This window comes from Phalangium opilio, unplaced genomic scaffold (assembly GCF_054372755.1).
Source record: "Phalangium opilio isolate 3A_F unplaced genomic scaffold, DU_Popi_V2 ptg000077l_1, whole genome shotgun sequence".
Lineage (NCBI taxonomy): Eukaryota > Metazoa > Arthropoda > Arachnida > Opiliones > Phalangiidae > Phalangium > Phalangium opilio.
In genome coordinates, this window is record NW_028324185.1 from 3,262,762 (window position 1) to 3,334,850 (window position 72,089).

At 37.6% G+C, this 72,089-nt stretch overlaps 3 protein-coding genes and 1 long non-coding RNA gene across 4 annotated transcripts; 3 read left to right on the forward strand and 1 right to left on the reverse strand.

The window, feature by feature from the left end:
- The first annotated feature begins 11,041 nt into the window (after positions 1-11,041).
- On the forward strand, positions 11,042-12,896 carry LOC149656805 (uncharacterized). The gene is made up of 4 exons (XM_089844637.1): positions 11,042-11,567; positions 11,638-11,915; positions 11,988-12,157; positions 12,230-12,896. The coding sequence occupies exons 1-4, from the start codon at positions 11,090-11,092 to the stop codon at positions 12,894-12,896; spliced, it is 1,593 nt and encodes a 530-aa protein (XP_089700763.1). The 5' UTR covers positions 11,042-11,089.
- A 15,013-nt stretch (positions 12,897-27,909) lies between these two features.
- LOC149656806 (uncharacterized) lies at positions 27,910-28,625 on the reverse strand. Its single transcript, XM_089844638.1, has 3 exons — positions 28,418-28,625; positions 28,194-28,338; positions 27,910-28,117 (listed from the first exon to the last, which is right to left on the reverse strand). Exons 1-3 carry the CDS (start codon positions 28,536-28,538, stop codon positions 27,910-27,912), a joined length of 474 nt encoding a protein of 157 aa, XP_089700764.1. The 5' UTR covers positions 28,539-28,625.
- An 8,181-nt stretch (positions 28,626-36,806) lies between these two features.
- On the forward strand, positions 36,807-37,314 carry LOC149656807 (uncharacterized). Its single transcript, XR_016370026.1, has 3 exons — positions 36,807-36,898; positions 36,961-37,088; positions 37,171-37,314. It is a non-coding gene; the product is annotated as an uncharacterized LOC149656807 (long non-coding RNA).
- An 8,464-nt stretch (positions 37,315-45,778) lies between these two features.
- Positions 45,779-46,500, forward strand: LOC149656808 (uncharacterized). Its single transcript, XM_089844639.1, has 2 exons — positions 45,779-46,021; positions 46,101-46,500. Exons 1-2 carry the CDS (start codon positions 45,779-45,781, stop codon positions 46,206-46,208), a joined length of 351 nt encoding a protein of 116 aa, XP_089700765.1. The 3' UTR covers positions 46,209-46,500.
- Positions 46,501-72,089: the final 25,589 nt, after the last annotated feature.

The following is a 72,089-nucleotide window of genomic DNA, read 5'->3' on the forward strand; positions in this document are numbered from 1 at the left end:
TATCCGGCTGTTGGAACTGTGGTGGTTTAAAGTAGGCTTGCCTACCGTCCTAAACATGTAACCCACTTTTGCCAATTGATTACCAACTCCTTCCCGCTAGTCGGTATGGTCACGTTATAAAAGAGTAAAATGAAAAACGAAGTTGTTGTATAGGCCTTCTTTTTCCGTGGGACGGTTTTTTTGACTTTTACTATTCCGCAGTTTATGTATAGCCTTTGCTATTTTACCTAGCTTCTCATCTGCTGGGAACCACACCCCTATAAAATGAAACCAAAACTTAAACGTTTATGTATACCTTCAGTTTCTTTGTTTGAATATAAAAGAAGCAAGTGTTTTGGGGCGCTTAGAAATCAAAAACCTTATATATTAAAGATTTTTGGTTGTGAAAATAATACTGAATTCCAAAATAGATCTCAATTTGTTTTAGTTACAGAATTTTTTTGCGGTTTCAAACTTTTTAAGAGAAAAATGTGAGAAATAATACCCTTTAGAATTGTATGTTTTTCTTTTTCATTAAAAAAATCTGTAAGTGTATATCAGGGTTGCCACAGTACCTGGATATCCTGGAAAAGTCAGGGAATTTAAAAATGGGCCAAAAGGTCAGGGAAAAGTCGGGAAATTTTAAAAATTTTAGCAAATTCTGGGAACTTGATTTTAGTGGGTAAAAGTATTTATTGAAAGAGTAATGAAAGTTTCTCCTTATCCTCTCTTAACACAGAAAACTCCATGAGCAATGCTTAAAAATGTCTAGAATTGTTTTTATAAATAAATGCCTTCAAAAAAGCTCTTAAGACTGTTATTTATAGTTAAAATGATTCTTATTCATTTTGGTGCAACAAATACATTGGAAAACTTAATGTAGAGAGTTATATAATTATAAGCACTTAAAACGTGCTGTAAAAATTTACCCTACCGCCCTAAAAGGTCTGGGAAAATCTGAAAAAGTCCGGGAATTTTGTTCTGAAAATTCCGTTGCAACCCTGTATATTTTTCATTAAGATTTTTGTAATTTAAGAGATAGTAACTGGCCACATCGAAGATATTAACAATGAATATTAATAAATGCTTTAATTGATGTAAATATTATACTCGCCCTGAAAAATTTTACTTTTGGTTAAAACCAATTAGCTAGGCAGCTAATATTTCCATTCGACTAGTCGTGTAATATCGAATACATTGTTTAATATTTGAAATTGTTTAATTGATGCTCAACCTGTATGTTACTTGAAATATTCAAAGTACAAATTCTAAAGTGATTTTCATTGAAAATGTATTAAAGGAATTTCAATACTTGGTATCAGTATCCTTTACTATAAGCGAATGAAGCCTCGAACTAAGGCTTGATAGTCGCAAAACCGTCGGGCCTCGAGTTAAAGTTTGATCGTCGCAAAAGCGTCGGACCTCTTGCTGACAGGCGGTTAAGTCGACTCTCAAACGTGTTGGATGAGGGTCCTATTTCATTCGTGTCGTAACAGTCGGTAAACCAGTGGGCCGTCGTCCCGCCGGGCGGACATTTCGATTCTCAAACCCTTACTCTACCTGCCCTTTACCGACGATTTACCGTTCCTATACTAAAAAGCCGCGAAATCGTCGGATTGAGCGCGGCTTTAGGTAGACATAATGACGCCGACATATAGTCGGCCAACAGTCGTTTTATAGTAGCCTCAAAACAGTAGGAAAACCGGCGGGCCATCGTCCCTCCAGGCGGACATTTCGACTTTCAAACCATTACTCTCCCGACTTATTAGTGACTTTTTACCAACTCGTCGGTAACACACAAAGCCGACCATGTAGGCCCTACGTCGGCAGTGCTACTGGGGGTTTTGGGCGGCGTTGAACGCGAAAGTGGGAAATTTTTTATGGTGCCCGTTGAAAAACGCGATTCGAACACGCTGCTACCAATTATTGAGAACTGGATTTTACCTGGGACGACAATTTTGACAGATTTCTGGAAAGCTTACGATGGCCTCGACGAGGCAAAATTCCAGCATTTCAAGGTTAATCACTCTTTGCATTTCAAAGACCCTGAAATACAGGTTCACACGAACCGCATAGAGGGTGCGTGGGCACACGCAAAAGCAGCAATGCCAAGGGGGGGAAGGAGAAAGAGCTTCTACCCCGGTACCTAGCTATGTACATGTTCGTAACTTGGGCTGAAAGTGCGGGAAAAAACATTTTCTTCGCTTTCCTACAAGAGATCGCCGATCTGTACTCTCCCACGCCCAAACCGGAAGAAGCCCAGCCTGGAGAAGCCTTATCCCACGATATGGATGAGCCAGGCCCTTCCCACAGGCAGTAAATTTCGTTTTTTTTAAATCATTTAAAATTTTGGATAAATTGTTTAAATAAAATTTGATTAAAAACTCTCATTATTCGGCCCCCATTATTCTATTCCATAATAATCCTACATTACAATAGGTCAGGTTAGGTTAGGGTAGGTTTGGTTAGATTACAGAAACTTTTATTGCTCATTACACGTTTCAATTGCGCCCTTTTCCAAAATTTTCTTTTTGCTATAACGTTTTTCCTATTCATTACCAAAAAAATAAATAAATAAAACCACGCTAAAACCTGCAGTGCACGGCGTAATATTTATCTCTAGCTTTAGTATACAAGCGCGCATGCGCGATACACGTTTTATCGGCACACATACGCTAATATATGTCAATTTTCTTTTTGCTATAACTTTTTAACTAATCATTTCCGGCGAAAAATTTTTACGGCATAATTTTTTCCGCCTCATAATCTATCAAAACACCAAACCAGAAAAAATCCGAGAGGTGGGTCCTATTCTTGGAAATTCCCCAAGATTCCTATATTTCGTAATGGTCGAGACTTACTGAGAGCTAGTTCAAGAACGAAGCGATAATTGACTACACCCAGTTTTGCAGTTCATCTTCCTATTCAGTCTGTACTAAGCCTTGACAGCGTCTCACCATGCGTCGCTTTACGAGAATCCATGACCGAGGGGTTAGTTAGAATAATCAGGTGTACAAAACCGCAGAAATCGATTACTTGATTTCTAGAATTCTTTGAAAATCATCAGTAATCAAAATCATTTCTGCTGGTAATCAAAGGTAATCAGAAATCTCCGAAAAATCACTGGAAATCACGTGAAATCTTCAGAAAATTAGAAATAATCACATGATTTACTAGTAATCTTTTGAAATCACCTCCGTAATCACGCCTTTCGTGAAATAATCACGCATAATCAATGGAGGAATTCGATAATCCAAAATAAAAATCATAATCAGTTGAAATAGAAATAATCACTGTATTCATCGAAATTCACGAGGAATCCAGTGGTAATCACGGCATTCACCAAATAATCACCGGAATTCATTGGAATTCAAACGGAAATCACAAGTAATCCGCGGCAATAACGGGAAATCAGTGTAATGATTATGGAAATCACCGAAAATAATCGTAATCACAGAAATCAAGGAATTCGTCCAGTAATCATAGGAATTCATATAAAAATTCAGAAATCAGTAATCAGGTGTACAAAATTTTGGCGAATGACTAGCCCCTCGTCTATGACCTACGTCACTTCATAACAAGCTCTCAATAACCAGTGACAAACTCATGGAAAATATCTTATGAACTTATGGTAAAAGCGTTGTTAAAACGGAAGTTGTCCGTTCTTGCTATATTGAATCAAGAAGCCTCTGACTGTCTAAGTTCTAACATCAATAGAAATAAATCCTCACTGTTTTCGTTATATAACTCAAATAACAGCCACGCAAAGTGTGTCTTTACGAAAGTACTGAGAACCCAAGGCTTGACTAGCTTCTGTGTGAGTAAAGAATTATGAAAAATCAAGTCATAGTTCTATGTAACCAAGAGAGAAAGAAATAGAGGTAAGACTTTTCCTTCCAGCTCGCTTTTTGGCGCTTACGCTGTAGTCATTTTGTATCATGAGAGTGCGCATAGACAGCAAGGTATCATGAGAGTGCTCAGAGACAGATAGCAATGTATCAACACTCTTTTACGATCCGGTGCTGAGTGTTGCCTACGTTTTATTTTATACCGAAAAGGTCTATTATGTAACAAATAGTTATGAACCCATCCCGTGTGACAATTTAAGCTTACGCAAAATTAGGTAATTTTAATCCATTAGGGAAAGAGAAAAATAAACCAGCCTGGTACGCGATATTAATCCAAGAGAATCGCAAGAAATGTACTTGCCTTTGAAGTCTGGAATCGTGTATTTCTTACTTCTAGAAGTAAGAAGTAATACTTCTGATTTGGGTAATCCGTTATTAACACCCTGTTAACTGTGCTTGTCGTTAACCACTCTCTTTTCGAACATTAAAAAGCGTCTGCTGGAGTATGTATTAAGAAATGATATTTGGAGAAATGTAGCTACACTCGATGTAAAAGTAAATTTATGTCATATGTTTACTTGCAACCAGACAATATGATCAATAACGTTTCTAACTTTTGTATAGTAATTGAAATCTATTACAACGTTAGAGGGAGTAGAGTTCAATATAGATAAGAACGGATTTCTAAACTAATTTTATCTCTTCTAAGGTTGGAAACAACATAAAGCTTGGTCGCTTTCCTGCAATTATCGTAAGGGTAGAACGTGGGAATTTCTGACATGTGTTAAGTAACGAATTTGTACTTCTAGACCTTATATTGATTTGGCAAAATAATGGTGGCAGGTTTTTATTTTTACAATTTCAACTTTGGTGTAATTTAATCTCCAATAACTTGAATAATTTAATAACAACTTAGATTTGAAATTGCAAATTTTGTTTGTATCTATCGTAACCAAGAAATTCAAGTTCGGTTTGTATGATTTTCCAAGTTTCAATTTTGCATTATGAGCAGGGCAGTCGAGAAAGGTTAGCAATTCGGTCCATTTTCCCGGGGCCCGTACCTATCTGGGGCCCGGCCGGACCTCGATGTTTGTTAATTCCAGTGGATAATGGTTGTCAAAATATGTAAGGTAGGACTTTTCAAACTAGACGCTTCCAGGTAAAAACCACATGGGGCAGTGGGGGCCGTCGAAGTTTTCTATCTTTTTTTTAGTATAGTCGAGACAGTCGAAAGAATGAAGGTCTCGGAGATGGTCAGAGAGGGACCTAGTTTTCTTGCTCTCTTAAATAAAGAGTTATGTATCTGCACTTAAATAAAAGAAAGTTGGTTTTGTTCTCTAAAAAGGATTCCAAAATTTACTTAATATTTGCTAAATATTAATTGTGACGCAAAAACGCCCTACTAATAAGAAGACCGCGTTTTAATAATTGGTGTAGGCGCGGAGCACGGAAAAGCAAACAAGTAGAAAACAAAAGAAAGGAATGCAGAGCACAAAAGGACCACAACGCTGCTGTCGTTGAGAAGAAGATCCATAAAAAGGAAAGTGGATATCCGACAACGGGCGAACTGAGAACTCCAACTACTGGAATCGAGTGGAACAGTGGAACTGTTTAACTGAGACTGAAGAGCGGTAGTGTTTGTTACTGCAAGAGACTCAGAGACTGTGCAGCGGAACTGAAACATAAGAGCGGTAGTATTTGTTCCTGCAAGAGACTGTACAGCGGAACTGAAACAGAAGAACTGTAGTAATCTTCACAGAAAAATAAAAAGAATCGCGTCTCTTTACTTGGGTAAAGTACAGAATTTCTAAAAACGTGGGCTACACACTTAAATTGTGGATACGGGGTATGTTCTATTTGAAAACCCGTAGTCAAACAGACGCATTTAAGAAATTGGATCCAATGGATCAATTAGCCGTGATTTTTAATCAAATGAAAGAGCAGCAGGAGGCTGACCGTCAAGCTGACCGAGAAATGATAGAAAGATTAGCAACGGCTTTAGCACCTGCTGACGGAAATGGGCGCGAGATGTTTAGCAGTAAAGAGAATCCGTTACCAAAATTTGGAGGCAAGAAGGGCGAGGACCCATTGCTATTTTTGCATGAGGCTGAAAAATGCCTAACAGTTAGGAGAGCTACTAATGCTCAAGTTGTAGAATCACTACCTCTAATGATAACGGGGAACTCGACATTTTGGTGGGAACGGGTTAAAGCCAGAGTAACTCACTGGTCAGATTTTAAAGATGAGTTTAGCTCATCATTTTTGGGAAAAGATTTTAAACGCAAATTAAGAATGTAAATAGCAGATAGGAAGCAAAACCAAGGAGAAAGTGTTTTGAACTATATTTTGGATTTAGAACGACTATGTAAACAAGCTGACGAGAATATGCAGGAGCAAGAGATAGTGGACAAAGTCCTAGCTGGTTTAAATCCATGGTTGCTTAGTAGTATGCGTATTGATGACAATGACAGACTCTCAGACATACAAACCAAGGCCCAAGTCTTAACGGACGAGGATTACCTAAGACGGCAAGACCGATCCATTATTGCTTAGAATGGTAGTATGCTCTGACAAGGCTTTATTCCACAGGCAGGGTTGGCAAAAATTAAGTTTAAAAAAAAACAAAAGTTCTGTTTTTTATTGTTTAAAACACTATTTTTTGTTTTAAACTGTTTTTTTAAACAAGTAGAAAAAACAGTAAAAAACGCAAAAAAAACTAGTTTTAAACATGTTTAAAATCACTTTTCCAGTTCTAATAGTCGAAATATTATATTCGCGGCTCTCCATTTAAGCCACTACTGCCGCTAGAGCAGGGTACTTATTTTCACAGCCTACCTGATCAAAAAAAGGGTCTTGGTTTGGACCAAGACAGAAAAAACAAACGATGAGAGTGACGTTTATCAATTGACTGAAGTTCCGATATATCAATTTTTCTTTGTTTATATTAAGTCAATCCTTAATCACTATTTAATTAAATCAACTCATTTAATGGTTAATCGATTTATTCCCTCCAAATTAATTAAAAAAATTACATATTTACGGTTTTTCAAGAGCAAATTACATTTTCCGAAATTATTTTATGATATTAATTATTTTGAAGGAAGTACGTGTTGAGAGAATAATATTGAATATGTGAAATATTCTACTGACTGTTTATAAAGAGCAAGAACTTCTAAAATTCAAAATTTCAAGGTGTCAGAAATTGACCGTGTGGAATTAGAGCCAGGGACAACTTGAACCCAAAGCGAGTATCATACACCTAGACCAACTGACCACGAAAACGTATTGAGAAGAAAAACACCAAAATCGAAAACTCCTAAATTTATAGGCCTAATATAAAGCTGTAAGACTTGGACCCTTCGGGATTTGAACCCGGTACCACTCGCATCCAGTGCGAGTATCATACCCCTAGACTAATGGACCTCGAACACGTACTGCGAAGTCAAACACCAAAATCAAGAGCTTCTAAACTTTAGGATTTGAAGATCTAAGAAAGGGACGTTGCCAGGATTGGCCAAAATTTTGTTAAAAACAAAGTTTTTATGGTTAAAAACACGAACAAAATTAGATTTTTCGAAAATATTTTGTCATGAAATTAATTATTTAGAAGGGAGTACGTGTTGAGAGATACCAATATTGAATATCTGAAATATTCTACTGACTGTTTAAAAGGAGCAAGCGATCTTTTCAAAAGGAAATGTAATTTTTCATATAGCGGATTCAAAATGAGGGTGATGCATGAATTTATACATTTAACCTCTAATGCCTAAATGCTTGATTTCTTTTTTGGCCACTTTTAAGGAATTTCCGCTTCCGTACTTCAGAGTTTCTTGGTCAGAACTCATCATACATTTGAAACATCACCACCTCTAATTACTTTGTAGGCGCTTCATGTTTTCCGTTTACGGATTAAGGGTATTAATTTTAGCACTGTCAAGGGCCTGGCTTTATATATTACGCGTAATCACTTAAGAACAGTAAAATGTACCAACAGTGTAGAGAAACCACATAGGAGAAACGTTGTTGCTTTGTTTTAAGTAGACGACAAAATAAGTTATCCTTAATCATATATTTTGAATATGTGATGGGAAGTTTGGTGTCGAGGGTGCTCAAATGGGAGAACTAGGGTGAATCGCCTTTAAATCCCGACTGAAAAAGATCTAAAGGTTTGGGTCTAATTTCGCGAGAAATTAAACCTACTTCGGTGGTTCGATTGGGCGTATAATTTACTATGAAATGTTCATGGACTCGAGTTTAAATAAAAACAAAAATATTAAGTTTATTAAGATAATTAAAGTTCAAACGAGTTACAAAAAAGGTTCTATAAATTCGCCCATCCCGTGATGGGTCCCTTAGACGGGAGGAGAGAGAGGTTTCCCGAAGTTTACAGGGCTAGCGAAAGTTTGCAACTGCTCGTCTTTTAAAACGAGCATTTCTCTCCTAGAGTTCCAAGATATTTTCAAAAAAGGGGTGCCCATTTCTCATTGGTCAGTAGCTTCTTGTGCCTCCAAAATTTTACCTTATATGGTCATGAAAAGGACTGAAGAGAGGCTTCAGGAAGTGTTTTTAGAAACTTTCCACTACTAACCGATGAGCCATGGGACCCTCCAAGAAGATGGGAAAGTACCGAGGCGCGTTTTGCTTGGTATTGAAAGAGGTAAAAAAAGATCTTTATAGATAAGGGAATACAAATTTTGAATGCAGTTACACTTTAAAGTTTGTACAAAATTACAGAAATACATTTAAATTAATTAGGCTTAGAGGTTACATTGGTTACTTATTTAGATGCATATAGTTATTATTACATTATTTTACAAAAAATCATTTAACAGAATATAAATCTTCAAGACAGATTGGTAACGAATAAATCAACTGATAGGGTTTCCAAACAATTAAACACACATATGAAACAGTCGAGTTATTGGAAGGTTTTGACTGAATCTTATTATTTCTGTTATATAATCTTTTCGCTCATTTTCAAATAAAAAGAGTTAAAAATATTCGAAATATCTCTCCATAAAAAACATGTTTTAAACTTTTTGTTTAAAACGTTTTAAACAAATTTTTTTTTAATGGCTGTTTAAAACAAGTTTTAAACAAGAGTTTAAAACAAATTGTTTAAAATTTGCCAACCGACCACAGGGATGGTACGGTAAACCGACATAACGTGCATTACAAGGCCCAACAAAATTCTCACTGGTTACGACATCACTAACATCAATTTCGATGGAAGGTAAAATTTTGGGTGGCCATTCTTAGAAACCGAATTCATCTTGATGAGAAAATCACTGAAAACATTTACTTGCACTTTTGTGTCATGAGTTTAGTGCTTACAAGGCATGGACAGTCGTCTTGAAGAGTGCCTCCACCACAATGGTAGCACATCGAATATTTTTGTTCACTCGTTATCACTTGTGTGCAATAATAAATTAATTCCAAACATCTATATACACCCTGTATAAATTAATATAGTGACGTCATCCGTTGGCAGTATTGGGGGCTGTCCAAAAAGGAAGGTGTTGGTCTGATCTCGACCACACTGTAGACGTAAGAAGTTCAAATATTAAAGTGTTAAGGCTTAGCGAATTAAATAAAACCTGGCAAATTATTTTGCCAAATCAATACTGAGCCTACCTAAACATATTCCTATGCTTTTTGACCACACTGTAAACATAAGAAGGGTAAAGTATTATAAAGTATTAAGGTTTAGCGAATGATATAAAACCTAGCGAAATATTATGCCAAATCAATACTGAATCTACGTAAGCATGTCCGTATGCTGTTTGTTAGGAATTCACACGTCCTACCTCTACCGTATCAAAAGTACAACCACTACTCTGTAGGCTAGATCCAACATTAGAATAGAAACCATATTGATCAGACTGGCTGGGTGTAAGGCGCTACTTGAAAAGGAAACAATTGGCATGAATTTACTTCTATAAAGAATCAAGCTTCAACTGTATTATTTCAAATTTCGCTATTTGGTTTTAAAAGACAGAGTGGTTAACAGTAAGCGCAGTTAACATGATTTCACTGATGCATTACTTAATTTTTTATTATTTCGCTGGTAGTTATGAACAATGAGAAATCTCTCAGCAACTCATTACTGACTTTGAAGGTGCCGGGTTGAAAGCTCCAGGATTTCAGTGGACCCCAAAAGCAAAATGGCGCTAAACGAAATGGAATTTCTTGGAAATGGTCGATATTTTAAATACAGGTATAGAACTTTCAAAAATGTCATGATTGATGGAAAATGAATTAATTATATTAGGTACCCCCAAGAAACTCGTGTAAACGCGTCGACCATTACGGTGAGGTTCTTAACAATTGGTCGCCTGATGATAATTAAACGTTCAATATTTCTTGTCAGGAAACGTGGGAGATAGAGAAACACGCGTCATTTTACAATATCATGGAGGATTATTTTAAACACTCTCTTAACATGAAGTATGTTTTTCAGTCCTTGAAATTCTATTCGAGAAATAGTCATAAGATTTATGCTGAAGTCATCTATCGTTCAGTCAAATGGGCATACGAAAATTCGAGAATTTGAATATTATTCGCCTGTTTTGAAATTTATGAAACTGACGATTATGCAACAAAATGCAATTAATAGTACCTCAAGAGTATGATAAAGTTTCCCCCGCATACTTATTGACAGTTATAAAATCATGCTAATATCTTACTGTAATATAATATTGTCGATGGTTTTAAAGGGTATTTTACGAAGAGTATAAAATAAGCGCTTTTGAAATTTCTAAATTAGATACTGCACCTGATGTTTTCAACGTAAGTGAAAGGGAAATCAGATCAAAATTCAAGTATACTAAAGCAAAAGTATATAGATCTATAAAAACAAAAAGTACAGTTCATAGGTTCTTCCTCGCGCCGTGTAATATGAGAATCCCCGCTTCATTTCAAAATAGTGCCGACCCCCCTCCGCGTATGATTACATTCACGACCGTAGCACAGGTACATGCGTAAAAAGGCTCTCACAAAGTAGAGCCAAGAAAACTTGGTCATCTAGTTAAGCATCGCGTCTGTGGTCATACATAGCCCACTCGATTACGCGCATCACGACGCTGTGCTGCTCGCGCTATAGCGCTATAGCGCGAGCAGCGCAGCGTCCGGGACCGGGAGCGCGGATCGAATGGGCTATGGGTCATAATATCGGGTTCTTGGCTCTTGCATTTTTTTTACAGTGAGTCCGGTAACGGTTTCTACAATCTTTTGACATAATAAGACAATTAATAAAGCAAATAATGCCACGGAAGAAAAGCCAAGCGCAATTGGATGCAATAACTTCCAAAAACCAGCAAACTCAGTGTAACTTTTATGTAGTATTTAAAGAAGATGTTGGTGTACAAACGTATGAAACCAGCGCCAGTGAGTTAAAGAGCAAAGGCTTAGTGAAAGTTAGCGCTGAAATCCAGACAGACTTTGGTTTAAACATAAGAAATGTTGAAACTCAAACGGAGATTTTTGGATTTAACGTACCATCTCAGAAATGGGAAGAAATAAATTGCTTTAATAGTTTAAACCTAGTTGAAAATAGTCGTAAACGAAAGTTATATTTGGATAAAGAGACTTGCACAGCCGATGACAGTTTTGGACCCAAACGAAGACGAGCTCTATCAATTTCAACAGAAGCCACTGCGTTTGATACGACGTTCAATGAATTAGAACTTATTTCTCCAGCCATATTAGCTTTAAAAACATTTACAGAGAGTTTAAGTCAAGGTATGTAAATCCTTTTGTTTACCTCGCAATAATAATAATTGATGAATAATTGGACATATTATATGCTTAGCAGGAGCTTCTATTAGAATTTTAAAAGACCATAATGGACTTGTGGAATACCTTGAGATTTACCAGGAGAATGGGTTACTGGCTGTAGCAAATTATTATGATGCTCCGCGACGCTTGTTGTTTTCTTGTGATGGAACCTTGTCAATATTGACACTTTTCAAAGGTGTAGAACAAATTAAGTACTACAATTTTGAAACTCAAACCCTAAATGTGGAAATAGTCACCAATGCCATGGCGTCACTGGATAAAAAATACGTTTTTTGTACTGGAATAAGGAAGGTATGATGAACTCTAATGTTGTCATTGTTAAATGTGACTTAATACTTAAAAAACAATGGATCTCTCCAATAGGATGAAGCAATGGGGATGGAATATACCAAAAAGCTTCAAAAACATGTTTATCCATTTGAGCGTTATCAAGCTACTGATTGTTTTGTATGGTTTGTACCTCCACCCAATGCTGCTAAAGAAAAAATTCGGGAAAGGCTGTACCAATGTACAAATTGTCGTAGCCTTAACTGGTAAAAGCTTACAATCCACCAAGCTGTGGAGCTTGAATTTGACTTGGGAATAACATAACACATTACTTTCAGGTACATGACGGATTGCAAAAAGAAAAAAGAACAAGTCACCCCGAGATCCAAACTAAAGAGGCAGTCTGTTGATTCACGATGCAGGATTACCATTTTGACTCCCAAGTCCAAGCGAAAAAGGTTGTTGCAAAGTAAACGCAAACGATCATCACTAGTTCGAAAAGTAAAGGATCTAGAAAGCAAACTTATAGCGACCTCCTTGGAACTAAACCAAGAACACGATGGGGAAATGAAAAAAATCGTTGCTGAAATTAACATGAAAGGACGTAACGATTTGGATCAAATATTTAGTGAAGCCATGAAAAAAAACAAGACTATTGGATTGGCATTAAGAAAAGCATGGGAGCTAAACAGTCAACCCTCAACAAAAAATGACTTTTTGAATGATCAGGAAAAATGTAGAAAAGGATCGCAAGGGAACAGATGGAGTCCACTTACTTATAGAATTGCGCTCAGTGTCTATTCTCGTTCACCTGCAGCGTACGAGGCTCTTGCATCATTTGACGTTTTGCAATTACCAAGTACTCACACCTTAAAGGCCAAAGTGAGACAGATTGAAAGTAAGCCAGGAATCGATCTTGTTCACCTCAAGAAGGAATCCAAAAGGTTTGATGAGTTCGTTGGAGATCACCCCGAATATTATAATCCTGTCAAGGAAGGCGCATAGATTTTTGATGAGGTTAAAATCATTGGAAAATTAATGTGGAATTCAACGAATGGTGAATTCATGGGGGCTGCAATGGATCCCAATGAATATGCGTCTTTAGAAGATTTATACAAAGTCAGAAACCTCTCGGAAGTTTTGGAAGCTGAATATGCTCTTCAATATCTTTGGCGCTGCACCACTACATCTTTTGACATTATAGGCCCCTATTTCATGTTTTCGAAGCCAGTCACTCATGCAGCTATAACTAGCACACTGTTGAAGACTGTTTTCGCATTCCATTCTGTAGGGTTGGAGGTAGGAGTTTTCGTTTGCGATGGAGGGAGCAGCAACATTTCTTCCCTAAGACAAAGTTTAGGTATCAGCAAAGCCCTCGAACCTTCTGCGAATGAAGATGGATCATTAAATTTCCGGTTCAGCACAAAAATAAGAAATTGGTGTGTCCAGGAGAGATGGATTTATTGGATGGTGTGCCCAAGCCACCAACTAAAGAATATGATAAATGCCTTAAATCATTCCCAAGATGAAGGAACTAGAGATTTCACAAAACAAGGTGTAAGATTTGGGTGGAAACAAATTGCTGAAATGAAAAAGCGAGAAGATGACAGAAGGGACAGTGGCGAATTGGTTCAGGTCAAGCGTCTTCTGCAATCCCATATTGACCGTGATTCCTGGACGAAACTAAATGTTACCCCAGCTAGAATCTTGCAACAAATGGAAGTGATGGGAGAACTTTACAATTATGCCAATCCAACGTTTGAAGACGTCCCAAATGACAGGGAAAATGTGATGGCTTGCTATGACTTTTTAAAAGCGTGTCATGACATATTTGAAGAAGGCCTGCTCTCTAAGGAACGAGTTTATAGCCTAGAGTCGCCACCCATAAGATCCATGTTAAATGGACTAAAGTATTTTGAAAATTGGGCGATTGAACGAATGACTGATAGTAAGAAAATGACAAATAACCCCAAGTTTCTTGCATGGCAAACATTTGAGCTTCTTCGAATATCTATTTATGGTTTCATTGACTACTTGCAAGATTTCACGACGCGCCATCCTTCAAAATACATTTATCCTCTTCGGTTAAACGGCTCTGCGGTAGAAACTCTATTCAGCCAAATGAAATATGTAACAGCCGGTAAATTAACAAGTTTAAACTATAGCAACGCGCGACGAGCCTTATTGATTAAGGGGTGCACAAAAACCTCTCAAAATGCAGAGGCATCTTACCGCAAAGTTGGCTTGGATTATATGAAAACCTTTTAGAATTATATGAAAACCTTTTAGAATTATATGAAAACCTTTTAGAATTATATGAAAACCTTTTAGAATTATATGAAAACCTTTTAGAATTATATGAAAACCTTTTAGAATTATAAGAAAACCTTTTAGAATTATATGAAAACCTTTTAGAATTATATGAAAACCATTTAGAATTATATGAAAACCTTACAGTTTTTGGTAGTCCAAAATCTTGTCAAACTAGTCCAAAATCAAGACAAATTAGTACAACTAGTGGTCGTGTAATAAAAAAGAAGAGACTTGATGGGTTTCAGTATTAAAAATTACTTTATTATGTTGTTGAAACATGGGTCAAACATTTATTTAAAAAATCAAAAGGTTTCAAGATTATCTAATCCAATTTTTCGGTAGCATGCTTCAGCGTTTTGTCCAGTTGATGTACAATTTTTTATGTACATCGCGCGTCTTGCTGTGGTATAGTTGATACTTGATAACTTTCCTGCTGTAATGTACTTCATCTAGCTGAAAATAGTTTCAACTTCTGAAGCACTTATGCGCTGCGGGTAAATGTAGTGATCGGGATTACGAGCGCTAAAATCTTCAACAAAACCTTTAAAACCGTAAATCGATATTCGAAGAAGTTCCCACGTTTGCCAAGATACAAACATGGGACTCATCCCAATGTCCTCTTAAGAATTTACTAGCTCTGTTGCCCAGTTTTTAAAGAAAACTAAACCTTCAAGCATCGATTTGATAGGGGCAGAATCTTTGGAGTCTACACGTTGCTTTGATAAAAGACCATTTTCAAATATTTTATTACAAGCTGCTAAATATTCATAGCATCCCATTACTTCTTCCCTATCTGGGGGGGCTTTTCACCTTTACCAACCATTGGATTTGCATAGTTAAATAGTTCGCTTAGTACCAAGTCTTGTTGCATTATTTTTGCAGGCGTTACGTTTAGTTTTGTCCATGGGTCTCTGACAATATAATCCTTTCAATTCATTTAAGTTTTCTTTACTATCTATGTCCCATGATTTTTTTCATAGCTTCCGCAAGTGATTCACTATAGGAGCTAGATTCTTTAAATATGCCCTCAGGTTCATCCCTGCCAGTTTTGTTAATTAGTGACACTAATGAAGCTATTTCAAAGTTTTGCTTTTCGGATATTTCAAGTCTACAATCATTAAGTTTCTTCTCCAAGTCTTTTATTCGCTTGGCCTGGGTACACCTTTGTTGTGATTAATAAAGTAACACTTTATAAAGTCTAATTTAGTTTATTGTTAACAGGTCAGTAGCACATTGTATAATGATCATTCTAGCTCTTTCCGACTCGGGCTCACTCGCCCGTACCACGTGATCATCCGCCAGCGCCATCTATTAAACTTTACGCTAGGCTATTACATAACATCTTTCTCTTCCAATATTTTACAAATACATTTTAAAATCTTTTACTGAATCTTTAAAATTAAAGCCATTGTGTAACATCTTTCTCTGCCAATATTTTACAAATACATTTTAAAATCTCTAACTTATTCCATCATTAATATTTTGACAATATACCATACACTAGTCTATTTTACAATTAATATTTCGCTTTTACAATTTCTTCTATATTATTTAAAACGTAGCGGCGGCTGAGTTATCCGTCCGCTTCTTGTCCTTATAATGGTGTCGCCTGCGTTATTTAATGATAAATGTGGTGTGAACGCGGGTTGTTTAGGAGGTCCTTTGCATGCCATTGGGGACATCAAATTGGCTGTCGATGGTGGTGCGAGTCGTGGTGAGTTTCCTGGCACTGTTGGATAGGTCTTCCTTAGGTTTGGTTCATGTGATGGTGGTAATGATATTTGTTGTGGACTTTGTGGTTTGTCCTGTGTCTGTAATCTGTTTGTTGGCTGAACTTCTTCATTTGTCTGCGATATCTGTCCTGTTTCCCTGCCATTAGGATTTTCTATTTGGAGAGTGGTCCGCTGCAATCGTTTCGATGGCACTATTGTCTGTGCCATACTTATATCGCTTGTTTGTTCAGTATGTATTGGTTGTCTCGTTTTACTGATAGGCCGGTCAATTGTCGGGGCTATGGTTGGTCTCAGATGTATCCGATTTCGGCGCAGCTGTTTACCATCGTTTGTTAGGATTATGTAAGATTGAGGTTCGGGCCCTTTTTCGATAATCCTAGCTGGGAGCCAGTTTCTATGGTTAGCCTGATAGTGTATAAGTTGTCCTTGATGTAACGGTGGTAGAATTTTTGTTGCTTTTGCGTTATACTGGGATATCATATCGTCTTGTTGCTTTCGAAGTTGGTGCCGTGTGTCTCGGAGCGTATAGTGCGGCTCCAGGGCATAGTTTGTTGTTGTCATTGGAGTTCTTAGACGGCGTCCCATACTAAGTTCGGCTGGGGAAGGTAGGTTGGTTTTTGGCGTTGTACGATATTCGAGAAGAACCTGCTGTAGGCCTTTGCCTTCCTGTTGAGCCTTAATAAGGGAGTTTTTTATTGTCTGAATGGCCCGTTCAGCCATACCATTGGATCGAGGGTAATGTGGCGAAGATGTCACATGGTCCACTCCCCATTGTAGCATAAACTGTTTTAATATGGCAGAATTAAAAGGAGGACCATTGTCCGAAATAATGCGTTGAGGGGGGCCGTAACGAGCGAATTGAGCGTCCAGAAAGACCATGACCGCTTGTGTAGTTGTCAGAGACATTTCTTGTACTTCTATGTATTTAGAAAAGTAGTCCACCAGTAATATGTACTTCTGAGAGTTCACTTGAAACAAATCCATGCCGGCAAGTTCCCATGGTAGGGTCGGTATCGGATGAGGTGTTAACGGAAGTTTTTGGTTTGCGCTCGCTCTGTTGTTGCATATATCACATGCTTGGATGAACTCTGTTAAATCCCGAGTAAGAGATGGCCAGAAAACATTGATCTTTGCTTTTGCGATACAGGAGTTGATACCTTGGTGTGTATTATGTATTTTCTTCATGATTTGCGTCCGCATAGCTTTAGGGATTACCAAGGTAGCTCCTCGAAACAGCAGGTCGTCCTGCGTGTAAAGTTCTTCTTGGTGTGGCCAGTAAGGCCGCATTTCAGGGGCGAGCATTTTCACAGTGCGGGGCCAGCCTTTCTGTGATAATTCTATTACCTTTACTAAGGTCTCATCTTGATTTGTGGCCATTTTGTATTGCGCTAGTTCGTCTGTTGGTATGGCAGTGATGACATGAACTGCTGTGTGTGGTCCTTCTAGATTAGTCGTATCAATGAGTTGATGTTGTTGCGGGGCTCTTGATAGCATGTCCGCTATATGCAATTGTGGTCCTGGGACATATACTAGTTTAATTTGATAACGAAAAAGTCTCATTAGCAACCTTTGTAAGCGTGGAGATATTAAATGGAGCGGTTTTTTCGAAAGTCCAATAAGGGGATTATGATCTGTATGGACGGTGATAGGAGTGCCGGCCACATAGTAGTGAAAATGTTCACATGCGAATACGATGGCCAAGAGTTCCTTTTCGATTTGGGCATATCTTGATTGGGTGAGATTGAAAGAAGTCGACGCGTATTCGACAGGGTGCGCGTCTTGCATTAAGACAGCTCCTGCGCCTATCTGGCTTGCGTCAACGGAGAGAATAATTGGAGCTTGAGGATTAAAAAATGCTAGGACCGGTGTTGTAGAGGCGAATTTTTTAAGTTGGTCATAATGTTGTTGGTGGTCTGGCTCCCACGTGAAAACCGCTTCCTTCTTCAATAGTGTTCTCAAGGGTGCCGTGTGCTGATTGGCTTCAGGGATGAATTTAGCAATGTAATTTATCATCCCTAGAAAACTCTGTAAGGCAGCTTTGTCACGTGGAGGTGGAAGGGAGCAAATGGCGGTGGTTTTCTTAGGATCAGCCTCAATGCCCACGGCACTTATGATATGACCCAGATAGTTTATTTTAGGAACGGCCAATTGCATTTTTGTGGAATTAAACTTCAATCCCGTCGTAATAGCGCGATCAAATACTTTTATGAGAGTATCTGTATGGCGTGTGATGTCAGCATCGGCAATTAGGAAGTCGTCTGTAGAAATGTAGACGTTAGGGAAGTCTCTCGTAGGATAGAGTGAGCGCATTGCATGTTGACAAATTTCAGTGCCTGTGACGATACCATAAGGCAAACGGGTAAACCGGAAACGTCCATAAGGTGTGGCAAATGTGCAGAGTTTGGAACTTTCTTCAGTGAGTTTAATTTGCCAAAAGGCACTCTGAGCGTCCAATACGGTGAAGATATTAGCTCCCCGCAGTTGTGAAAATATCTCCTGTGTGGTCGGAAGAGGATATGGTTGTCGTTTTATGGAAGTGTTAAGTTTCCTGGGGTCCAGGCATATACGGACTTTGATTTGGTTTGAATCTGGACTTGGTTTAGGTACTACCACCATTGGGTGGACCCAGTCTGTCGGTTCCGTAACGGGGATAATTATACCTTCCTGTTGCATACGTTGAAGTTCAGTATGTACTGCGTTCCGATATGCAAAAGGTATTTGATGGGCCGCTGAAATGGATGGTATCGCATTAGGTTTGAGTTCTATGGAATATTCACCTGGGAGTTGTCCTATGGCGTCAAAACATTCGTGATATTGCTGTATGACGGCTTGAGGTTGAATCAGAAGTGAGTCAACGTTGGCGGTAATCATATCCTTGTGGGGCAATGGGAGTATTTGTCCATTTGGCGGCTTTCTGAAAATCAGCCCTAATCCCATTGAAGCCTTGGCGCCAAGGATGGGAGTGCGGGATTCTCTTGAAATATAGAACGGAAATGTAGCCTTGGCGTTAAGTGTAGAACAGGGTATCATGGTGACTCCTATCATTGGGACCATATGACCCGAGTAGGCTGTGATTGTATGCAAGGGAGGCGAGATTGGTGGTCGTTCCGGAAGGGAGTTGTACATCTGTTCCGTTATGATATTTACTTGCGATCCCGTATCCACTTTGAAAGTGGTAGGGGAGTCATACAGATAGACCTGATCATATATCTCATCTTTATCCTGAGCCAATGTATGTAGAGTGAGGCAGGACGGAATAGGAAGATTCCCTGCCGAAAGCGGCTGTAATGTGAGGCTGTATGTGACGTAATCATCAGTGTATTCCTGGTTCTGTCCCCAAAAGGGCTCCATGGGCACGTTGGGATCGTAGTGTTCTTCGGTGTCATTGGAATCTTCTGTATCATAATCTGTATAGTACATATCAGGCGGTTGATGTCGTTGATAATCTTCATTCACTGGTAAAGGATGTGTACTATGTATAGCGTGAGTAACCCGGCAGCGGCTAGCCCAATGGCCGCGAATACCGCAACGCACACAGGAAGTAGTCTGGGCAGGGCAGGGACGATTGTCATGAGAGGTGCCACATCGAGAACAGCGTGGTGATGTGTTGTACGGGTGCAAATGGTGGGGCGGCCCGGGGCGAAATTGAGTCGAATGGTTGTGATGGCGTCCCGAGAAACGAGTATGTCCATAACGTGGTTGTGACGTGAGTGGCCTCCGAGTGCGGGTGCGACCCGAAGGGCGGTAGGCGTTCATCTTGTTTTGTCGGTGAATGACATCAATGTTGCTTATAGGCTGTGTATGAGAGTCTCGATTTTGATGGCTGGACATTGCCCCGGCATAAACGGTGGAACTTTCATCAGCCTGACATATCTGCATTGCTTCACGTAATGTCAAACGCGGTATTGTAAGAAGCTTTTTGCGTATTATTTCGGATCTAACACCCTTAACAATCATTAAAGTGATGATGTCATCATGTAGAGTACCTAATTCACAGTTTTGGGCCTTGGTCCGCACGTCAATAAGGAATTCATCAAATGTCTGTGCTTGAGTTTGTGTTGTCGATAACAGCATGTATCGCAAGTAGGTTACATTCTTATAGGGTGCGTAATAAGCGTCGAGTGCGGCAAAAATCACAGGTAGGGTTAGTGCATCTCCAGTTTCAGGTATCGTTAACGTGTTATATATGCGTCGGCCAGCCGGGCCTAATATATGCAGAAACGTGGCTCTTTGTCGAGATACAGTCTCTATGCCTAAATTCGCAGCAGTCGCATAGATTTCAAAACTTTCTTTATACTCACGCCAGGCCGAGGCTGGATCCGCGCCTGGCACAAAGTGCGTTGGGCCTTTGAAACTTGTCATTATTATTAGTCCAGGGATCGTTGTTCGTCGCTAATCTATTGAGCGGAGTGATACAGTACGTTTGTCACTTCTATCCCACCTCTATCACCATGTTGTGATTAATAAAGTAACACTTTATAAAGTCTAATTTAGTTTATTGTTAACAGGTCAGTAGCACATTGTATAATGATCATTCTATCTCTTTCCGACTCGGGCTCACTCGCCCGTACCACGTGATCATCCGCCAGCGCCATCTATTAAACTTTACGCTAGGCTATTACATAACAACCTTAACTGGGAATCCTCTTCCTTCGAGTTTTAGCATTATTTGTAATGACAGTAAAGTTGATTTTCTACTTGTCTAATTTGTCTTCTCATCATCAACTTCGGTTATTTGGGATAAAAGAATACTGTCGGTAGGTTCAAATAAATTATAAACAAATTAATTATTAATCAATTACTACATTGTTATCTGTGAGAGCAGCGAGATATAAATAATCAAAAATGTCTTGATTAGAACCAAGCTTAATGATCAAACCTCCGCACATTAAACGTTAGTGATAACTTTCAAGGAAATAATGACGAACAGAACTATACAGATTCTTGCATTTAACAAATTTATTTTATTTAAATTCAAATTCTGTTTTAAATTGGATCTTTAACATGCATTCCCAATTTTTGACATACGAACGTAGCTTTTGTGGTTTTAGGTTGCGTTTTTTAAAGACGTTAGTAACACTATTTTGATTAATTAAATGATATTAATTTTGGTTTATGTTAACTATGTAACACACTGTTCAGTGTTGCAGTGGTTTTGCTACTAAGCCTATTTAAAGAAGTAAAAAAAAAAGTTATCGTTGGTAAATATGAAAGGAACGCAAGTCCACGTTACCAAAAATGGATTCAAACTTACACTCATGGTTCGTGGTTTAAGGGGATCCAATTCTCAGTCTTCTTATTTTATAATGTTTTTACGTTTAATTAATACCAATTCTGTTTAAATATTGTAACGACGCTTGCGATATTACTATACTCGCCCCACGTGGCCATAAAAGCCTTGGCTAATACTAAGAATAAACTACTAACGTTACGTAGTTACTGTTTTATTCATACTTTATTAAACTAAATTATAATTAAATGCCGACTTGCATTATACAATTAAATAACTTATACATGATTACTATTGGATGAAGTCCAATACTAGGCTAATACGAAGCATATGCGAATCGTGGCGACTGCCTTCAATTGGTCCAAACAAATTCACAATAATTCCATCAGGTGACAAAATACATTGATACTTAAAAGCGTGAATTCTCTTATGTCCACTGTAGAACAGCCTTTGATCCCGTTTTGGTCGACAAATTGGTCTGGCCGTTCCGTCAATAAAACCCCAGCAATTTTTCAGCGGAGCTCCTCTTTCTGCAATAGCCTTTGCGTAGCGTTTTAAATCTTCCTTCAAGAGCCATTGTCTTCTCAAATCCTAAAGCAAATGCTTGTGCCGATTATAAATATAATTCATCGTAGCTTTGCATATGTAAGAGAGCTCAGCTTTAGAGCGGTTAAATAAGGGGCACATGTCTCCTAAGCGATTGCGATACACCATTCGCCTCAACAAAATCCAAAACGCCTCAACTTTATCTGACTTCGTTCTGTTTTCGCAAATGATAAAATCCGGTAGCCTTAACAAATCCACAAGTCTATAGATGTCATCAGTTGAAAAATGTGCTACATTATAACGATACATATAATAAATTTTCAAGAAACCCTAACCTGAAGTTAAATTTACAGAACTCTTCCGATAAATTTAGTAGCGTAAAACGTTGGCGATACGGTGCCGGGTTAGAACTTTTAATCACTTCCAAAATTAGTAACTCCTCCACATCATCCAAGTCGTTTTCGGAAGCGTACAACAATAAATTATCGTCAATATACAAAGGAATAAAATTAGAAAAGGCAACCTAGGAACCTTAACAAACCTCTTCCTTTTTTAGCTCTCTTTAGCTTTCTTTGTTCTTTCAACCGAACTACCAAGAAGTAGAAAACTCTAGCTTCAAATGGTTTAAATTCCATAAGAAATTAATAAAAATATCACCATATCTTCAAATTTTCGTCAATTTGGTCTTCTTTAATTAAATAAATTTACTGGCTGACAGGCAAAAGTAAACGAAGGACAACTCTCCAAGAAGAATCTCAACGGATAATTTAATTCAAACTCACCGAGTCGTCGTCTGCTAAGGGGTTAACCCCCAAGAGTCAAGACCTCATCCATAGAGGACGCCAAGTTCAGGAAAACTCCCGCTACATTAAAAAAAAAAGAGAGAGAGACAGGCGGACCTTGGGGGCCGATACGGGTAAAAAACCCGCCAATTCTGAAATATTTGAACTACACGTACCCCTACGCGTTTTGGAGGTGTAAGCTTAAACTATCTACTATCTTGATCGGCAAGTTGACCACAGAACAAGCAAAGCGTTTTGAATTCGAAGGCCTTAATCGATGATCGCAGACATTGTCTATGACCCGAAGCCTCATTATCGGAATGATTCATTGACTACAGCAGCTTTTGCTTTGAAGAAGCACGTGTATATTGTTTTCTTTATTCTACATGCAAAGTGACCGATTCAATATCAACGTGATATTTATCCAAACCATGTGCTCTAGCAACACTTGCGTCTATAATAGTTTTGATACCTCGGGTTACTACCACGGAATCACCCTCACATAGACCGAATAGTATATTAAACACAGCATCGCCAATCAGAATGAAGATATTTTAGAAATATACATTACAAATTGTTATAACAACGTAGCTGGTGCGAATAGATGTAACGCTGAACTCTTCACTCTGAACTAATAACTTAGCGCCACCATACCATTAAGGGTTGTAAAAAAATTATGGTAGCTGTTTAGCTTGTCAATTGCCATCTTTTGGTATCTGTATATGTTAAAGATATATGAAAAGGTTTTTAGAATAATTTATGACACAAAATTAGAATTTCTTTTTGAAAATATTTTGCGCGTTGGTGCGAAACTATCAAATATTCTACAGGCGTGGTAGAAACTAGTAGATACGACTTGACAGCCCATGTTAAATGAAAAAAAAATCACAGCTTTTCGCTAAGTTTCCTATAGAACTGTAGTATGACGTTGACACAGTTTTAACAACAAAATGTACCAATTTTCATTCTTTTTGAATAACATACTATGGCTAAATGACATTTTCGGTAACCATTTTCCAACATGGCGGCCAAACTATTAAACTCATGACCTCAATATTTTAGCTGGCTGTTCAAAATGTTTCACTTATAACACATGAATTTTCATAATTTTTGATTAATATACTGTAGCTGAATGATATTCCAGGCGGCCATTTTCCAAAATGGCGGCTAAACTATTGATTTCATCACCTCAATATTTTAGTATGATGTTCACACAGTTCTACTGATAACATGTATAAATTTTCATATTTTTCCAAAAGCATGGTGGCATTTACTATACCTGGCATTCCCGACGGCCATTTTCCAATATGGCGGGCAAGCTATCGAGCGCAGAGCTTTAATATTTTACTATCATGTTCATGTGGTTTAATTTATAAAATGTACCAATTTTCATAGTTTTGGAAGTAGACTGTGGAATACATTGTAGCTGGCATTCCCGGCGGCCATTTTCCAAGATGGCGGCGAAAGCTCGCGCTCTACAGCAGGGGATTCTTATTATATTTTTTGGGTCAAAAATCTACACGTGTACCAATTTTCATCTGTATGTTCAAATGTTCTAGGTCAAGCCCTGGCCTACATAACGAGTACTGATGTGGTGGATTTTCCCATAGAAATTGGGGAAATTATTTTTTTGGGTTCAATTCAAAAATTTCTTCATTGAAAAGAAATGTCATTAATGTAACCAGAGAAATATTCTTTATGGGGCATTACACGCTTTTAAAAGAAAATCATTCGATCCAAGTCGAAAAATGAATGTAGTGTTCACAGATGATAGTGGCCCGGAGGCCCCTTGGATGTTCGAATGTTTATACAATGAGCTTTCATGTGTTTCAGTCGACTGTTTTCTTATAGTAGATAAAGATTTGATAGAAAGAAAAATGGCCATTAGTAACGCAAAAACATTAAGGAACTACTCAAATTTTAGAAGGTCTCTCGGACATAAAATTTATCGCTGGATATCATAGTCCCATATCGAATATGAGCGATCAAGAACGTCAGCTAAAGGATGTCTCAAATTCCATTGTGATGGGTCGACATCTACATAATTTGAACAATTTTAAAAATGGATTGTCAAGGTTAGGTGTTCATTAAGCCAAAAAACCTTTTCCAGACCAATTTAAGACATACGATTTCTCATTGGAAATTTTCAGAACGAAGTTAAATTCAATGTTTACAATCCGTTTTTCAGAACGAGGAGGAAACTGTTATTAAAAAATATTAAGTGAGTTTTTGGAGGGATTATTTGATTGACGTTGAAGAAGGAGAATGTAAAGTGACACTAGCAGGTGTCTTCATTTTCATCACAGGGGCGGAATCAGAGCCCCCACTAGGTTTCATCCCAAAACCCTCTATACAGCTTTTGCATCAGGTCAGTGAAATCACTGAAACACTTAGCAGATACCCCATGTTGAACACCTGTGCAATGATTTTAAAATCACACATTGTGCATCAAACCTATGAGCAGAAGCAATGGACGAGGGAATTATCTGCAGCCCTGGTTTTTGGGCAGATTTGGATAATTTTAAAATGACTTGATGACCATTTTTTGTTCCTTAGTGGGAGGGTAAAAAGAAAATGACACGGTTTTTTTGCGATTCCTTTCCAAATTCTAAGATCCCTGATATAGCGGATCAAAAGGTTGTGGTCTAGAAGCAGACATGGGCGAACCCACTGCCTCTCCTCTCAACTCCCACTCCTCAAAGTTTTTTAGCGAGGAACGAGTAGCTCACTACAACTGGTTTTCCATAGTAGGCCTTTCCAGTAAACCTCGCCCCTTTCCCAAATGTATACCCATAAAACTGGGAAGCTTCACTCCTTTCCCAAACAAAACATTATTGTAACTTTCACGTCTCTCACCAGTATATAATTCTAGACTAAAGGTTTTTCACTCCTCTCACGGCTCATTTTATTTCGTAGTTTTAATAAACCTCCTCTCATCTCAACTAAGATAAAATTTAAATGTTCCACTGCTCTCACTGCTCATTTTCTCTCGTAGTATTAAACCTCCTCTCATCTCAATTAAGATAAAATTAAAAGTTTTCCACTCCTCTCACTACTCATTATTAAACCTCCTCTCATCTCATTCTAAATTAAGATAAATTACCGTTAAGATAAATTCGATTAAAACCTAGGCCCAGCAAAACTTCCGTGTTACTGCAATAATTATGGCAACTCTCATTGTAACATATGCTTTTGAGCTTCATTATTTGTTGAATCAGAATCAGAACTTGTACTGTAAAGCACCGATTACTTATTTTGTCCAGAAACTTCCGGAAAGCAGTGATTCTCGAAAGATAAGACTGAAGACGAAGCCGCTCGAGTTCTACCTTGGTTTTGATAAGGTCCTACACTAAAGCGAACTTTTTTTCTTGGTTTATTTTCTAATTTTAACTAAGTTTAATAAGTACCACCCAATAAAAAAAACAGCGCGTCAAGGCACACCACTGGTGAGATCAGCAGAAAATGTCAGTGTCAAAATTTTCTTCAGCTTAACTCTCACACTTCGTTTATTCTATTAAATCTTGTGCACCAGCGTTTCCCACACTACCAGTCTAGCTACGTTCCTCGAACATTATCAAAGTTTTGGTTCAGAAAATAAGCATTCGTATTTCACTAGGCTACGTGCAGTGGTGGGCCTCTTCAGAAGAATCTCCTTTTAGGAGGGCGCCACGCGCCTTCTTTAACTTCTTTTTCGTAGAAGAGAGGGCGACACTATAGAGGCAGAAGGGCGCCTTCTTTGAAAAGAAGCTTTGGTAGAGGAAGGCGCAAACTCCCTTCCTACTACCCTACCTTCCTTCCCTAAACCGAAAAATGCCTAGGAAGGGGTCTTAGCTTTCGTGAACCCCCCCTTCTAAGATTCGGAAGGTACTCCTTCAAGACTAAAGGTGAGCCTTCTTTTTTTGGGAAGAAAAATCTCTTCAGAATTAAAGAAGGCAATCAGGTTGGGAAGGAGGGTTACCTTTTTTCTTGAGAAGGGACACTGCCAAGAAGTTTTTGTTTGGGGGTGAATAGGTATTGCCCGAGGAGGGAAGTTTTTTTTCTTCTGTGACGTGACTATCCCTCGGAAGGTTTTAAGGCTTCTTTAAATGGGAAAGAATTTAAGATAGGTAAGAGAGTAAATCTCTTTTATATAATGCAAACTCGAGAAGCCATCGGTAGATGGGTTTACCACTTTAGTTTGTGAAAATTTGATATTGTTTTAGTTGATGGTGCAAAATTGTAACGTATCTTTAAGATTAAGAGGGTAGGATGCATACATACATATATAATTTGATTAAACCGAGGGAGTAAACACCATTTCAATTTTATTATTAAATGAATATTATGTTGTATGTAATTTGATTAAACCGAGGGAGTGTTCACCTTCCTTTCCATTTATTATTAAATTTTATATGATCTTATATATATGAGAATTATATTTTTGAGGAAGTGGAATGTAACCAAACACTGGAAGAAGTGGTTTATTTGTGTCCTTTAAAAACTGGTAATGAACATTCTCATTTTAACCCGTTTAATTTCGGGTTTATGAATAACACCTAACTAATCATCGTTTTATTAAGTTAAAAACCTGTATAAAACCTAGATTGTTTAAAGAATACGTCATGCAGATACATGCCGCCTCAAAGATTATTTAGTGTCTTTTCCAGGTTTCAAGTCCCAATAATTAAAACAAAAAGTGCAACGCCGGGTAGTTTTAATTAAACCGAGGGAGTAACCACCTTCGGCTGTCGGTTGGATGAAATAAAGCCCTCTGGGTGATAAGGGCACGCAATAAAGCTAGATTATTATTTATTTTAAATTAGTATTGCTATGATTGGAATGGTAGTAATAACTGAATAACCACCCCGATTCCATTACGGATTAATAATTGTGGAGGTAAATGAATAACCTCGTGAAAAAGTACAATCAGAAAAGCAAATGAGTTTTTCATTTAAATAAGATATTGCCTATAGTACTATAAAACCCAAGTATGATTTAGGTTGCCGACACGTCTTATTTCTTGAGAGGGGATAATCACAGCGTGTAGCGCCTAAGCACCCTAAAAAATTGTTTAAATTTCACTGAAACTTGTTTGAGGCTTGTCTGTCCGTCAAACGAGAAGGTAGGAGGTGTGTGATTTCAGTGTGCGATATTTCAATACATTTTCGATGGAAACCTTTTTTTGCTATCAATTAAGTAAAGTTGGCCCTTAATAGAGCTTTTTTCATACGTCATAATTATCTAAATTAGGTACATAGGCTTAATTTAATGTAGGTGTATGATTTTAGTGTGCAATATTTCAATACATTTTTGGTGGAAACCTTTTTGCTATCAAAAGGTAAAGGTGGCCCTTAAAAGGGCCTTTTTTTGAACAGTTTAATAACCTCATGTTCAGGAGCAAAAATTTATTTAAAGTAGATCCGCATGTTTAGCCGTTACGGATACGTGGGCCAGCCGCCATAAATCTCTCGTCTTCCCCTAAGTTCTTTCATCTCCAGAAACTCTGAGTATTCGGCATTCTCCTCTGTTTCCTTGGCCTTTCTTTCAGCATGCGCCTTCTCCTCAGCTTCCCACTCCGATTTCTTCCTCATATACTCCTCCCTTTTCTGCCACCCATTATCATCCGTCTGCGTCTGAATGGAACTATGAATACATCATAAAAAAGAGTAATATATTAGATAATTGTTAAAAAAAATATATTTTGGTGTTCTTTCCATACCGCAGCGGCTTCTCCTTCAACCCTCGCAATTCCGCTCTTAACTTGGCATTCTCCTCTCTTAGTTTTTGGGCTTCTGAATCGTCAGAGGCAATATCCCACAGCTCTTGGATAAAGCTATTATTTTTCTCTATCTCATCTCTAAGTTCTTTAGTGAAGATAAAACCGAAAATTTAAAGTCATGCAGCGCGTACTTTTTTTTATAAATTCATTGCCCGAAAACGTACCTTCAACCACTTCAACAGGTGTCATTTTCATAACCTTTATTTTATGGCGAACAAAGTCATTTGTCGCTTTTCTTTTTAACTTCTCTGTCTCCGTTGGCTCTGGCCTAGGTTCAGTTGACATTTTTCTTTAAACCATTACAAAATGTATTAGAAAAAACTGTATAGCTTTTAACTGATGATGAGCAGTTTTAGCGTAGTAAAATTCTTAAAAAACTATCACTAATATCCTATAACTTTACTCCAAATGTTCTATACAGGGTGTTTATGAATGGTCTGGCTCAAATAAGGGGGGACTGGTTATATTCAACTGAGTGAAAACCGCACTAAGAACCTTTCCTCGTTTCAAAGAAAATATTTTGAAAAGTGAAACTCTTATTGAGTCACTAACCAAATTAATTTATTTATTTATTTATTCATTAACCACGAACGGAAAGAAAATAAGAGATAAGCTTTTTATCTTGCGGTTCTCAGAAACACCCTGTACTCTCTATAATTTTCTAATTCCTAACCAAGCATAATTTGAAAATCTTGAAGTATAAACTTACCCTCTGAAAAGCTCTTTGGTCGGTATTGAAAAATTTTGGAAAAGGTCTGATGCTCCTAACGGACTTCCCACTCAATATATAGCTTCCCAATTTCCCTCCCTCCCCCACGCTTACCCCTAATGCTAGGTTTTCTGGCGCTAAGTGAATGGTATAGAGTAATGTCAGTTCTACGTATGCAAACGTCACACCCTTCTATCTCTTAGCTCAGTGTCATCCCCCCTACCACGCGCGTACAGTATCCCCTCTTACAAAAGCGCGCCTATAAGGGATACACAGTCTACTCCCCTCTCTACCGACACCACTCTATACAGGGCCATCAAGAGTTTGAATTTCTGGGGGTTATTTCTATCAAAGAGAATATAGGGGAGGAGTGGAAGGAATGCCTCAACTTGTCGCCCCTTTTTCCTGGTACAGGGCGACTTCCGCTAAGCAAAATTAAACGGGCCGGAAGCTCTCATGTACCAAGACCAACATGTTGATGGTGCAAAATTGTAACGATTCGTTAAGATTAAGAGGATACATACATACATATATAATTTGATTAAACCGAGGGAGTAAACACCATTTCAATTTTATTATTAAATGAATATTATGTTGTATGAAATTAGATTAAACCGAGGGAGTGTTCACCTTCCTTCTCATTTATTATTAAATTTTATATGATCTTATATATATGAGAAATATATTTTTGAGGAAGTGGAATGTAACCAAACACTGGAAGAAGTGGTTTATTTGTGTCCTTAAAAAAACCCATAATGAACATTCTCTTTTTAACCCGTTTAATTTCGGGTTTATGAATAACACCTAACTAATCATCGTTTTATTAAAGTTAAAAACCTGTATAAAACCTAGATTGTTTAAAAAATACATCATGCAGATACGTGCCGCCTCAAAGATTATTTAGTGTCTACATAGACAGGAAACTTTTCCAGGTTTCAAGTCCCAATAATTAAAACAAAAAATGCAACGCCGGGTAGTTTAGCATATAAAACCGAGGGAGTAACCACCTTCGGCTGTCGGTTGGATGAAATAAAGCCCTCTGGGTGATAAGGGCACGCAATAAAGCTAGATTATTATTTATTTTAAATTAGTATTGCTATGATTGGAATGGTAGTAATAACTGAATAACCACCCCGATTCCATTACGGATTAATAATTGTGGAGGTAAGTTTATTTTTCTACGTGACAGAACCGTGGAAGCAACCACTCGAATTTGATTACGACATTTTCGTTTCTCTGGGAGAGCTACCTATTTTTATGTTATCGCAGGTAGGTATATAAGCTTAATTTTATATAGGTGTGTGTGTGTGAGCGATTTCAGTGTGCGATACATCAATACATTTGTGGTGGAAACCTTTTTTTCCTCAAAAAGTAAAGATGGCCCTTAAAACTGCCGTTTAAGAACATTTTTTGGAACCTCTTGTTCAGGAGTAAAAATTGTGGAATTTTTTCAAAGCTCTCTCCACTTCCCCTATCTTCGTCCCCCTCGGAAATCGGCTTATATTTGTAGCTGACCAATCATACGGCTAGTTGAAGTACCTTACTCTCTCATCGGGCTCGGAGATGCGGATGGAAACCTAAAGTCGCCTCGTGAGAAACTAAACTATCAGATTCATCATATAGCACTTTCGAATCTTTGAGAATGGCTGCCTTTTGCTTGCATCCTCTGAGTAAAATTCAAGCTGATGTTTTTTTCATTGAGCGCAGAGTCTTCCGCACGATTGACGTCATCTCCATAAATGTATTGTGCAATTTGACTTTAGAAGGAGTAATGGCTTCTGACCGAAAGAAGATCTATTTCGCTTATCGTGATGATCTAGTGCCATTAGATACTAATGCTTGCACACCCGAATTTGACGAAATTTGGGAGGGGGTCATCATTCAAAGAATTTTTGAGGCACCTTCAGTCTCTAATGAATCGGATGATTCTGAATCTTTTTTTGATAATCGTAATTCCTTTTCTGAAGTGACGACTACTTTAGATAATTCTTTATTTGGAGTAGACATCATTCCAGCAACGGAATTAAAATTGCCGAAAAATGATAGAAAATTGTCTGATTTGCAATCATTATTCGATGAGATGAATTACGATTCTGAAATGGCGGATACTCCTGATAATTCTTTATTTGGAGTAGACATCATTCCAGCAACGGAATTACAATTACCAACAAATCATTTAGAATCTGTAGATTCTTCAGATGACGAAGGTAGCCCACCAAAAAAAAAGAAGGCCGAATCTTCCTACGTTCCAGAATCTTTAGCGTTAGATTCCCAATGTCTAACTTTGGTTGAACCCAAATTTGGATATCCAGAACTACCAGACGATATGTCTTTCACCCTGAATTCGCAAAAGCATTTGATGGATTTTAAGATTCGATCGACAGTCCTGGACATGACATTTTAAACTGTATACCAAAAAAGGCCCTTTTAAGGGCCACCCTAAATATTGCTTATGGTTTCGCCTCAAAGTGTATTGTTCCAATTCTTAGTTACATCTCAAGTTAGGCCTAAATACATTTTTTTTCTGAATTAAACTGTATATTACCAAAATTATAAATTAGCCACTAATTTTCGTGGTTTGAAAATTATGACAAAGATACACTTATTTCCAGATATTAAAATATTCTAAAGAATCATGTTTTTAGAGAAACGGTTCCAGGAAGGGAGCTCCGGAGAGTTATTTTACGATTTTTGTTGTCAAGCCTCAAAATAAATCCCACCCTATAAGGTGAGATGACCTTGTTATTAATTTCGCGGCAAAAGTGTTAATTGACCTGAAGCTTTTTTCATTGTTTGAAAGTTGTGTTAAATAATTATGAATTAATTATGACTACTAATTGAACAATTTAATTTTATAGATACCATAGAAGTGTTTAAAATAGTCATATTTTTCTAGGAAATTTCCAAGAGAAGAAACTATGTTTTTTTTTTATTTTTCTCAGGTTTTCGCCCGGGTCACTTTGTTAAGTAGTCGCAGATTTTCCTTTTAAATAGACAATTTCCGAAATTACGTACAGAGAAACCAACATGCATAAGCGAGGATGCTATTGGGGTATTCTACCTCACTAAGAAGCAACGCCATGTACCAGGACCAACATCATTATTTGCGCTTGTGGAGCGGGGGAGCTTCCACTCCTCCCCTTTACTCTCTTTGTTTCTATTAAGAAGGGGAAATTCTGTTTGACAATAGACAAGAAAAAGTGGCGGGAAAAATAGAATTTGAATCATAGTTTCTTCTCTTAGGAATATTCCTCGAAAAATAATACCTATAAAATTAAATCGTTCAATTAGCAGGCCTAATGAAATTATTACCATTATTATCAAACAGTGAAAATTACACGGCAATTAAAAATTTTAGTACTTCTGTCCATTCACAATTGAACAAGCTTTGATTAGTTATGGATTTTAGTATTTCCCGCCAAATTTTCCAAATTTAAATACATCAAGTGATTAGCTTAATAAGCCCCTTCGAAATTAGAGAGAGATTTGGGACTTTAAGAGGGATTTAAAATTTTAACGTATAAATTAAATCCGACCAAAAATATCACTTTCCCCACTTGGAAGTCCCTTCAGAAGAGGGGAAACGAAACCAGTTCCTTCCCAAAATCCTCCCCCGCCCCCCTCCATTTTACATTTCTCGTTCGGTCTTGGTTTGCAGTTAGCACTCAGAGTCAGCACTTCTCATTCAGTAGCGTCCGCTAATAGTTTGTATAAGATTTTCACGAGTTCTGCCTTTTTAAGGTAATATACTTATTCAACCCTTCACTTTTACTTGCTCTGTGAATTAAATCCCTAATATCCCCAATGTATTTAACTTATTAGATGGATCAGTTGTTGAATTTTTATCGCGGGATGCAAGATGTCCATAAATTTAAACAAGAAGGTTAAATAGCTTATTTTTATACTTTTTATGATTTTGGGTAAATTAGAAAATATATTCCTTATCTGTACAGTTTTGTCCACGGCAAACGAGATGTTGGCCGAAGAAAATGTTGAGCTGTCGGCTAAAGTCGACACATTGTCTGTAGAAAACGAGTCCTTGAAGGCGCAAGTAAACAACCTGCTGGAAGCTCTTAAACAAAGACGTAAATATTTTTAATTAAATGTTCTTATTAGGTTTTTTCTTTTGTATTTTTCATTAAAAATATCTTGGCAGAATCGGAAACCAAATTTTCACGCGCGGGAACTGGGGAAGGGTCGGAACCGGCGTCCGCTAGCCGTTGGGGCTCTGTTCCTTTGGATCAGAGGAAAGCGGCTAAAATGCCGCGATTGGACAGTTTTGATGAGTAATTATATTTAACTATGGCGAATTTTAAGCGCAGTAAAATAGTTTTACTATTTTATTTTTGCAGTCCAGATAAAGGGAAGGAGAAAAATTTGAATTTTCCAGTGCGTGGAAAGGCTAGAATGCAATTACCGGGCCATTCTTGCGAAGACTGCGATGGGGTATATCAATTTATTATTAGTAATCGTATTCAGTCGCGGTGTTTAAAAATATTTTTAGTACTACTCATCTTTTCCCGAGAATGAGCGGAAGCGGCGGCAAAACGTATCTTCACGACACAGATCCGCCAAAAAAAGACCACGCACCCCTGAAAGCTTTTGGTCCCTGGATTTCGAAAAGCTTTTCAACCAACCCAGCCCCCCGCCAAAGAATGGGTAAAAACAAATGGAAGGAAGGAGGACACTTAGGCCAGTGGCGCAAACCGAAACGAAAGGTTCGGGAAGCTAACTTCCAAAACGGCCCTTTTGAGGGCCACCTTATATGATTCTTGTCCTTTTTATATTGAAAAGGCAAGCTAATTTTTGCTCCTGGGCACGACATATTAAACTGCCCAAAAAACGGCCCTTATAAGGGCCACCTTCCATTGTGTTTAGAGGTTGTTACCAAAAATGTATTGAAATAACACACATAATATTAAGCTTACATTAATTATAGTCCAGTATTATTCATTGATTGAACTTTTTCTCCTTGGCGCGGCGTATTAAACAGCCCCCAAAACGGCCCTTTTGAGGGCCACCTTATATGATTCTTGCCCTTTTTATATTGAAAAGGCAAGCTAATTTTTGCTCCTGGGCACGACATATTAAACTGCCCCCAAAACGGACCTTTTAAGGGCCACCTTCCATTGTGTTTAGAGGTTGTTACCAAAAATGTATTGAAATAACACACATAATATTAAGCTTACATTAATTACAGGCCAGTATTATTCATTGATTGAACTTTTTTCTCCTGGGCACGACATATTAAACTGCCCCCAAAACGGCCCTTTCAAGGGCCACCTTCCATTGTGTTTAGAGGTTGTTACCAAAAATGTATAGGGTCTTTGCGCGTGACGTCAAGTTACCTTCCCCCTTTCCTCTCCCCTTGCCGGCTGCCCGCTCTGGCCACGTTAGGACGCCATGTTGACATCCCCTGAAAACCGGTTTTCGCCCCCTATTTCTTCTCCCTTTTTACTCTCGCGGAAACACCCTATTGAAATAACAAACATAATATTAAGCTTACATTAATTACAGGCCAGTATTATTCATTGATTGAACTTTTTTCTCCTGGGCACGGCGTATTAAACTGCCCCCAAAACGGCCCTTTTAAGGGCCACCTTCCATTGTGTTTAGAGGTTGTTACCTAATTTCTCACATTTTGATAATTCTGAATGTAATTCCTTTCTTTTACCACTAGTATCCGCAATAAAAAATCGTCTTTGTAATCACAAGTGTTTTCGCGTCTATAAGAACTCCAACATTATGCGGCTCCGAAGCCTCCAATCCCTCCATAACCAAAATAGTTATAAGCAGACGACGCCATCATACTAAGTCTCTCTCTCATGGGACTTCTTTTCCTTCAAAATGTGTGATTCGGTTACTCCGGGAGGAGGGGTTGAAGCAGGTTTCGCGCTTATACTATAGCCCCTGAAATAAGGCATGTCGCCGCGGTACATAAGAACTATACTCTCTTCTATTTTCTCTTGATAAAACGAGTTTTGGATGAATAAAATGGTGCTACGTTTATTTACAATAAATGAATAAAATTAAGCAATGTTCATTAAGGTTTGTAAATTTTCCACAAATCTTGTTTTGTTTAAAAGAAATAAACCTTTCCAATCATAGCATAACAAGGCTTTTCCTGGACAATCAATTGAGTTCCTGAGATTTAATAATTTTAATAATTGTACAGCCTGCTCCATTGCTTTTCATAAGGCCTTCGTTGCAAAAACTCTTCGCGTATATCTTTGGCCTCTTGCGATGCACGACATCTGAATAAACCCTTCTTTTTGTTTTTGGTTGGGTTCGAAACCTTCCCTTTTTTATTTTTTATTTTAAACTCTGGGAGAGCTAAATTTAATTTATTGTTACCACAAGACCGACTGAAAAATCCTGTGGAATGAATTTAGTTGTTTTAATTATTAACACTTTTATTTATTTTTTAAGACTTTTTTGCGAGACCCTTCCCAGGTAGCAAAAACCCGTAACTTACACGTCTAAAAGCGGTGTACGGTAAACCCAATTATGAACGTGAAAAAAACACCCATACCATGTCACCTTTAAACACCGTCTTATTCACGTTAACAAATAGTTAAGATCACGTTGTTTTTATTAAATATGTAAACAATATTTGCCCTCAAAATTCACGTGAAAATAATGTAAGGTAATTAAATGTTTGTAACGTGCAATTTACTTGGGTAGCACGTGTAGCCAACGTTTCTCGGGTACCCAATACCCGTGATTTACAAGTCTAAAAGCGGTGTACTGTATACCTAACTACGAACGTGTAAAATACCCATATCATGTCACCTGTAAGAACCGTCTTATTCACGTTAACCAACAGTGAAGATCACGTTGTTGTTACTAAAAACTATCATAAGATTAACTTAAAAAGCGTGAAAATGAATGGCACATGATCATCATGTTATATCTTGAAGTCCAAAATATATCTAGGTTAAATTTTAAACGCAAAGCTGGAAACTAAGCTCCAGCTAGCCGACCGAAAACCAAATGGTTAAAACATTGCGATAGATAAGGAGGTTTAATATTTTTTAGACCTCGATTTAAAATGAAAGATTTAAAAAAGCGAACGGCCGAACACCCTACCTATTTTTTAGGAGCGCTATACTGCCGCCGTATTCTGCAGGCTTAGCCTTCCGCGCCCACTTGGATTCTCGTCGCTCATTGGTCCGTAAAGGAACTGGATTCTGGCTTCTTATTGGCGGCTTAGGTTTCGACTTTCAAGACGAAATTGAATTGTGGATGTCCACCAAATTTGAAATACGGTTTTTCGATTGGTAAATCGTTCAGCGTCATCAACCGGTTAACTCACCGGTGCCTTTGCTTTAGTTTCTGATGCTGAACGTAGCAGACTACACTTTATCATTGTTAGGGGCGACTTGGGTACACCGGTACGGTTAATATCTTGCTAAGTACGTATGCCTATTTGAAGAAGAGCGATTTACTTAAATCGTCGCATTCGACGGGTATGCTTTTATTTTATCAATTGCAAATTATCTGTGACAATATAGTTGAATAAAAGTAAACGTTCATTTGTAGTGTAAGACGTTTCAGCTCGTGATCGAAAATTATTTCAACCAAGGCTTAGGTGTTATGTAAGTTTAATCATTAATGTGACTTCATTTATCGTTCTGCGTCGTTATTAAATAACATGAGCATCGAATGAGCCAACTGACCATAAATAAAGCCATTCAATTCTCATAATAATTATATAATTAATATAATATATAATATTAATTATAATAAATAATAACATCCTTCTGATATGCTGAAGTGGGTTCACTCAAGGGTAATGAGACAAAAACGTCATTCAGTATAAACATTCAAAAATATCACAGCCCTATAGGGTACCATTGACTGTACGTGTGATATAATCAAAGAAAGTAATTATGATAGATGGGTTTAAAAGTAAATGTTGCAGTACGTTCAACTGGTAAATATGGTTACTGAAGTGTCTAACAATATAAATGTGAATGAGTTTTTGTTGTGCTAAAGATTTGGAATAAAACAGTGGTATAATTGACAGTGTCACACGAATGGGCTACTACAGTCAATATTGATGACGTCCACGCTTCAATCTATAATACAAACTTGAAATTGTTATAATTAACATCAAATACCATGTATTTACCACTTTATTTAGAAAATATTACAAAAATTTAATAATGTTTTAAGGCTTCACAAAAGTTTGATCTTAATATACAGGATTTGCACATCTGGAGGAATCATACCATTTACACCAGGAGGACAGAAACCCGTCTCTTTTTGTCCTCCATGCAGCCCGGCCTTCAGGTGTAAGTTTCATTAATGCTCCATTTGTGTAAACTATCTATATACAGGATTTGCTGCTACTTAATGTCACCCAAATGATGTAACATCAGCCTGCTGGTGTAAAAGATAAGAGACAATGTTTGAAGGTACATTTGGATGTACAATGTTATAAATAAAAAATTATATGACAACGGCAAAAATTTGCTCTATTGTCATGAGAGTAGCGACAACGTTTCTTCATGAACTGTTCAAAATAAAGCTATATGTTCTGAAATATCGTTCTGTATAAATTTATTATAATTATAATTTTAAATTAGATTTTTGGTAGAAAGTATGAATAAAACTGATTGAAGCCGACGTATTACAAGAAGCTAACTGTTTCGACTTTTCGTTTGCCTAATTGACCATTTAGGCAAATCTTAGATTTAAGTGATAGTAGAGTGTAAGTTTTCCTAATATAAAAGTGTGTCGCCTTTATATGTGAAACTAGAGAAGCTACAACGTCAGTTAAATCGTTAGTTGAAAAGCCAAAATAAGTTGAACGCAATCAATAAGATACGTTTCATTCAAGGTTATACCATAGAGTGTGCGACACTATCGAAACAGGGTGAAGTCTTAATGGTGTCCTTTCGTTCGAGCATTTATATGTCGAATGTCATTCATGTAATTGCTAATCTTCACGATATGCATCACTTATTATTGGTACAAGTACTTGTATTGATATTCGATCGAGGTGCTCGATACCAACAATTAGTACTTTTCCAGGACTAACAGAAATTACAAATGCCAAAATGAAACCCGGGAATTATAACTAAAATCTATTGTTTTACGCTTCTTCAACCTACAGCATCGTTTTTACGCTCGTTTTTCTCAGCTTATTACTTGGTGACATGATACATTCTACCCGTGAACTGGAATGGTATATCAGAACAGTTACGTCTTCAATTTCAGTGCATTGGAATATCTCTTTCATAAAGACAAATAGGCTCTCTAAAGCCTAACCAGTGTATTGCGCACAATATATCTTAGATAGCCTTGCATGGTTCAGCTACACACGCCCCTTTCAATGATAAAACACCTCTGCTACAAGGTTTTTGACGACCAGAATTAACCCCTGTTACAATGTTATATTTTAGTAAAGATTGTGAAGTTATATTATTAAAATGTAAAATTATACTTCGTCTACCATAAAGTACACTATCGTTACACATTAAATACTTGAATAAACATCCATTCCAGAGTCATGTTACCGAGATACAGTACACTAACCCTAAACATGTGGGAATTGGGGAAAATAGTCTGCTATTTGAAGGTTCACGAAATAGATGGCGTAAAGAACCTAAACATAGAGGGTAAAGGTTATTGCACTGACCTTTGACGATAACCGACACAAAATGCTGACATTACACCGTATGTTCAGTGTCAATTGAAAAGCTAACTGAACTGAACCACTATCTTTCCTTGCTTGCATGAACATCCAATCTCAGCCCAGAATCCAATTTCGCCTCCAAACCTAAGCCGCCAATCAAAAGCCAGAATCCAGTTCTCTATGGACCAATGAGCGACGAAAATCCAAGTGGGCGCGGAAGGCTAAGCCTGCAGAATACGGCGGCAAGCTGCCCCCCCCCCTTCACGGCGTAAATAGTTACTCTTTGTTTTCGCGCGTAAAACTCGTGAAGCAAATTTTATAATCTTATAACTCATTCATTATCTTCAATCAGTCAATCAATTTTTGTTTCGCGAGAAGAACGCGCGGTTTTGAACCGGCCAGGTGTCTCTTCTTTTACACCGTATTTGAAACTTTTTGGGTTAACGGTCCGTATAATCCCTCGATCGTAACTGTTACTTTGCCTTTTCCATTTTTTTTAATTAAATAATTCTATTCAGATTGCGAAATAAACTGCCGCGAATAATGGAAAGTCCACGTGTTAAAGCGGCGGGGACACTCGTACTTTTTAACGATAATGAAGAAAAAGCGGCGATGCATATGGGAATGTCTAGGGAAGACTTTCGAAAATTGATCGAACCCGAAGAAACTAAAGAAGGAGAATCTTCCAAAAGGAGTCGCTCGCCGTCCTATCATCTTGGCGAAGCTAGTAACCGTCCGATAAAAAGGGCTTTGGTTTTTACCGACGAAGATGATGATACTAACGAACACGATATAAAGTCTCACCCCAACTCGAGGTACGCGAAAATATATCTCTAAAAGAGTCACTGTCTCTCGAGGCTATTTTACAATTTTTGTCCAACCCTTTTGTTTTTCTATTATTTCTATTATTTCAGCTCTTCAAGCAGCGAAGAAGAACGGCAAACCCGTAAAAAGAAGAGACATTTATCTAAACAGAAAGGAAAAAATAAGAAGTAATAATTCAATCATCGTACAAATATATTTATTTTTTAAATTTTTCGCGTTTTCCTCCACTATTAGGCCAACTAAAAGGGAGCCCTACACGATGGACGAAGACAACCTTTCAATCAATTTATTAATCGAAAAACATATAGAGGGAAATCACAAGGTGTTCGGTCGGTAGTTTTTTTTTTTTTTGGTTTTTTCAATCTCACTCGAATGGTTTCGTTTTCTTTATCTCGATTTTAGTGTTTATTTTTCTGCCCTTTTGAAAATTAGGACCGCTCGTTTATAAGATGATTAAAGGAGAAAATCATTTCCCAATGAGGACAGAATCATCTTTTTTTGACAAGAGCCAAAAAACAGTTGAAATCTAAAATCTTGGAAAGGATCGAAATAATTAAGACCGCCGACTCCTCAGGTACGCGGTGTTTATTTTTATAACCTTTTGTTAAAAAAAGGTTTTGAAGCTACCTTTCTAGAAATTTAATACTACGTCCAAAATTTCCTTTAAAATATCAAAAATTTAGGTACTGACGACTCGTTTCGAATTAAAAACGAGAACCTTCGAGAAGCCGCTGAGTTCGGAGCAGCCCTAGATGTTGAACTAGTCCAAGAGCTAAAAGCAGCCGGAGAGAGTAACGCGGAACGAGACGATAATAAGAGAGAATGTACGTCAATATTTTTTGAAACCCGACTATTACGTATTAATTACGGTTATGTAAAAGACCTTGCATTTCGCGAATGATTGAAAGTTATTTTTAAAAATTCTTTTCACGTTAAACAAACATTTTTTTAAAAATTCAGGTACTGACGACTCGTTTCGAATTAAAAACGAGAACCTTCGAGAAGCCGCTGAGTTTGGAGCAGCCCTAGAGGTTGAACTAGCCCAAGAGCTAAAGCAGCCGGAGAGAGTAACGCGGAACGAGATGATAATAAGAGAGAATGTAGGTCAATCTTTTTTGGAACCCGACTATTACGTTTTAATTACGGTTATGTAAAAGACTTTGCATTTCGCGAATGATTGAAAGTTATTTTTAAAAACTCTTTTCAAGTTAAACAAAAAAAAATTTAAATATTACAAAACAAATACAATTTAATAGTTAAGCAAATTTAAAACGAGTTTCATATTCGAAACAAAAATTAATAATTAGAAACCTTTTAAATTTTTTTTATTATTAAAATATTTATTTTAATAATTTCCAGAAAAGTTACGTATTCCGAAAAAGATAGACATTTTTAAAAAAAAGTAAGATATTTTGAAAAAAATCTACATCGATATAAAATAAAAGTATTATTAGTTTCAATAATGTTAAAGTTTTAGATTTTTTAAAAGGTATATTATTTGAAAAATAGTTCGGTGTTAAAAAAATTTTTCGTATCTCGAAAAAGCAACTTCGATACTAAAAAAAAACAATTTTCGTATTCTAAAAAAAACAATTTTCGTATTCTAAAAAAACCAATTTTTATATTTTCAAAAAATAACTTTGATTTTTAAGAAAATTTTAATAACGTTAAAGTTAGGTAAAAAGTTTAATATTTTCTTAAAAAACTTGTTTGGTATATTTAGAAAAAATTGTTGGTTTTTTAAAATATTTTTATATTTAAGAAAAATATTGATATCTCGGAAAAACAAGTTTGACGTTATTAATTTCAATAACGTTTAGTGTAAGCTCGAAACTATTTTTCGCAAAGACATTAAAAATTCTCAAAATTTTATTTCGAACGAAAAAAAGTACAAAAATACGTGTCAAAAAAAACATTACGCCATCAAACCAAAAAAAAGTACAAAAATACGCGTAAAAAGACAATACGCCTTCAATAAAAAGTACAAAAATACGCGTAAAAAGACATTACGCCAAGCGCGTTCTTTGAACGGTTAAAAAAATTTTCATTCGAAAATTACATTTAAAGTTCCTATTTCTATATATCGTTTTTCATAAAGCGCAGTTCCATCTAAAGAATCCTGAGATATTTTTTATTAACGTTAAAAAAAATTTGAAATAAAATAACTGATATTTTTGATTGTTAATTGCAAAAAACTGAATTTTTATTAAAGCAAAAAAAACTTGCAATTTTCCATTTAAATTTTTTTCGGTTTTTTTCGCGGTTTTTATTTCGTAATAATTTTAGCGTTACCCGAAGGAGAAATACGGAAATAGAGAATTTTCAACCCGTCACGCGTAGAGGGGTTTTAACTGGTGGGACTAAAGCGGGCTTGGGAGTCTTTTTCGGAAGTAATCGCCGAAGAAGTCGACTTCACATCCGAGTATATAGAATCCAAAGTTTATTCTCGTTATAAGGATGTATAACCCTTAAGTTAGCCGAAAACTTGGCTATAGATGAAGTAAGGGAAAGGCGTAACTTTTATAGGTCTATTTAAATTGTTTATAAAACTTCGAAACGTTTTAGCTTTTATTAGAATACAACCTTTCGCTACAAGAACTTAACACGATACAACACCAAACCGCCTCCCCTTATAAGTCATTCGTGGAATTAATTCGTGAAAAAAGGTACAATATATCGGCGTTAAATTTTTAAAGATATTAGTGTTAAAATTTTGGCAAAATTTCTAGTATTTATGACTATTAAACGCGGTTTCGCCGATGTTCCTAATTAAAATTTTTCAAAAAGTGACATCTTCACCGGATTACTCATCTTTTTTGTTTTTTAATCTTCTTTATTTTTTCCCTTTTCTTTTTACGCGAATATCTAACAATATACTACACTCTAAGAAAATGGGGTGTGCATTAACACCTTTAAAAGTAGTTTATATGGGTCCAAATTTGACACCGTTACAGGTGTTCATTTACACCCCTGAAAGGGTTTAATAACACTTATTTGAGCAATTGGTGTTAAAGATAAGAATAAAATGGTGCAACAGAGGTGTTGTTTAACACCTTTTTAACTCTTATATCGCACTGAAAGTGAATTTTTACTCTCATATTAGTGTTGTGCAACTCCTTAAAGGGTGCGGCATAGCACCATTAAGAGTGTCGCCTCACACCTTTAAGTGTGTCGCGTAAGACTTTTAAGAATGTCGCGTCACACCTTTAAGAGTGTCGCGTTACACCTTTAAGAGTGTCGCGTTACACCTTTAGGAGTGGGAGATTTTTTGGTAGGATAGTAGTAGAAATTCTAGTAATTTTCGTAGACTTAAGAACACAACCGAAGACGTAAAAAACACTATAGTAGCTACATTTTGACCACTCATGAGGCATAACTCAAATATCGAGTATGGTTTTCCTGTTTTATTAAATTTTGGTTATCCGCCATTCCGCAGTATTATTAGCAATTAGTGCTATATTCATAGCATTGAGAGAACTTCATCACCTATAGGGAGGAAAGTTCTCACATGCAGAACTATACCTCTTTCAGCGAGGGCTGTTGCATATAAAGTCATTTTTACGGGTTTATAAACTTCTGAAAAAGGCAGAAAGTTTTTAATTTGTACAAATGCATATGGTATTAAATTAGTTTTGGAGGCTATAATATTCAAGCAGTAGATATAGACGTTCTTGTTAAATTTAATAATCTCTTTTCACTAAGAGTTTTTCGAGCACCAGAAACGCGTTTAATCTAATTTGCATTACAGATTTTACGAAAAAAAATCCATTTAGTATTCTAATTTTTCTCAAAATAATGATAAAACATGTCACAAAAGCTAGTGCCCCACTTTGGCTTCTCAAGCTGGCCCTACTGTGTGGCCAGTACCCAACCTAGTCTCGTTTTTTTTAAGAGTATCGCTTAACACCTGTAAGAGTGTCGCCTAACACGTTTAGCATAGTTTTATGAAGGTACAACACCGCCAGATTACCAATTTCTTTGTTAATTTTATTTAAAGGATAAAACTGTTTTCTTTCATGAATATCATCTTTAAAAAAGGTTTAACAAGTACGTTTTTCAATAATTTTTTACTGTTTGTATTGACTTTAATATTAAAACATTAATGAAAAATAAATGAAATACCTTATTTTAGAAATTATTATTTATTGTAATTTTTCATGTTTAATTTCGAACGGTGTTTTAATAGTGTTATTTTACACCGAATTTACACTTTAAATTGGCCCCTTAAAACTCAAGGTAATAAAACTCTCTTTTGGGTGTTTTTACGGTGTTTACACCGTTTTAACACCTTTTTAACACTTCCATTTCTTAGAGTGTACTGTGGTTTCTTCATGAAAAGTGACAAATTTATCACGAAACGAAGTCATATGGTCTGTGGCACCATTTTCCATTACCCAAACGGTATTTCCGTGACAAGCTTCGTTTCTTAATCTTGTAGTTGTTAATGCCAAGTGTTGTAGCCGTGCTGTGCTAGATTAGTTTCTTTCTTCAGAGGTAACAGCCCGTAACGCAGAGTGTTTCATTATTTTGGAGACTGCGGTAGCTGTCTCATGTACTTCTTCATGAGTACAGTCACATGCAACGTGTCCAAACTCCAGACAGAGATAACAGCGTCGGTTGGAATAGACTGGTTTGTCTCCTCTTGATGGTAGGTTTCCGCGTGTATCTCTTCTATTAACGCTTGCAGGTTCAACTGGCTGTAATTGCTGGCGAGAATATCTACCTCTACTTCTGCCTCTAGACTGACGACCTCGTCCTCCTTCTCCTTGACGACTATGAATTATTAACGCTTTACTTTCACCTTTAAGCGAGTCCGTTTCACCAAAACTGGAAAGCTCCAATCTCCGTTCTTCTTCTAAGAGTTTGGCCTTTAGTAATAATAATAATAATAATAATTTAATTGTTAATGGAGTTCCTTCATCTTCACTCTTTAACGATTCAGAAACGTCTATTGGGCTTGTACAATTATTTTCATGGCAACGTACTCGACATAACAGTTGATCAAGTTTATGTATCTGTTACAATGGGCAAATAGCATTAGTAACGTAGCCATTATCCCCTCTGAAATAGCTCTATAGCTTTGCGCGTGCTTGCAACTGATATTTATTTCAGCACGCGCATTCTTAGGATTAGGCTTAGCTAGTTTTTTTGAGTAAAAGAATTTTACTGTTGCTGCTACCAGTAGGTAATGAATGGGGGCCACGATTCATATGGGCATATAGCGCCCTATGGGAATTAACATTGGGAGTACTCCCTAACACAGATATAAATTTAGAGTGAAAATAAATTCAACGTAAGATAAAAATATTTTGCCGTAAAATAGCGTTAATTCCCTGGGTGAGCTTGACGGGAGATATGCGTCTGTTTTATAAAAGAGAATTTCGGTGGAGATTTGTTCGAGAGATTTACCGGAAAATCGCGATGGGAAATGGAATAAGAAAAATTCGAAGACGGTGCACACGTTAATGAGCAATTATTCTTCGCAATCGAATTGAGATTTCTTCAAGTATAAAGGGTATATAATGATGCCTTAGATGTCTAAACACCATTTCAATACGAAGTTCTCTGATATATCCAAGCTATTTAAAGAGCAACTACAATATGTAAGTATTATTCTATACACGCAGTCACCCCGAAACGTAAGCATTTAATATTTACTGTTCGGGGTGTTTCAGTCTCTCTCTAAAATTAAATAATTTTCTCAAATGTATTTATTTCTAATCCAGTAAGAATGACGTCTATTGTAGCAGGTGTTTTTTTGAGAGCGAGAGGGAAATTTATTCCTAAGGAGATAGCGTTCTACTTAGTAGAATCTGAAGAACTCGACGTCTTCAATTTTAAACCACCCATCGCATATGAGGAATTATCATACGCTGATAAGAGGCAATGTTCATGGATATCGAACAATATTTCTGACCTGAAGTGGGATGATGGGGACTTGGAATACTCGAAATTGAGAGACGTAGCTCAAACGATATTAGGGAAGGGAAAAACGTTCTTTACTAAAGACCTAGAGAAAGTGAATTTTTTCACTGCGTTTTTGGGTTTGCAAGTTGTTAATATTGAGGATTTAGGTTGTCCTAAATTAACGACCCTATCGGATCCCATTCAATTAACCTGAAAATATCATTTGAACAACGGTAACTGCGCACTCTTTAAAGCGTATAGACTCTTTTTTTGGGTGAAAAATTATTTTCAAGTACTTTAAATTGTATAAAAAATAATCTACAAATAAAGATTTTTTTGAAAATAAGTGTCATTCTCGAGTGCATTTTTAAAACTTCCATTACTATATAAAGTACAATTTCTCTATGAATATCATTATTAATACCAACCATCCTAAGCAAGATGTCTACGCAAAAACCTACACCATGCGGATTGAAATACAGCGCTGTCATTGGACCTATTCCCGGGCGACCCGGTCTGGAGATGTGCTTCAAATATTTACGAATTCGGGTGAAGAAAAACCATAGTTGGTACACTGGTTTCTACGAAGACGAAGGAAATGGTAGTATCATGGTCCACTTACCCTACCACCCGAATATCGCCAACTGTCGAAATGGTCTAGGTTTCGACAGCGATTATATCACTGTATGTATTTACTTTTCCATATATCCTTAAAATTGTGTTGGTATGTTCTGGTGTGCTTTACATTGAATTTTAATATCAGATCGAAAAACTGGTATTCCCCATCGAGGGTGAACTGGACGATGATATCGTATCCCTCGAGGCCTCCCTAAACCACCCACCCGGAGACATACCTTTACCATCTACATAAACCCCAACCACCGTCGCTCTCCCTAAACCAATCATCAAAACCTCAACCCCATCATCCAAGGAGCAGTCTAAATCTACGAATGTCGGGAAAATAACGAGGGTAAAACGGAGCCGACGCGTTGTCCCTAAGAAATCCCCGACGAAGAAGAAGCCAGTGGAGGAGACATCCGAGTTGGATGAGATCACAAATCAGGAACGCAAATCCATGAGGGAGTCTGAAGCTGTCGATTCAAGTAGCGAGGAAGAGCTACCAATGATTTTTGAATGAAAAAATAATAAACATAATTAACATATTTTAAAACCAGTATTTTTATCATCTTCAGAATAAGCTCACATACTTACAACTGATAAATATAAAACCTTATAAATACTAAAAAAAATTTAGATAAGACATCAATCAAAGTGGTGGTATTCATAAATCACCATGTTCACATGTACCGTATGTTCAAAAAATTTTACGCGAAAATTTAATCTTAAAAGACACGTAGAGGAGCAGCATAAACATAGAAAGTATAGTTGTGCGACTTGCGGATTTTCATTTGCTCGAAGCGATCGATTGAAAAGACACATAAAACTTGGCCATACTAAAGGTCCGTCCACACTATGGCTTTTTTTCGCGTCGCAAGGTACGTAACGCTCGCGCGCGCGATACGTCACTACGCTCGGATCGTTTACACTAGCCCTCGTTTTCACAAACTTTTCAGCAATCCGAGAGTTTCATTGGTTGAACTTTTATATCTGGGTTAACTTCAAACCGTCCGTCGTCTGCTGAAAAATTTTCTTGGTATTGAAGGAAGAAATTAACAGAACAATGAGTGGCAGGAATGATTTAGCAATTAATGAAGAGGAGCTTATTTCGGAAGTGAGAGGTTTCCCGGCGTTATGGGATGTAAAGCTTCAAATTTACAAAAATATCCGAAGCAAAGATGCAGCTTGGATAAGAATATTCGAAAGATTGAATTATTCTGGTGGGTTTGTCAAAGGCTTAGCGTTTGTTTATATAGTGTATTCGGTTCTTCTATGATTCATGGATAATTTACTACTTAATATTATTTTCGTCTTAGTTGAAGATTTGAGCGCAAAATGGAAGGCACTCAGAGACAAGTTTGTGAGAGAGAAAAAGGCTATTGAATCTACCAAAACAAGTGGAAGTGGCACATCTACCAGGGACATATGGGAGCACTTTGAATCGATGGCCTTTTTAAGCGATTCAATCAAACCTAGAAAGTAAATATGACTGATGTTATTATTGTCAGAATGTGTAAATAAGTTAAATTTGTTTTTGAAGAACTATTAGCAACACCACTAGTAAGAAACGGCCATTCGATGTGGAAAAAACTAATTTACCGAAGGAGATAGACACACATCCGGAAGAGATTTTAATAGAAACAGGAGTAGGAACATTTATTATTGATGACGTTGTGCAAGAAGCTGTTGCTGACGAAGATACTTCAGAAAAAACCTCTTCGTCAAATGATGCTACGTCAAATGATCCTAAATCGTCTGGCTCAGATCGAAACTCGAGTCCACTGAATTGTTTTAAAAATGCAAACAAAAATGTACACAACAATGATAAGAGTGACTTGAACCAAAATACTCCTAGCCGACCCAGCAAAATGTGTAGGATTAGCAAAAAAGATCCTTACGAACAAACTTTGTTGAAAATATGGAAAGAAAATAATGAAAAAATTAACAAATGCACTGAAAGGTCTGAGGATTCGGAGGAATTATTTCTTTTAAGCATGACGAAGGATTTTAAATTATTAGAGCCAAAATTTCAAAGAAGAGCAAAACAAATATTTTTAAAAACTTTGGACGATTTATTATCTGAACAATAAGAGGAACAAAAGTCTAGAAATTTAATCCCCTAAATTCATTTATGATTTGTAATCTCAATAATTAAAAAAGTTATTCATTCAATTCGTCTTGTACTCGACTTTGCCAGGCAACTTTTCCATTTCCGTTGAAATAATCTTTCAAGTAATCTCTAATAACTTTATTAATTTGTTTACGTCCTCTAGTACCCTGACGTGGAAGTCTAGTTATATTGGCGTTTATGAGATCTTTTCTCCAGTCTCCTTCTTGCAATCTTCCATCTTCGTCTATGTAGTCCGAAAATTTATAGGGACAGTATGTTTTAACATTTAATTCTTCTTCGTTATGCATTAAAAAATTGTGCAAGCATACAACTGATTTAATAACTTCACAAGCATTGTGTGGATTAAGGCTAATAGCGCTTCGCAAGACCCTGAAGCGAGCACTAGAAATGCCGAAAGCATTTTCAATACAACGTCTTGCGCGAGAGAGTCTGTAATTGAAAATATCCTCGTCACGAGGAAGGCACCTTCCGGAAAATGGGCGCATTAGGTGGGTTTGTATGGGAAACGCTTCATCTCCAACAAAACAGAAGGGCAAATCAAGGCCATTTGGTTCTATCTTTCTTGGGGTTGGGAAAAAATCATCATCCTGTATCGCTTTTCCCAAAACTCCTCCATCACTGATCCTCCCATAGTTACCAATATCAACAAAATTGAAGATATAGTTTGCATCGCATGAAGCCATTAATACAATACTGTGGTGTCCTTTATAATTATAGTATTGTGATCCGGCATTGCGAGGAGCTACTAACTGCACGTGTTTGCCGTCTATAGCACCAACACAATTTGGGAAGTTCCACTTCTTAAAAAAGTCGAGAGCAGTTTTTAACATGTACTCTGTCGTCATAGGGGGTAAATAAATAGGCTGAAGTACATCCCATATAATTTTGCAAGTATCGGGAATAATGTTTGCCACAGTTGACTTTCCCATTCGAAATGCCAGTGAAAGAGATCTGTATTTATCACCCGTGGACAAATATCTAGAAAAAATAGAAAATTAATTGTAAACACCGCTTGCAAGATCTGAAATATCTTTACCTTAGCGTTAAATACAGTCTTTCTTCAGCAGATATAGTTTTTCGCAAATGGGTCTGTTGTTTTGATAGATTTGTATTAACTAAGCCCAGTAAATAATCAAACTGAGAAGGGGTTAGGCGACAATATTGAACATAAAGCGTGTCTTCGTAAAGCTCATTATATAGCCTAAGTTTTGGTATTAAATCGTGGTAATCACCAGCTCTTTCTCTCTCAGCAAAAACTTCACGAACCCATATTCTCCTTCTCCTGGATTTTCTTTTTCGGTGATTAATTAATAAAAGCGGAAAAATCGTCAGATTGTTTATTTCCATTCGTTTTCGCAAAACACTACTAACCGGAGCCATTTTTGTTTTCGTGCCGACGACTAGAACTCAAAGCGCCTGCGCCAAACAGGAGCTCTCTGATTGGCTGCGAGGCTGCAACCTTCGCGAAAATCTTTGACACGGCTTAGCTTCGACGCGAATATTAACAATGTGGACGATCCGAGCGAAGCGACGTACCGCGCGCGCGAGCGTTACGTACCTTGCGACGCGAAAAAAAGTCATAGTCTGGACGGACCTTTACAGTTTTACTACCCCCATTATAGGAAAGGCCTATCAATTTTTTCACGTTCGCGGTTTCCAAATCATGGCTAGGACCCTTGTTTTTCTTTCAACTGAATACTTTAGAATATACTTTGATCGTGTTAACATTTTATACTGACTCGGTACAGATAGAAACGGTTTTTCCCATAATTTCAAAATTAATTAAAATAATCTACTTAGATTTAATTGTTTTGGATGAAACTTGGAAAAGAAAGACCCTGACTAGTTACTTGTTAATTTTGTTGTATTCCGAAAAATAACTTCGCTGTAGTTTTTAGGTAACTGGAGGGGAAATATCACGAAAACCCCCATTTTAATCACTAAGGGAAATTTAGTAAAAGCATGTGATTTTTCTTTAACATTATTGAGGGGTGTCAAGTCTTATCTAAGAGAAACCCTCTAATATTTCTTACTGATTAAACTTCGGGTCACTTCTAATTTTATGTTTACTTCTACAAATTATAACAGGAATCTTTTTAGCTATACACTATACTGCAGATGTAAACCTAGCTTTGAACTCATTATCCCATATTATACGAGATGTAAATATAGGTTGAATATTCCGATTTGCCCATGCAAATGGGGCTAGCTTATTCTTTATTTGTATCTATTTACACATTGGACGAGGACTATATTATGGATCTTACAAATCCACTACAGTCTGAATAACAGGAGTTTTAATTTTATTTTTTAATGTCCACGAAGAAGGAAAGTACCATACATACATATAATTGTTATGAAAATTAAAGTTTTAGACAAATTAAGTGTCGTTAAGCACGTTCTAGATTTGTTATAACAAAAACATTTCTTAAATTTGTTTAATTATTTTATAATTTTTTATTGGTTAATAGGAACCATTTGACCCCCGTAAAACGGGTCTGATTGATCGAAGTGAAAAAAAGGGAGGCTTTATTGGTGTCGTTGATTTTCTCGGACAAGATCTCTACTTGAACACCATACTTAAAGAGAAAGGAGTCTTGGCTTCAATGTACCAGTTAGTCATGCTTCCATTGGGATACATGGTCAAGGGTAAGGTTTGAAGAAATTTGAAAGTTATACGAAATTTGATCGTATTCTATTTTTATTAATGAATGTTTAAAATTTTATCCATGCATTTAAAATGTTAGAGAAAATTAGATCATTAAGATCAACCCCACGAAGATGACGACAGATGGCCATAAATTCTATTGGACGTCATACCACATGACGGGTTCGCCCAATAGTTTTTAAGTCCTCTGTCGTAATTTTTTTGGACACAGGTCTAACGCATAGGGTGTTATAAGAAAATTTAATACCTTGTATGTTTTATAGTATTATATAGGATCATTGGACTTCTAGCTTAATATAATTTTATTCGTGTGTCCAATAAATAAAATGCTCTTCGATCTTCATTACTGACATTATCTTTGTGAGGTTAAATTAACATTGAATTAAAATTATTCAATAAAGATGGCGAAATAGATCAAGCAAATTTTGGGAAGATATACATGAGTAAAACCGCTCTAAACACAAATTCGTTCGTGTTCGTTATGTCGTATCCTTTCGCTGTCGAACGCGACTACAAACTTCGAGAAACGTTTAACATTATGTGAGTTGCGATATTTTTCTGACAAACTTGTTTTCCCATTTCATTATTGATTATCAATATCAAAAGTCTGAAATCGTATCCCAGAAGCCTAAACCCTGATTATGAAAGTATTGCTAGCTTTACAGATGTGATTCGGTATTTCAAGATAAAGGGCTGCGTTGAACAATCCTCAACGGGAAAAATCAGTTTAGTTAATTTTGGCAACGCTACGTCAATAAGTTGTTCAACGCGTTTCGATTCGCAAAGAACAGAAGTTTAACTAATTTCTTTAAAACTTGATTCGTTTCCGAAAGAATTGGGCGAAAGGTTTATTAAAGCCTATTTTAGATTGGTTCTTTTTAGTAATAGCTCTCTCAAAATTTGGTAAATTAATTCTCTGTAGAGTGAGCGGATGTGAACACCTCAGCACGTTGTTACAAAGGACCTATATTTTAGCAACAATTCCACATTGCTCATAAGGGCAATATTTATACATGTTTGACTTCCACAGAATTCTAGGATGTGGCCAAATTAAATAGTTTTTGGGTGCGCCATCTGTTGGCCAAGTTAGCCTCCTAGTGAGATAAAGAGTGTTCTGGCATTTGTAATGTGTAAAGTGCTTCATTCCTATGTTCTGTTAATAGGTTCATTAGTGAATATCATACAAGTCCATTCGGTCTGCGTAGATGGAGAAGGGTTGGTAGCGTTCCAATGGTAACCATGACGAAATGTCAGTAGGTGTAGCTGCGAGATGGTAGAAGTGCTTCGGACACGTTAGTAGTTTAGCAGGAATTCTTAACTCATCTCGCCTCCGTCGCCATTGTTGTGTCCGAAGTGGGTTAGAAGTGACTAAACGTAATGTTAAAGTTCCAAAATCATTTATTGACAAACTAGATTATTGCGCGTCGTATATACATGGAGAATTGAAGTAAAATTGTCGTACTACATAGCTATTAATGAACTGGATACCTTTACACAGACAACCGGTCTTTTTATACAATTGGAAGATATTTTTTACTGATAAAACAACGAGTTAACGACTAGCTTTTTACCTCTCCGTGTGACGTAGTCCAGGAGAGGTTCTGTAACGGCCGTGTCTGTCTGTCTGTCTGTCTGTCTGTCTGTCTGTGTGTGTGTCTGTCTGTCTGTCCGTTGTTACACCCACGTGACCGCGTTCGCAGTTTGCGTATCGGAGCAAACGTGTTCGCCATTTCCGAACTGCTTTCACAGTCACGGAAATGGCTCCTCTACTTGAGTTCTCACACCACCATCTTCTGATCTTTGTCCATCCCACATGAACACCAGCCTGGTACTTATCTGGCTTCCAACACCATCATCTTCTGTTCTTTGTCAATCCCACATTGACACCAGTCTGCACTTACACTGGCTTCTAATCACCACCATCTACTGGTCTTCCGTCTATTCCACATAGACACCAATCTGTATCATTGGCTTCTACTCCATTATCATCGTTTGGTTTTAGGATATACGCGGCGATCAGCTAGGGTTACGAGAAACGTCTAGCCTCCCTAAGGTGGGATCGGCCACCAAAGGTTTTCGCAATTGCGCTTTTTCCTTACTATTATAATGGAATCGAATCGTATATATACCCCAAAATTTGAAGAAAGCGGGAAGAGGGGTACCCTTCACTTTAAACGTCAATATTAGCAAAGTTTGAGAAGATAATAGGTATAACTTTATTTTAAACGACTTAACTATTATTAATGTTAATTATTGAAGATTAAAATAATTAAAAATAATTATATTTATTTAAATATTAAAGATAAACCTCTCGTACAAAGAGAGATTATCAATGCCTCCTGTATCAACCAAGGCCCGTGCATGCGATATATTTCCTTCATTGCCTCCTATATCTACCAAGGCCCGTGCATGCGATATATTTCCTTCATTGCCTCCTGTATCTATCAAGGCCCGTGCATTGTGATATATTTCATTCATTGCCTCCTATATATATAAAGGATGAGGGCAAAAGTGTTTTCATTGGATAATTTTGTTTATATAATCTTCTCGACACGGAGAGGTAATATTTTGGTTTTCCCAACTTGTTTATGCTATTATAGTTAAGTTCAGTTCGGTTTATTCTAGATGTAACACACTTAAAAATTTCCTTTGGCGGTAAAAGTGTTGCCTTGTGAAAAAAAAGGATTTACTACCTTCAAAAGTTGGGCAAGTTGATACAACGTTTTGAGCCATCGATCTGCGTCAAAAAGTTGGATCGTCTGAAAGAGCCTTTACTTAAGCAACATCCTTGAACTCAGTGGAAGTGAAACATATATAAATATTGTCACAATGAGCTTTGTGGAATTTTTGCTAAAATTTCGGTCCTTTGTAACATGGTGCTCAGGCCTCCAACTCTGGGCTACCCATGTGAAATTTCACCTCTATTTCTTATGTTTTGCGTACACGATAAAATGTTGGTAATAATAAATATTAGGTATGACACAATACATACATTTCTCCATTTTGGAAGAACACCAGTTATTCTTCTCTAAGTAAATGTTTAACGTTTTATTAGGAGCGCTCATAGCTTTGAAACTGTCCCACTGGGCTCCATGGATTTCGAATTCAATTACAAACTACGGCAGTTTTTCTGGAAAATGCCACCAGACGAAGTGAAAGGATTTAGTATAAAAACCTTGGAGGCTGTATTTAAGATTCTGGTTTACGGAAATGCTTTGGCATTTCTCGTATTGATTGGGGAACTTTCGTTTCAAGTTGTGAAAGCCTCAAAAAAACGCAAATTTTAGAAATTTATGGCGTGAACCTTTTTTGGTCAAGATCTGGTCTATTACATCACAAAATCCGACAGATATCGTTCACAGATTGCTCTGGAAATGTAATATGCATCATTTCCGGATCCGCTTAAACATTTGTTTTGTTCTATTTCACTTAGTTGTATCTACGAGGGATCTATCGCTCTATACAGATCAGTTGTGAGCGTATATCGAGCTGAGCACTCTAAAAAATTATAATGAAAATCTGAGCGCCAGTTCATCTAGACCTAAAAATGAAACAAAACTTTTCAGAGCAGTTATTAAAATACACCTTTTTTGAATAGTTTCATTTTTAAAACATCTAAAGAAATAATTTAAATCTTTGGAAATGCCTTAGTAATATTATAAAATTTTTATTCCATCTTAAGAGGCATTCTTAACATCTTCTATAGAGAAATAATTTAATCAACGCAGATCTAAGCAATCTGATCACTCTAAACAGAATCTATAATTCAAAAATTTTTAATCTTAACTCTTAATTATCTGCATATTTTAATTTCATCAGTTGAAGTATTATATACTTACTTAATCAGATTGAACATTTTGAACTTAATTAAGCATTTTAATCTTTATACATGGAAATATACCAATAAATGTAAATCTAGATTATTATTATTATTTTTGACCAATGGTTAGTCAATATCCAGAGCAAATCACTTGAAGTAGAGCGAGCAAACTTTTTACGAGAACGTCACTCTTAACATTTTTATTATCCGTGTCCGTCTTCAAAATGTCAACATGAAATGTAGAAACTACCTTGCACAACAAAATCGTACGTTTCAAACAATTTCCTAAATACTTAATGATTCATAATAAGGATGAAGACTATGGCTGGTTGGCTTGACAAGAGCCATATTTCTAAATGGTTGCCCAAAAACTATCAAAATAAAATTGTAAACACGAGTTACTCTCTCCAATCCTTAAATAATGAAGTTATCTTAGATCCATACGTTTCTTGATACAAGTGTGCTTTAGTATTTGCATGAGTAACCGCCACTATTATTTTTACGATACTTTTTGATCATTTTTAAATTCTTCTAATTCAATATAAACGAAAAAAAACAAAGTTGAAATCTTTGACAAATAGTTGTATTTAAAAACCTGATAAAGGTAGGAACTATCAATAAAAACATTATGATTTTAAATATTATCAGAAGTATATAATACTTCCTTTTTATAGAAGTGTACTTCAAAGCGTTTAACATGGCAACATTAGGTGCAAGGTTCCTAAAACGAATCACATACGCGATTTAAAGTACCTTCACCATATTAGCACTTCACTATTTCCCAACGCGTGCTTACGGATTTTTGTCTCATGTCAAGACGAGGTTTAGGTTTGCGGATTGATTACTTAGGAGTTAGTCCCACATAGATCTGGATTTCACCCCACGGTGTCTTGCCCAACTGAAGTTTCATTAGCAAAATTAGCATGAAAGTTAACATTAATTGCGAGCCTTTGAGAAGTTATGTTACAAAACTAAAATATTATTATTTGTGTCATCCTTTATCTATTATCCCTTTCTGATGCTTCACATTAATTGTTGTTGCTTTTATCGTCAGTTCTACGATACGGTTATTAGTATCAAACCGGCTCACCAGTCCAAAACTAACTTTTTATGTATTTTATGTCTTGCAAGTTCAGCATGGCCTCTTACCTATTAGGCTAATAAAGATACGTATCCGGGACTATTTCCTTGTAATTCTTGCAACTTCGGTTCCTTCTGAAGAAGTGTGACAGTTTCCTACACAAATACTTCCATAAAAGAAAAGTAGTTCTCAATATAGAGGGTGTTTCTCGAAAGTCTGGCACAAATTAACAGGCATGTTCCTTGGGTCAAAAGGAGTCCGAAAGGTCCTATCACGTTTTGGGGTAAAGCGCTTCGTTGCGACGTTATGGGCTCTCAAAACTAGGCCGAAAAACAAGGAGATTTTGCAGAATTATAGCACTAGTATTGTGGTTTTGACCCAATTGTTTTCGATTATTGAGCATAAGGCAATGATCGAAATAAGTTCAAACCTAGTGGAAGACCGTGAACGTGTTAAACGGCCAAAAGCGTTAATCCCTTTGTTTTTATAGATGATTGTAATTAAAGGTAAGGAAAGTAACTCAGATATCGGTTACTTGTTTGTTCAGATGTTCTGGTAACTGACCAGTCTTTTATTCTTTATTTCAATTAGATACATTACTTTTACAATAATTCGAATGAACCCCTTAAACTTTATAATAATTCGAATGAACCCCTTAAACTTTATAATAATTCGAATGAACCCCTTAAACTTTATAATAATTCGAATGAACCCCTTAAACTTTATAATAATTCGAATGAACCCCTTAAACTTTATAATAATTCGAATGAACCCCTTAAACTTTATAATAAATCGAATCGATTCCATTAATTTTACAATAATTTGAATCGAACCCAATACATTTACAATAATTCGAATCGAACCCCATTGCTTTTACAATAATTCGAATCGAACCCCATTACTTTTACAATAATTCGAATGAAACCCAACTACATTGTTCTACAAAAATTGTTCAAAATGGGCACCATCAACGTTTAAGCAAACTTGTGCGCGTCGTTTGAAAGATTCACGAACACGTTCGAAGATTCCTGGCGTGTTACGGATGCTATCACATCCATCAATTATCCTTTGTCGTAAGTCTTCGACATCGCGAACTTCACTTCGGTATACCAAGTCCTTGAGATGGCCCCAAAGAAAAAAATCGCAAGGGTTGAGATCGGGAGATCTTGCTGGCCACGCAACAGTTCCGCCTCGACCTATCCACCTCCGCTAAAAACCAATTATTCTGTGTTGGTCTAAACATTAGGGTAGTTTTCAACGTCAGAAGTTGTAGGTTTTTTACAGACGGCTTAAATGTGTCTACCTTAACGTGCTTCATGGCGTACGTGCACATTTGGAAGGTTATCTGGAACTAATCATGGTCTACTTCACGAATGCAAAGTACAAGTTTCCAATCGACAAACATTTACGGCAGTCGACAGACGCTTGAGAGAAACCGGGAAACTTCAACCGTTGGGACCTGAACCTTGTGCGGCGATTGTTCCCGAGGATGTAGAGGACACGGTTTTGACAATTTTCGAAGATGATCAACAACCAGTACCAGGAACGTCGGGCGGCAATTGTGCGTTAACCATGTACTCGTCTGGAAAATCCTTCGAGCACATCAGTTCCACCCATACCATTTGCAATAGGTACAAGCTTTAAACGAAGCTGATTATCCGAGACGGGTCGATTTCTGCCAGTGGTTTGTAGCACGGGTAAATGACTTAGACTTTCCGCGTACTTTGCTAGTTTCCAACGAGGCCAATTTCTCGCGTGACGGGATACTTAATTTGCATAACTATCACGAGTGGAAGCAACAAAACCCGCACGCGACCACTGTCATGAAACATCAAGTTCAGTTTAGTTTGAACGTCTGGTGCGGAATTGTAGGAGATCATTTAATTGGGCCTAACTTTTTGCAACCGAGGCTAAATGGGGAGGCGTACTTGACCTTTCTGCGTGACAATTTACCGGAGCTTTTAGAAGACGTACCGTTACGACTGCGACAAATAATGTGGTTCATGCAAGATGGCGCATCGCCCCATTTTAGTCTTCAAGTTAGAGCATATCTTGATGTCGCGTTTCCCCGGAGGTGGATAGGTCGAGGCGGAACTGTTGCGTGGCCAGCAAGATCTCCCGATCTCAACTCATGCGATTTTTTTCTTTGGGGCCATCTCAAGGACTTGGTATACCGAAGTGAAGTTCGCGATGTCGAAGACTTACGACAAAGGATAATTGATGGATGTGATAGCATCCGTAACACGCCAGGAATCTTCGAACGTGTTCGTGAATCTTTCAAACGACGCGCGCAAGTTTGCTTAAACGTTGATGGTGCCCATTTTGAACAATTTTTGTAGAACAATGTAATTGGGTTCGATTCGAATTATTGCAAAAGTAATGGGGTTCGATTCGAATTATTGTAAATGTAATGGGTTCGATTCAAATTATTGTAAAATTAATGGAATCGATTCGATTTATTGTAACATTTAAGGGGTTCATTCGAATTATTGTAAAAGTAATGTGTCTAATTGAAAAAAGAATAAAAGACTGGTCAGTTACCAGTACATCTGAACCAACAAGTAACCGATATCTGAGCTACTTTCCATACCTTTAATTACAATCATTAATAAAAACAAAGGGATAAACGCTTTTGGCCGTTTAACACGTTCACGATCTTCCACTAGGTTTGAACTTATTTCGATCATTGCCTTATGCTCAATAATTGAATACAATTGGGTCAAAACCACAATACTAGTGATATAATTCTACAAAATCTCCTTGTTTTTCGGCCTACTTTTGAGAGCCCATAACGTCGCAACGGAGCGCTTTACCCCAAAACGTCATAGGACCTTTCGGACTCATTTTGACCCAAGGAACATGCCTGTTAATTTGTGCCAGACTTTCCAGAAACACCCTGTATATATATATATACACGGTTTACGAAAGAAGGATTTGACGACTGGAAAAACCCAAATAATTTGTCGAAAAAACATGGAGAAAGTGCCTCTCATAGACAAGCGATAATTTCGCTGCTCGTTTGCAAAACCAAAGATGCGCGTGCTGATTCTCAACTTGTAAGCGAAATTGAGACCGAATAAAAATTTTGGCAGATACTTTTGGATAGAATTACTTCTGTTATGAAATCTTTAGCAGAACGAGGTCTTGCATTTCGGGGCAGTGATGAAACTATTGGTTTACCTCATAGTGGAAACTATTTAGGTTTGTTGGAATTTATAGCCAAATTTGATTTTTTTGGTTCTGCATATAAATATGCATGCAAATAAGGCAAGAGAACATACATCGTACTTATCAAAAACAACATGCGAGGAATTTATCGATATAATTGCATCATGTTTACTGGATCATATTATTTGCGAAATTAAGAAATCTAAATATTACTAAGTATCACTGAACTCATCTCTAGACGTGTCGCATGTAGACCAACTCACTCTAATAGTGCGCTATGTCTTACCATCTGGACCAGTGGAAAGGTTTGTGAAGTTCTTGGATATGGAATGTCATTACTATTATTGTTATTATTGTTGGGAGAGGGGGGCTCACGCCCTAGCACAGATGCCAGAGGCATATTGTTCACCCTCATGTTCAGGCCTTGAAGAGGCCCGTGGCCGCAACGTAGCGTAGAATTCGCTCCACCGTTAAAGAGGAGACCGGCGAGGGCTCCTCAGTGTGTGAATTAAAGTGTTCTAGTCTAAGCGGGGCGAAAAAGTCGCACTCTTATAGTACGTTAGAAGAAGTTTCTTCCTTCTCCCGGCACGACCGGCAAGGTGGGTCGTCAGCAAGGCGCATCAGATGGAGGTGCCTATTCAGCCGACAGTGTCCGGTCAGCAGACCAGTGGCCAGCCTAATATCCCATCTGCTGAGCGCAATGAGGTCTCTTGCCCGAGACCTGCAGGGGCCATTGGTAAACAGTTTGGTCTGTCTCTGGCCCTCCATTTTATGCCAGAGCTGGTTTTGAATGGCGGTCAGCCTGTCATGCAGACTCCGTTTAGCGTACCTGTAGGGGATGGGGACGACCGGCGCCGGTCCCAAGAACTTGGCCTCTGCCCCCTTTTAGCAAACCTATCGGCTTGCTCATTGCCATGATGCCGCTATGCCCCGACACCCAGTACAACTGGGCCCTGTTGTGGGACGCCAGTCTCGCAAGCAGATCAAGGCAACTGCGCACCAGTTGAGAAGTGATCTGACACAGGTTCAGCGCTTTCGAGGCGGCCTGACTGTCAGAGTAAATTCTCACATTCCGTCCGGTATTCCCTTTATTGATGCAGTAGTCCGCGCAATAACAGATCGCAGCAATTTCCGCCTGGAACACCCAGAGAGTCCCCAAGGTGGGACGCCGTTACCTCGCTGTCGGTAAACATGGACTTGATCCAACGGCCAAGAGTGTCGCTGATACCAAATCTCTTAACAGCTTCAGTAATAACCGAGCTGGAGACCTTGTCAAAGGCCCCCTCAATATCGAGGAAGACGGCCAGTGAAATTTCCTGAAACTCGAATGCCCTATCCAGGCAATTTGTAAGGCCGTGAAGGGCCTTCTCAATGGATTTGTCTTTTTGATAGGCAAAGTTTGAAGAAGAGAGAGGAGTTATCGAGATTACTCGTCTCTAATGTACCTGTCCACCAGCTTCTCCAAAATTTTGAGGAAGAAGGAGGTCAGGCATATGGGCCTAAATACCTTCGCCACGAGATAGGAGACCTTCCCGGGCTTGGGAATAAAGATGACCCTAGGGCGCTTCCAGTCACGAGTTATGTGACCGAGAGCAATGCAAAGTCTATAGATCTTGCATAACGGAGAGACGATCTGATCTAAGCCCTCCTGCAAAAGCCATCGGATCCCGGAGAATTGTAGGGCTCAAAACAGTTGACAGCCCACCGAAGCCTAGAAATCGTAACAACCTGCCTGGCTACAAGCCAGTCCTTTCTCTTCACCCTGCTGCAGAAAAGGGAAGAGAGAGTCAGATCGTGTTGGTTTGATTAAAGTAGAGCCAGGAAAAAGGACCCCCAGCATATGCTTGAGAGTCTCAGCCCCCGGCTTAGTGTACACGCCCTCTTGTAACTCAAAAGTATCAAGTCGATGCGTGTTATCATGCGCGAGAATCTTCATGACCTTTGCAGTAGCCAGAACATTAGAGACTTGCTCACAGGAGGTCCTCCAAGAGTCTCTCTTGGCAACCGTAATGGCCCTGTTGTAGGCATTAAGAGACAGCCTATAGCTTTCCCAGTCTCGCGTACGCTTGGCTTTATTGAAAAGCCTACGAGTACATTTCCAAAACCGGCTAAGATCCGCACTCCACCAAGGAACAAGCCTCGAGCGCTTTACGATCTTAAGTGGACAGTTTCGGTGATAGGACTCAATGATAGAGCACTGTAGGACACCAGCCGCCCTCTCAAGATCCTTAGGTGAAGTTACCTTAGGGGTATGACCATCCCCGTAGCGTAGGAGTAAGTCTTCCCTATAAACGGCCCAATTGGTCCGTTTTGGATTACGTCGAAGTAGTCGCGACAGTAAAGCAAATATGCCTATGATCCGACAGAGACGGCTCATTAGTCCCAATTAGACACAGAAGACGCAAGGTTTTCCGTGGCTAACGTAAGGTCAATGACCTCCCTTCTGTTAGAAGTAACAAAGGTAGGTTCATTGTTTTGATTAAGAATATAGAGCTTAGAACCAACTAGATATTCCAATAGATGATCACCTCTCCTGTTGCAGTCAGAACTGCCCCACGTTACGTGATGAGCATTGGCGTCGCAGCCAATGAAAACTTTGACCCCTTTTTGCTCACATTGATCGACCAAATTGATCACCTCCAATGTCGGGAGAGAATCCGCACCGAGGCAAAGTAAGCAGAGGCAGCCGTGAACGTCATCTCGTCCCGCCCAGAGCCCAGTACCAACTTCACGGCCGCCGTATACTGAGACGTGTATAGCGATAAAGAGATACAGCAGAGATCTTTCTGGACCAGAATACATGCCCTAGGTCTAACAGAAGTACGGTCATAGAAGAGCTGCCCCGCTGTGTCGAGAACCGAGGATTTTGCCATGGCAAATCCTTGGTTCTTGAATGAGGGCCTCATCAAGACCCTCTATAGCAAACCTCATACAGAGTACCACGGAGGTCGCCTTACTTCGGTGCAGATTGATTAGAATCGTAGGTAGCGTTCCCATGAAGGGACCTGGCTACACCTCATCAGTCGCGAGAGGGCAAGTAGCACCTCCCTCCTTCACAGGAGAGCTCCCAGTCCTAAGATCCTCCCCCCGATAAGGGTCACTAGAACACTCTTCGTCTGGTCCCCGAAGAATCGCATTCAATTCTTCCAGTAGGGTGGACTCGCTCATCGAAGATAAATCTTTCGAATGAGCCCCTCTCTCTCCCTCTCTACCTAAAGCGACACCAGCGAGCTCAAGAGCAGGATCTCCTAGCTCGCTGGTTCCGTCCACTGCCGCAGACTCAGCTGCAGCTGTTGGCGTGGTTTCCGTGGGCTGCAGGAGCTTGAAAGTACCCTTATCCACTCCAGTAAAGCCCACAAAACCAGCGTTCTTAATGGCATACAAAGAGGAACCATCCATTTACAGTACCCAGTACCGTACGGCACGATCCACCTACGTCCGGATACATCTCGAACGTTTAGTGGCAAAGCCACTTTTGAGGACCTTCAGGCGCCGGAACAGCACCGCCGATCCCTTTGTAATCTGGTCCCTGGTTCGGAACATCACCTTAAACGGCCTAGGGAGTTTGCTAGCTCTCATCACTGAGAGCACCGCATCCCCCACCACCGAGTAAGATAAGTATTCCTTCAACCACTGCCCAGTAAACGCGACTTCACAGTTGTACGCCCCGGCCATCAGTTTAAAATTCACAAGGCGTGGTACAGGGCTCCCCGAATGTATCCCATCAAGCGCTCCCAGAATCACCTTATGGATTGGGCCCACATCTTCCTCCGTGATGACCGCAGTCCGGTATCCATTTTTGACAATAACCATGACATTTGCGCAGGCAAAACTGGACTCAGACACACGCACCGATGAATCGGAACGAGTTTCGCTGGGTCCAGGCCCTGGCGTTTTATCAGTGAGGGTTTTGCTTTACACTGTAGATTTGGTTATTTTGTAAAAATTAGTTTTAAGTTTTTGTTTCGAATCCATAAGATCCCAAGTAAAAGGTCGCCACCCGCTAGTCCCCCACCCTTGTGGAAGGCTTGTTACAACGGCGTGTCGCCTGGTGCCCCGAGGGGATCGTTAGCGATACCGTAGTTTTACTTCCCCAGTACCATGCAGCTCTCAGAACGCGGCCTGACACCCTGGCTTGAGAAGGGCGCGTACCCGCTTAGCCCACACAACGTAGTGGTTACCACCTCTCACCACCGAGGAGGTGTGATAAAACACATTGATGAGGACCCAAGCTAGCGTGTTCAAAGTTAAGAGGACAAAGCAAGAAAAAAGGAGAACTCCATCTAGCTTGCGTCATTAACTTGGAGAGCCATGATTATACTAAGTTATCGGCGTGTGAGAATTTAAAACTAACTTTTTCCTATCGCCGCTGAACGTCTTTATTTGCGTTATAATATCAAATTTCATCCGAATCATTTATTTTCTAAACCTTCAACGACATCTGCTTCTTTTTACTTTTTATCCAACTCGCTCATTTATAACCTTAAGGTTAAACATACTTATCGAAAATCCTATCGTCGATGAACGGCTTTATTTACGTTATTATATGAATACCTATAGATTCAATAATATTAAATTTCATTCGTATCTTTTATTTTTCTAAGTCTCCAAACAGATCTGCTTTCTTTACTTTTTATCAAACTCGCTCATTTATAACCTTAATGTTAAACTTAGTTATCAACAACTTTATAGCATATCTTATCACCGATCACCGTCCTTATTTGCGTTATTATGTGTGTATAGAATCAATAATATTTCGTTTCATTCGTATCTTTAATATTTCAAAGACTCCAAGCACATCTGTTTTTATACTATTTATCAAACTCGATAATTTATAACCTAATGGTTAAACTTAGTTATAGACAATTTTATAAGTAACTTATCCTATCGCCGATGAACGGTTTCGTCTAACTATACTCATGGGTGAAATAATATGTATAAATACAACGTTAAAGCCTTTGGATTCTCTACAACGCAATAAACTTTCATAAGCTCTATCGCTTATTCTGCTAGTTTTTGCAAAAATGCAAGTATTTTTCTTGTAAGGGTTAATAGTGCACAGTTAAAGTTAGTGCATTTTCGAAAATTTTATCCGGTTTATTAATTTCAAGCGACATTTTGAAATAAATTCGGAGATTTTAAGTTTGGCACTGAAAAAAAAAAAAGAAAGCATATTTTGAGAATTTTAAAGCTTTATAGCATTTGTACATATTGTCGAAGCCATGCGGAGTGATATTCCATGTTAAACTTAGTATGATAAAATAGTCCAGATAAATATGACTGTTAAAAAGGGGGTGTGGGAAATGCGGCAAATTTTTAAAATGGAAGTGGGAAAATCCACTTTCTAACATTAGCAACACTGATTTGAAGGTTTTGGTCATGGCTAAACAGACCGCTCATTCAGTTTTTTTATTGTTTTAAAGCTTATTTTGACACGTTATCTCTCAAAAGTAATGTAATGATAAAATGTTTTGGGGGAATGGAATTGTGCCCGAAAACCCGAGATAAGTAAATTTTTGAAATTGATTACCTGTAAAATAAGTTATTTCAACGGAAAACGGCAATGGAACGTTGTTTTTTCTTAAGCATGCCTTTAAGTTTCAATTAAAAAGAAAAATTAATATCTGATCCTTCAGTCAAGTGATAACCTCAGTCTTATCGATACTTTTTAGGACTTGATTCTAATCAAGACATTTTTGATTAATATCTGCTCCTTCAGTCTTCATTTTAATTAAGATTGTTAAGAAACTGTTTTACATTTTCAAAATTTACACTAAGCAGAAACATATATAAAGAGGACCGTAACTTTAGCTCAATCAGTCATTTATTTATAATGATACTCCAAAAAATAAAAACGTAACTCATTGAAAGTTTGTATTCTTATTGTAATTAACATAATACAATTTTTTACAACCCTTTATTGAAACGCGAGGCGCTCCCCTAAAAATTCCACAAATAGGACCAAATTGACAGTTTTACACAATTTTTTAAAACGTTGATTTATGTCTGTTTAACCTTTAGCTCTAACTTTTCATAAGCCCAATATGAAATTCGGATATCCTTAAAACTTCTCAAAGACGATCCGAGATTATCAATTTCGAACTTTTTTGTAGCATTAACTAACGTCTGTTTGATATTAAGCTTATAAACCTTAAACACAATATAGTCAGGGCTATGAAGACTCAATTTATAAGGGCTACCCTAAAAGTCCACAAAGGTGATCCAAGATTGTTAATACGCCTAAAAAGTGCCCTCTTCAAAATATGTAGCCAGGGAAAAGAGAGCGTGATCGAGTGGGCTATGCTAGTGGGTATTTAGGTAGTAAGTAACGGGGGTTGGGACTCCAGGCATAGCCCGCTCCATCACGCACTCGACAACGCAAAGCAACTCGCGCCAGCGTGGGAAATAAGGCGGTAACACAGGGCAAATGACGAGTTTAAAAATTGCCTGGTACAGTTCAAAAATTAAATCGGAGGGGGGTCAGTGGTCCACGAGATTACTAAAAAATTCAAGGGTAACCAGAGTCCACACATTAAAATTCTAATATTTTAATTATTCACTTCCTTAGCTTAGCAGACGACGTGCTCTGGCCAATGGTCACGGTCCAGTTTATTTATTTCAAGTCAGGAGGGTCTCTGGCCTAATGTCCAGTTTAAAAAAATCCTTATTTCCCACCCTGACTCGCGCTATAGACATAGAGCAAGCAGCTTGCGACGTGTTGCGCGTGATCGAGTAGGCTATGGTCTGGTCAAAAGAAATCTTCAGTTCAGCGTTGTAAATAAGGCGGTGGCACAGGGAAAATGACCAGTTTAAAAATTTAATCGGAGGGGGAGCAGTGGTCCACAGGACCACTAAGGAAATTCTAGGGTAACCAGGGTCCAGACATTATCTAAACTATTTTAATTACCCACTTCTTTAGTTTAGCAGACGCCGCGCCCTGGTCAATGGTCATGGACCAGTTCATTTATTCCAGGGCAGGGGGGTCGCTGGCTCAATGTCTAGTTTTAAAAAAATCCCTATTTCCCACCCTGCTTCAGTTGGGAGTCCTGGATCTCCTAAAGTCCAGAGATGCATATGACAAGGATTCATTTCTCATAAACAAGAATGGCCAACTCTGTTGTGTTAGATACCGCCTGGCAGCCTGGTATTTGTGTACTTCTAGGTCAGGTGGGTTTTCACCTTTAAAAGTTAATACAACCCTTTGAATTTAAATAATTAGAAATGAGAAATGTTATTAAATGAATGAATCTATACGTTTGCAGTTGTGTCGAATTGAGAGCAATTAAATATGTGTCTTTGATATTTAGCTCTGATAATTTCAGAAACTTAATAAAAAGTAGTGTTATGTACTTAACCAGAATTTATTTTATTGAAATTTATTAATAATTATTTAATTAAAAAAATTGTAATACTATTTTATGTTTTAAATTTTACAAATAAAATTCAAAACAGTAAACATAGGGCAAAGGTTATATTGTTTTATAAATAGCCAGTGGGATTGATTTTAGCTATATCGCAATTAGAGCTCGACATTTTCTATCCATTAGCCACAAATTAGTAATTAATTTGAATGAAAATAGGTGGATATCTTTTATTAATTGGGAAATAATGCACACACTTTACATTTAAATTTTAGAAGTTAATTTATTATTTACTTTGTGTATATAATATTCAGCATTAATTTCACTAAGGCAATAAATTTATTACCTACGAGGAATTAACTAGTACATAATATATTAGAATTTAATTGTTTCTAAACTAATAAGGTTTTGAACCGGTTTTTGTAATTTAGTTAATAAAATTTGTGATTGTCGATTGGTCAATATTGTATTTTAACCAATGGTGGAACCAATTTTTTTAAAACTCAATGAAACTGAAATATCAATCAATCATCTACTGAAAGAGGTATCAACCCACTTTTTTTCAAAAGAAGGTAAATAAGGATTAGATGGCTTGCTGCTTCAAACAAGATTTTTAACCATAAATAGAATATTTTGTTAATTTTAGTCAAATTTAGATATTCGGTAATCGAGTTGATATGAATAAAGCCGTTTTTGCTCATGTCTATTTTAAACTTTAATCACGGATTTCGCGTACCATTTCACAAGCATAATAAACACTACTGAAGGGCGCAAATCTATCTGTGATCGGTAATGGTGACCAATATAGCAATTTGCCCAATTAATCAGTTTGAACTTCATTTGCACATTTCTATTCGTTAATTTGAAATGTTGCGAGAAATTTTAATGGAATTTTTTCCCCTTAAAAAAAATGGCGGCCACAAACGGGGTGAAAAAGGGGAAAAGAGCTCCTCCCTGGAGCTATTAAAGCAGTCTTATCTCACTATCGATAGGCCATTTCAACCAAAAGGCATTAAGAATAAACAATCGGATTATTATGAGGCAACTATACGTAAAAAAAGGCCAATTTTGGTCGCGCTGATATCTACTAATAAAACAGTGTATCCATGCTAAAATATCGCAGATTGGGGTAGTTTTTAAAATTTTAAATTAAACATACTAAAAATTAATTTTTTTTAATAACAAGAAAAATGATCCTACATCCAAACAAAAAACCCTCCTTTTACATTAAGAGCAGTATGAAGTTTTATCTAAGAGAGCGACCGCTCTCTCAGAATTCATTCCTAATATATATTTGTATCCGATACCTTTCCAAAAAAATATAGTTGATACGCTAGTCCAATTATTGGTTTGAGGAATAAACAATTGGTAATCTATTAAATCAGCCATTTTGAAATCACTAGTTTCTAGCAGTAAAATGGAAATCCTTACTCAATCGCTTAGCGAATTGTTTATAAAGAATGGCATTCCTCGTTTTTTACATGATTTACAAGAAACTGCCCCTTCCATCTTGGAGTAGGGGAGTTTTACACTAGAGGGTCATAATTTGGCGCTGTTTAAAAATGCCAGCATGAATTTCAAGTTTTTGACATTGTTGAGTTCAGCCACCTCTTGGGGGAAATATTTTACCAGCTAAGTCAAGTATTGCAAATAGTTCTTGCTATAGCTACGTGGGACCTAAAGCGAAATTTTTGCCCATCATAAAACCAGGGTACTATGCTTAAATGCTACGTCCATGGGCGCGAAGAGCCCTCTCGTGCTACCACCATATAGTGTGATTTGTACTCCAGTATAAACATCCCTACTCAAAGCTTCAACAATGAAGAAAAAACTTAACGTTATTTTGTTGAATTTCGAAAATGCCGGTCCAAGAGCCATTTTCAAGAAACATTCCGTACTCGGCGTTTACATTATGAATTGCAATTTTAATGCTAAATACAAATACAAATATAAGTATGAACTATACCCTAAAATGTCGACAATTGAGATGTATCTCACATTCTCGCAAAGGGGTCTGTAAAAAAATCCCGTAGTTCCTTTCCAGCTCCTGATATTTTATCTTTTCTTACTGAAATAAACGGAGGAGCCTAAAATATTTTGATTACCATTACTGAGACCGTTAATTGTACAAAGAATTTATCAAATTTACTTAACAAAAATTATTTCCTCATGAATTAAATTTTGGCTATCAGCGTCTGCAACGTGATAAAAACGCAATTTTTAGAGAACTGATAAGATATTTATGTTTATCGTGACGCGTTATGAAATGGGGCCCAACGCCAAACATTGGGTTATGGATCAGATCAGGTAATAGTAATATTTGGTTTTGCCTTTTCTCAACGTATCATCGAGGATTTTGCGGGAAGAGCTAAACTAATACTTTTGTATGACGAATTTTGCCTCGTGAATAATATATGTCGCTGCGCATTGCAACTTGCGCGCGCCTAGGAACTCTCATTGCTACCAACCATTGTATTTACAGTATGAATGACGTCTGAATTGTGAGACGTGACAAATAGTACCATGAATCTATATAACTATGAATATACAGCTGCATTACGCTGTCTAACCTCTTGTTAAGGTTTGGGCAGGCCTTCGTGAAAGAAGACATCATTCTAGGGCCGGAAATAGAAAACATGTGTTAGGCAAAAGCAGACGACCTCTTTAGCCACACCGTATATATATACGATGAGGCTATTAGTTTGTCCCGCGAGCCTGTGGTGGGTGTGGTGGCGTAGTAGTTTTTCGGGATTTGGAATGTGGTGTTACCCAAAGAAATGGTTATGTCAGAGCTAACCGAATAAATGGTTATTTTATGCCTTTGCCAGTATAAAGGTTTGGTTCGTCATTGAAGGGAGGGAGAGTGAATGTGAGAGAATTGTGGTCAGGTGATATTTTTCGTTCGTTTATTTTAAAAGGATGGGGACTATAATAGTATGTTTAAGCATAGCATTTAATTGTACAGGTAAGGTTAAGGTGCCTTCAGAGAAAAAAGTTTACAAATTTTTCCGCTAGGGACTCAAAAATAGCAATAGTGGTCCGTTTTTGCAAAACCTTTGACGATTTTATAATTTGTCCCACTAAAGTTGAGACCACCAGAGCTCTTTACAGCGAAGGAAAAACCTATGTTTATAACATCGACGCTCCTGGTTTCTGACACCCGAAGTTGTTGGAACGTATAGAAAGGAAATTCGTGGAAACCCTTTGAACTATCAGTAAGCCCGACCCCACCCCTGAAATCGAACAAAAGAGATAGTTCCCTATACCAAAAATTTTGTCGCGGGCTTTCTTCACATCCGCGCCCCCAACCTGGTGAAACGTACTTTTTGTAATCGCCTGTAGCGATAGTATCTGTTTGTTTTCTTGCTCGACTTTCTAAAGTGGGATAGGGGAGAAAGCAGAGATGGTCGGCATTACTCCTTCCCGCGTCTAAGTTCGCGCACCCGGCGTAAAGTGCTTTATATATTACTATTAGTATGGGGCGCCAACCTATTTTAGGGCAGGCATTTCAATAACTAGACTTTTTTCCAATGAGCCTCTATTCTAGAGCTAACACCCCCCCCGCGATCCATAAAATCTTATTTTGTGTTCACATGTTGATTTGAATGCCCTTCAGAAAATCGGATAGACGTTGGAAATCCTTACTCTATTTTCACATTATTTGAACACTTTTATATGGGCCTTGCGAAGGTGTTATTTTATATCGTTTAGGTATCATTTGTGCGCCTTTTAATGAATGGTGTTTAAAAAATATCGCACTAATTCTATGCCATTTGAGCACCATTTAATGGGGTATTCGATGGGGTTATTTTATTTAATTAAGGTATCATTTGCACACCTTTTAAAGAATTATGTTTTATAAACCCATTTCTACACCATTCGTTTAAGCTAATGGTGTTTTTAAAATACCGAACTATTTTCGTACTATTTCAGCACCTTGTCAAGGTGTACAAATAGTGCACATTGTTCTAACACCATTATGGCACTATTTATACACCACAATTTTTTACAGTGTAAACATTTCTTTCACATGGTTGGTTGGGACTTGTAAGTTTATAAGTTCAGTACAATCACCCACCTCTGATGTTTGTATTAATAATTTTTCCCGTTTATCTCGATGGCATGATTTAATTTTTTGAACCCGTTTGCTCCGACTGTTCATAACAATTCCGTTTTTTTTAGCCATTTGTTTTTAGGAAAAGTAGGAAAATTTTAGGAAAGGAGCTCCGTTTTTACACTTTTCAGAAATGACTAGTGATATTGTATAAGCCTTTTCTTGTTCTACTTGCAAAAGTGGGACGGGAAATAGAAGAAGAAGATATCGCCTATTCTTCAATAATTGTGCATAGGGTCTTTCAAAATTCGCCTCTTTCTCCCCCCCCCCTCTTCCCGGTAAGTGCTTTGTATGTCTTTTTCTCTTCCACCTGACCCGAAAGTTTGGGTGGTTTACTGTGAGGGGTGGGTACTGTGGGTTAAGGCGCCGGTGCGTGCGACATGATGCCGACATCCCTTAATTGGTAAACGTCTTTCAGTCTGTAGACTACAGACCCCTCTTGTTACCCCCTTGAAAAAAGTCACTACTTATATCCTGCCATCTACGGAAAATATACGAACTAGTTGCCTAGCTTAAAATTATCGGTAAATCACGATCCATCCAATGAAGTATTTTTTTTTATTGTGTGATAAAAGCTCTAGCTTTAATCTTAAAAATACTGAATCAGATATTTTGAGTAAATCGATTAAGACGAATTGTTATTTTAATGGTAAGGCCGATTTAGTTTTTACATAGATCAATGGATAGCCTATCCTGTGCTCGTAAATTATATGCCTGTTGCGATGGAAACGTTTCATTTGGGAAGAGTATGAACTCCTCTAACTGAGACCCCCTCAACTTTAAAATGGCAATTTTAAAACTTAAATAAAACCAAGAAAATTTAAACTATGAAAACCAAAAATATATCAAATTATAGGTGGATATTTGTTATTTTAATGCTAAAAATTTCATGTCGGTGTATAATCACCTTCAACTGAAAAACGGGATTTTGCGAGATGGCAAAAACAGTCATTTTGCTATTTTTTCTCTGAAGGCACCTTAAGCTTTGTGAATTGTGGTTTACTTTTCCTCAATATATTTAAAGCTAGAGAGAGAGGATTTTAGTATTGCGGGGTGTTATTACGCTTGGCGATCCGGCACTAGTTTGGCTTACAACATTGTGTTGCATTGGCGTTAAAGATGGCACATTCTGGCTAGAAACAGAACTCATATTTGAAACTATGGGCATCTGACTAACACTTTGAGTAACTGGAGGGATTGAAACATTTGATCTCGGTACGTTCGTTAGTTGACTTACTAAACCATGAAGCTGATTAAAACTAGCCAAAATCTGTTTTTGCTGAGCGTCATAGACTTGCATCTGAGCTAAAATAGCGTTTAAAACATTCGATGGGGCGACACTCGACCTACAACTACTAGTAACGCCAATGCAGCTGCCCATAACAGGATTTGTACTCATAACGGTACTGGTGTTCGTACTCGTAACGACACCGGTATTTAGAAGTGTATTGGGTCTTGAAACTATAGTTGTACCAATACTGGTACTAAAACTACCATCAGAAAATAAAAATCTAGCATTACGTCAATCTGACGGAAGTTTAATAGCCACTGCGGGGACCATCACTGTTACTATCTGTATACCACGAAAAGAGGTGAAATTCGAGGCTGTTTATTTATGTGTCTGATATTGCTTATGAGTGCATTTTAGGCAGAGATTTTCCAAGCCATGTAGGTATGATTATTGACTTTGAAAAAGGGAACTTTTGGTATCCCGATGTACCTTCCTTTAGTTATCCCTTCAATGTAGGGAACGACCGGCCTCGAATTTGCACTGATGGACTGGTCGATGTT

Bases quoted from the DNA above. Each gene is read 5' to 3' on its own strand.
- LOC149656805 (XM_089844637.1), top strand. From the start codon at position 11,090: ATGCCACGGAAGAAAAGCCAAGCGCAATTGGATGCAATAACTTCCAAA. The intron at 11,568-11,637 runs GTATGTAAATCC...TTATATGCTTAG, and splicing joins TACAGAGAGTTTAAGTCAAG to CAGGAGCTTCTATTAGAATT. The intron at 12,158-12,229 runs GTAAAAGCTTAC...CATTACTTTCAG, and splicing joins AATTGTCGTAGCCTTAACTG to GTACATGACGGATTGCAAAA.
- LOC149656806 (XM_089844638.1), bottom strand. From the start codon at position 28,538: ATGTCAACTGAACCTAGGCCAGAGCCAACGGAGACAGAGAAGTTAAAA. The intron at 28,339-28,417 runs GTACGTTTTCGG...TCTTCACTAAAG, and splicing joins ACCTGTTGAAGTGGTTGAAG to AACTTAGAGATGAGATAGAG. The intron at 28,118-28,193 runs GTATGGAAAGAA...ATGTATTCATAG, and splicing joins TTGAAGGAGAAGCCGCTGCG to TTCCATTCAGACGCAGACGG.
- LOC149656808 (XM_089844639.1), top strand. From the start codon at position 45,779: ATGTCTACGCAAAAACCTACACCATGCGGATTGAAATACAGCGCTGTC. The intron at 46,022-46,100 runs GTATGTATTTAC...TTTTAATATCAG, and splicing joins TCGACAGCGATTATATCACT to ATCGAAAAACTGGTATTCCC.